We start from the raw sequence: 71,367 nt of genomic DNA on the forward strand, positions 1-71,367 counted from the left end.
CCTTTCTTATCCAATTCTGTTTAAAATAGTAAGTGCCATCTTTTCCCTTCTGCTTTAGCCTTCAGGAATTTAGGTTGTTCTTTTTGTTTCGAGTTGTTAAAGAAAAGGTAGACTTGCGGGTGGTAACAGATTTACCTCATGACAAAGCTAAAAATAAGCTGCCAGACCATATTCCCCCATCTAAGAAAAACAATCTGGAAAAGAATTTCCAGATCAACACATTAAGCAATGGGAAAAAAAATTCATTTTCCCGATAAAAATGACATTCCCATTTAGTCATTGGAATTTTACAAATAAAACTTGTAGTCTTACCTGTGTTCTAATGTATCTAGGATTAAGTTCACATCCTTGTGAATTAATCTGGGGATTGCACAAAACGGACGTTGTGACAGCACATTGGTTGTGGGCCATTTGGGTAAGAATCTAATAGATGAGACTTCTCTCAGGTGAATCTGAGGGGGCTGTTCAGAGAAGAAAGGGAGATGGATGGGAGAATAAAGCAGAGAGAAAGAGCCAGCCATGGTGTGAAAAGCCTTGAAACCGTGTAAATGGATTTGAACTTCCAGCTAAGAAAGCAAGCTGAATAAATGTCTGTCACAGAACCAACTTCTGCTTGTCTCCTCACTCCCCCTCCTCCAAGAAATGATAATGATATGCATAGTTAGCCAGAGATAGATAAATGCATATATAGAGAGAGACATAAAACTGGGGAGAGTGGTTGAGAGAAAAGTAAGACACTATATCACAATGCTATGCAGTTAACATGAAACGAAGAGTAACATAAACAATTAAAAAATACCATGACACCATATGGAACTTTCCACTTTCAGTTGCATTTAAAAGCTTTGTATAAGAAACTTTAAATTAAATAACTACATTCTTTTCACCTCTGAATAGTGTCCTTTGTTGGCAGCCAATATCAATATTTAACACCCTCCCCGCCCCAGTTTTACATGTTTGAATCTATAGATGTCTATTACAGGCATTAGAAACTGACAACCCTGGTGTAAGAGATAGAAAGTAGGCTGATTTTGAATTGTAGATGGGTAAGCAGAGGTACTGCTTGAAGCATTGTGGCATTTTATGATGGATGGCAGAAAGAGAAAGCAGCTGCCAGTCCTGATGGATGTAATAGCCATTTTCCACTCATGATAAACAAGGAATCAATGAATTGCCCCTTTTTTTAGTGTCAGCTGAAACAGTGGAAAACATGTGCCCAAGGACACAGACAGATCTAAACAGTGTAGGTCATCTCTTCCTGGGAGGGGTCCTTGGATCTGATACGTGATGAGCGAGGCTGGGGACTGAAGGAAATGAAGACTCATATGTGAAAGAAAAGGGGTAGAAACATGAGAGAAAATGCCATCTGGATATAAACCTACTTGCCTGAGGAAAAAAAACAACACTGTGGTTTTGAGAGATGTGGGGGCCTGGTTTACTGCTTGCATCTATGCAGAAATGGGGAGATCTTCCTCCCCACTTCCCGTTTCCTCTCCTTTCTTAGCTGCGCAGGCCCACTGTTCACACTGGTGCTGGTCCTTATGTCTCTCTGAACTGTCTCTCATCAAGCCAGCAGAAAACTAATGCAGAAAAACTTAGATATGCATGGGTCATACATCTAGCACAGGCACTAGGTGGAATTGCTGGTGGAAGAAGGAAAGCATGAAGAGTAACATGAGAGGGAAGACAAAGGACAAGAGGAGGAAGAGATGAGGCAAGATTTCCTTTTTGAGGAATGGAGCCATCCTATAAGCTCAGCTGCCTGTGAAAACCATAATCTGAAAGTACACAGAAGCAAAGCAGTCAGGAAGAAAGTTGCGAGGTTCTCATTATGCTTTATCCTTATTTTGGTCTCTAATAGAAATAATCCTGAATTTTCACTAATAAAAAGGTCAGAATTGGCAATGCGTAAGGGTGCTGCTCTAATCCAGCTGCAGTCAGCTGCTATGGTTTGTAAACATAATTCAAGAAGCAGACAGAGTATATTTGAGCCGGTAAGATAAGAGTGTATGCTGCCTGGGGAAAGAGTTAGATGTACTTTGACATAGATAATAAGATGCCATGCCTTAGCCTTGACTGTTTTTTGCATACCCATCTCCCTGTGAGGAATATCTGAAGATGTCATTAAGGAGAACAAAGCAAAGCAAAACTCTGAACTACAGTCTTTGCATGCTAAATATTGTGCTGAATACACAGTGGAGATTCCCTTTGAAATGGAAGCAGAGGTGCTACCTGTGCTTTTCTCAGTCTGGGGGTGAGACAATAAAGTCCCACTCCAAAAAAAAAAAAATTAAAAATCTATAGTAGTAGCCTGGAAAACTGTAGCTTATGATMGCTTTATTAAAGTACATTATCGTTTTCATGTAGAATGCTCAAAAACTTTTAATGGAAGTTCCTACTAAAGAAAACCCTCCAGGGTCATACCAAATATGGTCAGAAAGTGCCTGGAGAAATCTCTGTATTTTGTCTTCCTTAGAGTCCATGACATTTTCTACTTCAGTGAAATATCTCCAAATAATTCAGTCAACCTCTGTTGAATTTTAAGGCAGTTAGACTGAATTGGAATATCTGGGCAATTTACAGTCTTGGGTGCAAGCTGAGTCATCAGCTGTTTTATCTTGAGATCATGTAAAATTACAATTTGCTTTGTGAACTTTATATCTTCATTTAAAAAAAATATCTCAGATTATTCATAGATCTTTAAATATTTTAGGATGATAGGATGAAGCAGGTTAAGTTAGCTTTTCTGTTAGGCATTTTAGGTCAACAATTTTAAAGGACATTGATAGCAAGGTACATAGCATAAGATGACAATTCACAAGATAGCATACGATGACCATTCCGTCCTGGTGCCATCTATGACTCTAGGGAGAAAGACCAGATTTTGACTAAGTCAGCAGCAGAGCACCCGCTGAATTTAAGGACTGCATTTTGCTTGCCTGGCGTCTCACGGAGAGTGACAGAAGCACTACTCTGCCAAACTCTTGCCAGGAAATCAACTCTACCCAGATGAGTCACCAAAATGAACTTCTTGGAGCAGACTACAACCATATCCACAATGTAAATTCGAGTATGTGCATCACATAGTGTTACTGGAGAGCACCCTACTCGGATGGTGTGCTGAGTTCACCGAATTCTTACCATACCGCACCGGAGATTAGGGGGAAGGTCACACCTCCACTTCCCCGTTGCTGCTCGTATCCTTCCCCAAAGGTTTAACAACTGGTGGATTTCACCTCCAGGCTGCCTATATAGCATGTTGGGTATTTTCTGCACGAACATAAGACGCCAAATTTTTCACTTAGCAACAAACCCCTAATTAAAATGGCAACCAGAGAAAACATGGCACAGCCCCGGGTGAGGCGAACTGCCTGTGCCAGTTGTGCCCCCGGGAAGCACAGCGCCAGCACCGCGTCCGCCCTGGGCTCCTCCATGCAGAGAAACTAAGCCCGGGGATGAGAGGGAACGGGCCCCCGAGSGTGGTCTCCCCCGAAGGCAGCGCGATTCCACCCGGTGCATTGCCAGACACCGACGGAGCGGCGGCCKCTCCGCTCCTGCGGGCACCCGTCCGGCCGGAGACCCCCCCCCCTCCACGCCGGGACAGGCAGTGGGCGGAGGGCGAGGCCCCGCTGCCACCATCTCCCCTCTTTCCGCCCGCCCTGTCAGGCACCGCCTTCTCCTCTCCTTCTCCTCCTCCTCCTCCTGCTCCTCCTCCTCAGCCGCCTGACAAGGGGACGGGGGCGGCAGTCGCGGCGCGGCAGCAGCGGGGGAGGTTGCAAAGGCAGGAAGCGGCCCGCGGAGATCCGCCAGTCCGGGCTGCTTCTCGTCCTTTCTCCTGCGTGCGGGGCGCTGAGGACCGGCCATGGTGAAGGTGTCGTTCAACTCCGCGTTGGCGCAGAAGGAGGCGGCGAAGAAGGAGGAGGACAACAGCCAGGTGCTGATCCTACCGCCGGACGCCAAGGTGAGGGTGGCGGGGAGGGAGCGACCCTCCGGGGCCAGCCCGGCGTCGCCAGGCGCTCCGCTCTGCTCCGCTCCGCTCGGCGGGGCTGCCCGGGGAGGGAGCGCGGCGGGGCCGGTGCAGTGCTTTGTGCGCCCCTTGCCCGCGGCGATGACCGCGGATGGGCCGGGGGAAGGCTGCACAGCGGTGCGCCTCGCCGCCCCATCGGCTCACGCTTCTAAAATGGCTGACAGGGAACGAGCTTCACGGCTCCGCTTCTGCCGACTTCGCGGATCTCTGTGGTGGTTCTGACTTTTTGTTTGTTTGGTTGTTTTTTGTTTTTTTTTGTTGGAGTTTTGATTTTTTTTTTAGCCCCCAGAGCGCGTGGACCGCGGCCACCTCGGCTTTCAGGGCGGGCTGCGCGCCCGCAGTCCCCTGGCTGTGTTGGGCCGGCGGTGGGAGCTGGTTTGCATGGAGAAAGCGGGTCGTGCCTGCTGTTTCCCCGCTCTGATCTCCCGGTCGCCCGGCGGTGTCCGGCCGGCTGCGGGCGAGCTGCCGGAGCCCGGATGCTCCAGAGAGAGGGAGCACTTGCAGGGCGAAGTTGGAGGCTCGGCCGCGCTTGTGCCGCAGCGTGTTCGCGGAGCCTGGTGGTTGTGTGGTGCGGAGAACTTCGCCTCGGAACTTGGGCTGGCTGAAATAAAGGAACAAAGAGCTTCCTCCCCCCCGCCCCAAAACAGCACCCAAACTCCAAGCGYTGGTGTCGCCTCCCCTCTGCAAACAGCAACAAAGAACAAAACAGCTGCGGCTTTTAAAGTTTTTGAATCGTAAAATTGACTAGAATATAAAGGTTTTTGTTTGCAATTTCTATGCTCCTGTAATCAAAACCAGCTTTTAATTAGGAGTAGTGTAATTTGCTCTAAGCTCTTTCAAAAGGGAAAGAGTGTCCTGCTGTTTTCATTTGCTTTCACACTCTCTTGTGCATCAGGTCTCCAGATTACCAGATTGGCTCTGCAAAGTCATAGTGTCTGTAATTTCCTAAATATTTGATGAATTTCTGCCTAGGAGGATAGTATCTGTTCAGTTTGTAGCATGAAGTTGTGCCCTGATGCGGGTTTTTCTGTGATTTCGATGAGGCCTGGTTCTTCACCTGCAGAATCTGCTGTCATTTCACAGCCAAGGGGAATTCATGTCAAGGGGAACCAGAAAGATATTTCTAGTGACATCTTCTGATACGGCAAGTGGTTAAATTTCACACTTTTACTGAGCATATTTCACTTTCAAATAAAACAAAGACCAGAGTATTTAAGTCTCTAGAACAGTGTGCCACAACGGATGAGACTATTGTTACTCAGATTGCCTGCAATTATGGGAAGTCTATTAAGTGCTCTGTGTTCCTAAAGGAGTGCCATTCTCTAGGAAGTAATGGCTTACCTGAGCCCAGATTAAAATGTAGAATTGCTTTCTGATCCCAGGTTTGGTGGTCAATTTGACACCAAGCATGTAAGCAAGAACAAAGCTACATGTTCCAGAAGATGGGTTTTTCTTATTAACCTTGGAATCCAGACCTGCTCTGGATGATGTTGGCTTCCAGATAGCCTAACAAATTTGGCTTGTTTTTCTCCTGCTAAACAAACAAGATACATCTGGCTAATTGTACACTGGGGAACAAATCGTGCTGACCCTGTCCAGATACTGACAAAAGCATGTAATTTGACTATGATTTCGTTGATGCGGAGCTGTAAATTGTTGCAGCTGAGGATGACATACAAGGTCTGCCTTAAGTTTACTTTCCTTGCCTAAAAATGAGACTTGTAAACATTTACTGACCAGGTCAAAAGGCAGTCTGATCTCACTGTAGCTAGTTAAAAGTTTTTGCATTGTTGTGGGGATGAACACACCTGAACAAAGCTTAAAACACTCCTAAAATAGCATACTAGGAGGGGATGCTCAGTACAGATGAAAATTCCAAAAACAAATGAGTGCTCCTGAGGGACGAGTCTTTGACATTCTCCTTGACACATTTCTTTTTTCTGYAGAACTGCAGACCTGCACCTAGCAGTGTGCAAAATTCTCTTGAGTAAGCTTTTTTTGAGCTTTTATGTTTCAGAGCATAAATAAAAGCAGATCTGAGTACAGTAGTGTTTGTCTGTAGTTTTTGTAAAACAGGCTGTGCAATCCGTGCAGGATTAACAACAGTGAAACAAATAATGCCATGTAGCTCTAGAGTTACTGTGATTCTTCAAATCTGGGAGCTTTTTCTCAGATCTCAGGGGGGCGGGAGCTGGGGGGAAGGAACTGAGGGCCCTTGTAAAACTTGATACCTTTGAGGTAAGTGCAAGATAACACTCTTTGAACTTTGCCTTCTCTAATACAACTGCATTAGAAACAGATCTTCCCCCGCCCCTCCACAACTTCAACTGCCTTTGGAGGAAAGGGGAAAAATAAACCACATCTGACAAATGTATTATTCATACCACATAGTTGCTGGAAAACCCTTAGCTTCAAGTGAGGTTTGAAGGCACTGTGGGAATGCATATTGGAAGAGTGAATTCCGGTGGATTGAAAAAGGTCACATCTCCGAAACAGCCTATATGGGACATTTGTTTTCCCCTCTTCTACATTATTTCTGTGGGAAAATAAGTAGATCTGGATCACAAGTGTAAACATGAAAAAATTACAACATTTTATAAAGCTTTTTTTCATGAACAAAGTCCTGGGAGACATTCTGGACAGAAGTAAAGGAAAAACCCTAAGAAAGAAAGAAGATCAGCAGAATTGCTCTATCACAGCTTTATTGCCAAGAACTTTAAAATATTTGAGCTAGAGATATTAGTAGACCAGTTGATGTTAATGAATAAAGCCAGATACTCTGAAATCTCCAGTAAAATAAAAATTCATGGAATGAGCTTTTGGGCTAATTCTTTGACGGTCTTGTTCTACTGCTTTTCCCAGCACAGTGCCTTCAGGACTACCGCTCTGCCATTGGAGGATTACTCTCAAATACATAATCTTCCAAGGATCTACTAAAGASCATTTGCAGCTAAAATATGCTGCTGATATAGCATAGAAATTCTCTGATCTTTCCAAAATTTGCCCAGTAACCTCTGAGGCAGATACTAATCGGAAATTAATCAGGAAAGGTAAGACAGGAAGATGCAAGAAGAGTATGGAGCATGGAAGCAACAGCTTCAAAAAGCTTTTGCAGAAGGCAGTGGTCTAATGCTTTGGAGTATGTTACTTGACAAGGAGTTGAAAAATCTAGAGTGCTATTCCAGTCTCTGCATAAATCACTGCTCTGTATTATAGCATGTAGTGAAAGTGTCTCCATAATTACTGTAGGCAGCCATTACAACTCCTTTTCTGTTGTTGGGATGGTACTTCTACACTGTAATTCTTGGCCAAAATACAGAATATTCCTAGTGAAGATTCTTAGGCCATGTTTCATTTTCTATTTTGCTCATTGTCTTTACAATAGGGTGTTTTATGACCCAGTTTCCCAACAAACGTATTGTGTGGTATTGTAACATTTCTCCCTACAATAGGTCTTTGGAGAGCCAAAGATGGTTCTGAGCATAGCTGAAGTCTTCAGACATTTTGTAAAGTAGATCATTCAGTAGATCAAGTCCTCCCCAAAGATCTTTGTGCCCTCGGTAGCTTGGGCTRTTGCTCCCTTCTGCCAGGGTCAGTGGCAACCTTTAAACACTATTTTTTTCTTGGGTTGCTCAACACAGTGCRTCTTTACCACATCCAGCTCTGTGCACAGAAGCTGTGGATTCACACATACGTATTGTGGCTGACCTTTGGATAGCTGTATGTGCAGAGAATTCAATGTGAAAGTGTAAATATTAAGAATTTTAAAAGCAGCAGCTTTCTGCATTTATTCCTTATGAGAACATTATTATTCTGACCTTTGAAATTAACCTTTTTTTTCCACTTTACCTTAATCTTGCCCAAAGAATACCAATACGGATATTTTTAACACAGTGAAGGGATCCACCTAGGAAATACTGTTGAGCAACAGCTACTAAGCACTACTTTGCTATGTAGAAAACCCCCCAGATTTTGTGTCATTGTTGTTAAATGTTTCAGGAATAAAGGTGTTAACTTTGCAAGCTTTTTACATACATATATAGTATTATGTGTGTGTGTATATATATATATATATATATATATATATATATATATATATATATAAATTACCCACTAATAAATAGCCATTTGTTTATTATTTTGCTATCAGGAAAGCAGGTTTTTCCAGTTTAAGGAGTGTCTCTGTAGCTGGGTTTAGGATTGTTTTGTTTGTTTTTCATTTCTTATTTTTTTTGCAGGAGTTTCCATATTCCCTTTATAGGCTCTCTCCAGCCAAGTTTTCTATGGGCCTTTTACCAATTGCTGTTGGGGAAAGAGAAGTCTTTGTATTGTCCTCTATGTTCTGTGATGCAACTAGGTCATTAAACCAACCAGCTTCTGCTGTCTGTCACATTTAAAAGATGATCAGAAGTAAAAAAATCCCAACCAAGTGAATTCTCTCCCCGTTCTCTCACACATTGCAAAAATTTTAATGAAAATACACCAAACCATAGATGAAAGCCCTCCAGTTTTAGGTACTAAGAGTACCCAGTGTTCATTCTGTTATTTGACTGTATGGGTACCCAAAAACATGGATTATGGTAAATTGAGTTTTACTGAACGAAATTTGTGTTGTTAATGAAGGACTGTTCCTGAGAAAAGAAACCTTGTGGCTGATATCACCCCCTGCACCCTTTTACATCATGAATTTGTCCTACTGATAAGTAGTGCAGCTTCCTGAAAATAAGGTAACTGTGGTTGAGACTTGAGACTATTGGCTCCTAAAGCAATTCCTTAAAGGCTGCCAGCAATTGAGAGAATGCTAAAAAATCAAGATCTCTAAAAGTTTGTCGTGCTTCTCTGACAATCTTTTGCTATTTTTATGCAAGTTTAGGGATTCAGAATTACAAAGTTCAGAATGTGATCTGGAGGAGCTTGTGTCATCCCYATGCCCCAGCAATGGAAATGAACCTGTGGGACAGAGTTCTGTCAGCGCTCCATATCTCACTTCCTTTTCTGTCTCAAAGCTTCCTTACCTGAATAGCAAATACAAAGCCAGAGTTGAGAAATACAGCCATTTCCCAGAAGAATGATATTTAATATTTCAAACAGGATGTATTCTGCCAGACCTTTGTGATAATTGCTTTGCCAGTTGTATCATTCACGTTTTTGGCTGACTGAGCAAGAGCTGACGGCTGTTCCATGCATCTCATGTGAATTCAGTGCAGGGATGACTGGAGAGACAATGCAAATACTTTCTGCAGTTCTAAATAGTCTCTCTTTTCAGATTCCCAAACTTTTACTTGGCTGAGACCCCTTGCCCTAAATATATGTTTGGATATTTTTTTTTCCCTTAACATAATCATGTGGAAAAGTCTGTAATTAGATGAAACCTTATTTAGTGCAATTTCTAGAAAAACTATAGTGTGATGTATCCTTATAGTAAATGCCATAAGTACTTCTCTTGAGTTCATTCCTGACTTTCTGTGCTGCAATACTCTTTTTGATAAGCTTCAAGAAACTAGTTTCGATATTAGCATTGCATATTAGTACGAAGAATACCACTTAAACAGAGGCTGCTGGAATGGAAGTTCTGTTCACTTGGAAAGATCAAGTTAAATTATTTAATTTCTGAAGATGTGGATAAAAATGAAATGCAGAGCTTTCCTGTGAAAATAATTTGAAAGAAAATTTTCTTGGAATCAGCAGTATTTTCAAGGGAAATGGTTTAAACTCATTCCATTATAATGAATATGTAATCCAACATATGAACATCTATTTCCAGAAAAATTTAATTTCAACATATAATGTGTATGTAATTTTTTCACCTGTTAAGTATTTTAATGATATGTTTGCGGTTGCAAATGTAATCCATCAGTTGTGGGGTTTCTTACTATTGTCTATTTTCAAATCCATTTTCTATTTTTTAATCTGTTTTCTTTGTTATTTGTGTAGGTTTTTGCCCTTCTTTTTCTTATCAGCATTTTAGTCAATGTTGATGCTGATGGTCTTTTGGGGGGGGGCGGATATAAGAATGGTAAGCGTACTTAGCTCCAGTAATGTTTACAATTAACTATTCTGCAGTTGTGATTTTGGAATATTTGTCAGTTTTATACATATTTTTCTATCCAGTAGCCAGTAGCTACAGGCATCAGATAGCTSTTCATAAAAAGAAAATTATCCTCTCTGTGACTCAGGAAATACCTTCAAAAGCAAATACTGCATTTTTAAGTCCTAGTAATTTTAAATGTTCTTTATTCTGTACTTCCAAAAACATTGTGGCATTTTAAAAACATACCTACAGGTGGGATAAGTAATTATGTGTTTTATTACCTGTTGCACAGATCCTTTTTTTCCTTATTTTTTTCTCCCCATCCTCCCCTTATGCTAAGATTGACAAAGGTTAACATTATCTGCTTTTAGTCTCCTGATCTTTATGAATAATACGGCATTCATTTTCTACTATTTATGTGCTGCTTTTTATCCTCAGTGGAAATTACTTTGAATCAACATATGAAAAGCATGCTAATTTATAAAATTTGCATATCTGTCCTAATTTTACAGATGTGGTAAACCAAAGGGATGGCATAATTAATAAGATTGAGCTCTGCAATGAAGTCAGAAATGGTAGTATGGCAGRCATCATGTGACCTAGGTAGGGTTTGGGCCACAGTGGACATAGAGAAAAGCTCTAGGTCCTTTCTGAGTGATCAATGTATCATCTGCAAGCAAGGGCCCTCTGTGCAACAGCTGTACAAAATTCATCATGAGAAAATGCCAAAATAATATTTGCCCAACAGTTACTACAGAGATCCTGGAAAAAGAAATTGGTATCTTGTCCTTTCCATATAGTGTCAGTGTGTGTACACAAGTATTTTTATAGTTTATATATTATTAAGTATGCAATACGTGTAATTTCATATATATAYACACACATAAAAATAAAACCCACAGACATTTTAGGAGCAGAGTTCCTTGAATGCAAATCCTTAGTTAATTTGTGGTTGTCTTCGTTCTAGGGTTCAGCAAACTCCTGCTTTGATGGCATCTTTCTGCTCCTTTGTGGGTAGAATGAGATGGTGGAATGACTGTGGAAAAAGAGTACACTGTGGAGATAATGGTTGGGAGGGGTCAGTGATCTCTGGGGAGGATCTCATATAGTTGCTGAATCACTAAGGCTTTTTTATTTATTTATTTTAAAAGATAAAGCCTATCTAGAAGCAAAAAACCCTTGCATTAGTACATTTGGAAATGCAGAACCCTTTGCAGGGTGTGAGGCCAAACACAACTCTTGGAGGCTGATGTACAGTGCCCTGAATTGTCGTGCCTGTGGTTGGCAGTTTTGGRAAGCTCTCTGGTGAGGTGTTTGAACGCTGGCCAGCGTCTGTGATCCTGCAGGGTGTGATGCCGCCAGGTGCTGGGCACGGGAGTGTATGCTCCACTTCAGACTTTACATAGTCTAATTGCACTGAAGCCCTTCAGTTTGTTACAACAGCTTTGTCTAGAAAGAGGGCGTAATTAATGAATGTAAGCCTTCCAAGGCCAGCTCTCCTGTGCTGATACTCGTAACTGCTACAGTTAAATGCTGTTCTGTATTTGCATATAGAATGCTTTCCACTAAGAGAACTGTGCTTGCTGTACATGTACTATGCATTCTAACTCACTAATACATGTATTAGCAGGGTATATGCATTTGAGGGCCAGGCTGCCATTCAGAAGAGCCTCAGCAGGCTACAGTAATGGGTTGAATAAAATCTCATCAGTTTCAGAAGTAAGAAATGTCAAGTCCTATATCTGGAGCAGACTCATCCCAGCTATCGGGACACGCAGGGGACCAAATGACTGGGAAGCTGCTGTGCTTGAGAAAGACCCAAGGCTTCTGGTGGACAGTCAGCAGGACGTCACTGTATCTCTGCAGTCTGAGAACGTTCTGATCCAGAAAAAGACAGYGACAAACTGGTGCAGGCCCAGCAGGGGCCACCATGACAGCCAGAGGCTGGAGGTTATGCCCTGTGAGGAGTGGTCAACCGAGTGGGGCTTGTTCAACCCAGAGATGAAACTGCTGCCGAGAGGACTTCACAGCAGCCTTCCAATATGTGGAGATGCGGGGGGGGGGGGGGGGGGGGAGATGTCTGAAAAGACAGTGGTCATAAATTTAAAAAGGAAAGCTTCTAACTGATAAAAACAATGTATTTTTCAATCTTGAGAACTGAACAATGCTGAGGAAGTTACCCAGAAAAGCTTTCAAGTGTCATTCTTATCAGTTTTCAGACTTTGACTGGTCAAGAGCCTGAGCAATCTGGACAGGCTTCAGAGCCCACCCTGCTTTGAAGCAGGACTACAGACCTCACAAATGGGTTTTATGATGATGAATTCTACTTTTGAGAGAAACTGAGACACAGCGTTTGTAACTTGCTTGAGATGACATCCCATCTGTGGCTGAACTGGGAATAGAGTTATTAAATTCCGAGGCTCAGTGGTGCATATGTGCATGCTAATGAGATCTCTTGGGTGAAAGAGCCAACATCACTTGGGAAAATAGCCTTGAGAGAAATCTAGGTTAAATTCACATAGCGTTCCATCATATTAATGTCTGAAATTCAGACAGTCGTAGTAAAAAAGAGACATTTCAGATATAAGAAGTGAGCAGGGTAAGGAAGAAACGGGAACTGGAACAATCAAGGTCAAAGAGATAATTTAGTATTGATCCGTTTTAAGTGGAATAGGAACCTTCTAAGTTCCTGTTTTCAAATACTGATCTAATTCAGGATAAAGATGAGAGAAATACTGCATTAAAGTTATAGATTGATTTAATGTAGCCTTTGTAAGTATGGTAGAATATGTATGTCAAAGAATGCAGATGGGTAAAGGGCTTATTTTGGCAATATTTAAAAATGAAGCATTTTCCAAAATTTTACAGTTTAATGAAATACTGTGTTTGGTATGCTGTAACTGTAAAGTATGTGGTGATTTTGTTTTCTGACCACAAAACTCATTCTGAAGTATATCCCAAATGACCTCTTAGATTTGAGGGATTTTGTTTAAAAAAATAAAAATCCTTCTTGCCAGATACCTGTGCAGGCTTTCTACCTCCATGTTTTGGTCTATGACTTGCAAACTTGCACCAGAACACTTCTCTTTTCTTTAAATATGTGAGAAAACTAAATATGGAAAGCAGAACAAATTTCCATCATTCTRATTTATGAAAATGCATAGATAAATTCAGCAACATTAATATATTTTATAAATAAATCTGATTTCCACCACAAGCATCCAGRCATTTAGAGACAAGACATTTTCCAAATTTTACAGGTTTTGTTGAAGTTTTCATGTTGGGAAGTGGGGAGAAGGCACAAGAATCATAAAACTCCAAAGCAAAGGAAATAAAGGATACATGGCACTTTGTTCTTTGTCGAGCACAGACCCAGCACTCTTGGAAGTTTGGAGTTTTTACTTTAATGAAACAAGTGGTTAGAGTTATGTATTAATCTTCACCCTTTATAATATTAGTTTTACTTTAAAAATGTAGATGTGTATCTGAATGGCTGGCATTGGAGGTATGTGGGCCAATTCCCCTGCAGCTGGTTGCCTGGGACCATCTCCAGTCAGCTTCTGAATATTGCCAAGGATGGGAGACTCTATAAACTCCCTGGGCAAGCTGTGCCAATGTTTGGGGTCATAAAGTAAAGTAAGTGTTTTGTCATATTCGGTAGGAGTAGAAGGTGGCATTAAGATCCTGTAGTGCTAATCTCTGTACAGAAAAAAGCCCAGGAGGGCAGTCCTTGTCCTGAGTGTTTACGTRAAAATGCAGGCCAAGAGGCACAGGAGTGCTGTGCTGGTTGATGTGGCAGACCAAAGTACAGAGCAGTTCCATGGCTGTAGCCCTGCTCCTCTCCACCAGAGCTTGGTGGTGAATGATTTATCTTGGGGCAGCAATGAAGGGCAGAAATGGAAATAAAGTGTGCCCAGTTACTCTGCATGTGGCAGATACCAGAGAACTCTGCTTTGGGATGGGGAAAGATATAGGGGGCATAGACGTAGGATCAGTGGTCAGAGAAGGAAGTTGGTAGATCTTGGAACTGGACAAAGAAGAGGAGTGATCTGGGGAACACAGTTGGAAGGAAGGAATCAAATACAGTGTGTGGTTAGTTGTACACTTGCTGTAGACAGCCTGGGATGAGGATATAGCTAAAAGTGCATGTGCACCACCTGAAGAACAGTCTTTGCCTGGTCTACAAATACAACTTTCAGGCCTTTTAAGTAGCCTTTCAATCATCACTTTCTAGTCCATGTAAGACCAAAGCTAACAATGACTAATCTTAATGCTACTCCAAAATTTAACCAAAGCAGCAATTTGAATAATTACAGGCTTTTTCCTTCTTTACCCATCCTTGTTAATTGTTGATTGCGATCAGGTTWTGCAGTCTCTTATATCAGAAATGAAGGCAGCATTTAGGTAAATCAGGATTACTCATGTTGGTTAGGAGTTGCTGGATTACTCTTCAGGACTTGCTTTTGTTGTCCACCACGCAGTTGCAGGTGAACTGCTGATTCATGTCCTTAACATTCACTTTACAGTTGTAATTTTCCTTTACTTCCTGCAGAAAATTCAAACTCTTCACGTTCCAACATGTTTCTCCCTAAGCTTTACTTCCTGCTCCCTACTATTGCCTATTTTCTGGTTTTTGTTCTCTCTTTACCTCTATCTTTCCCAATAACATGCAGCTGCAGCTATCTGTCTACCCACCCGCACTCATTCGTCTTTTAAGATAATCTTGAGCTGGCTGCTTATATTAATGTTTTTGTTCTGTTATAGTTACAATGTTTGAACAACGAAATGAGTCATTTGACCRACACCTCATGTTTTAATAAAACTCCCCCATTATTTTGTGAAAGGTAGCATTCAGCTAATTAAAATGACCTTGGACTTTGAACTTGTAAAGCTCTTGGAATGTAGTTCGTTCTTACTTCTGGATTTCCTAATGTTGTATAAAAGATTTTATATTTACAATACTATTTCAAAGACCATATACAGATAGGAGAAATACAARAAGTGGTTAATAGTACCAACAGCCTAATAGATAATTCTAATTGATTAGTCTCCTTGGTTATTCAGGCTACATGACTACAGTGAACAGCAGCAAAACTAAGGTCTTGTTTTCATGCTGTTCTTTAGGCATAGAGCCTTTGGCCAGATGGACAAATCCCTGTCCATTGTGATAGAAGAACTGGCAGTGCTGCACTAAGGGTTGCAATGTTGAGATATCAACTGCACATAAACAGCCATAGCTTGTTTTCCAGACAAGCAAGAAATCTCTGAAGCATCTATTGTATATAGAATGTTTTTTTCCAACTAGGAAGTTAAAAGATCATTGTACTTAAAACCTAAATTTAATTTTATTAGTAAGCATAAAATTGCTGTTTTAGAGGCAGATCAGTATGATGGCCTTCCAGATTCGCAGCATCTGCCAAGTGAAGAGTCTTGCAGAAGCCTGCCTTAATTTCCCATCTGTAACAAGTAATAAATAGAATACCAGTCTTGGAGAAGTCTTCAGGCAAGAATACCATCGAAGGAATGCAGAGCTCTTTCTAAAATAAGTTCATTTAAAATTGACTGTCTTTGTGGGGATTTTCTACAGATGTCTGATTTACAAGTCAGAGCAGGCAAGCCTGACCAACAGAATTCAGTTTATACAGCCTTTGGTCAGTATTTTATTTCAAGACGTTTTAGCCTCTCTCATTAAAAAACACTTCTAGGGAGTCATCATTAACTTCCCTTCTTCCCGTTCCACTAATTAAAGCTGCAGTTGGTCAATATTTGCCTTCAGTAAGCTCAGTCTGCCCCACTGTGTTCTGTCCATCCATGTGAGCTAAGTRGCACGCAGAGGACCTTGGAGGAAAATTGTACTTAACAGCTTCCAGCCAGTTCTACCCATATTAACTGTAAACTTTTATAGTTGTGTTTGTGTATACATATTAGATGTTATTCTCACATGCATAATTATGGACGTTTTGYGTATTATACTGCAGACATCTTTAGTAATATTTGTAATACTTGTAAATGTTCTACATCTGTTTCTCTGTGGATCAAAGACTGTTCATTCTGAAAGACATTTTCCCATCCCAAAATTATTTTAATTGCTGTTGTATCTATTTTTAAATTTGGGACATTATCTTTTGCATAGTTGTCCAACAGCCTGCATTTTTTCTGGACTTCTCACAGATATGATGTTGTCCATCATATCTGATGTTTAGATAGATGTGTCCTTAATTTCTGCTAAGGAACAAGGCCTGATAATTTTCTCACTTATTTTAGTATGAACTAGACATATGCCTTGTAAGTTTATAGACTGTTTTATTTTTATGATGTTAAAGCAATTATATTCTACGATGTACAAAAAGCCACAAGGGGAAAATCTAAATAATTACCAAGTCTAATTATATGCATTTGTGGCTCATTGTTGGAACTTCTTAGAATACATTTGTGATATTACCCCAAACATGAATTTGGCAGTTCTAAAATTCAGCATTTATTTAGAGGAAAAAAAAAAAGCAGCATTAAAATTGAGCAGAAAGGAGCAAGAGAATATATGGCCATTAGCCTTTATTAACTGCTAATGTTTGCAGGTTTTAGGGGTTATTAACTTTTTTTTTAATCTACTGCAAAACAGTTAATGCTATTTGTCATAAAGATATTCTTGTGAAGATCTCTGCATGGCTGAGAGGTGTTCTGGTAAACAGTTTGTGGTATCGTGCGCCCATCTCAGAAGTGTTTCATGGTTTTAGTAAGAAGACAGAAGATCTACATTTGCTGGTGTGGTCACTGATGAAGGGACCTGTACTGAAAACTGCAGTCATCTTGTCACTTCTTTGTGAGAAGACTTTAGATTTGAATCTTGCTAGTCTCAAATAATTGAGAATTTAATACTTGTTTTCTGTCAGAAAGGAAAATTGTTACTGCGGTGTTTGAAGCTATTCAGGTTGGGAAGTTCTGAACCGTTGAATTTCAACGCTGTAGGATTTAGTGTACAAGTGGCAGAGATGCTTCTGTTTCATGTCTTATCCATGGGAAATAGGCTAATCAAATGTTTTCCAATTAGAACAATCAGCTCATCAAGGGAAACAAGCCAGTTTTGGGCTTACATCCAGTTCCTCCTAAGGCATTTCGCATCAGAGATGAGTTTTGTGGCATCATCTTAAGGCTGAGGATTCACAAGGGAGTTGAAAATACATGGGGCAGGGATGAAGCAGAAGGGGTGAAAGAAAGCGATCAGGGTAGTAATGATTAATTATTACTGTTCACAGAAGTAGAGAGGTGTTTTTTTACAGGTCAGTCTTCACCTCAAGTACATGATGCTTTCTTTGTGAGATACCTCTGGCAGTGGAAAACTGGCCTAGAGAAAAATTAGTCATTGAGGCTGCAGTCTCATGTTGTGCTCTGGCTTCAGAAGCCATCACTGCTGCCTCGGAACAAAGTGCGGTTGTAACCATACGGGGAGAAGCGCTAATTCAGCACTGTCCCTCTTAGTGGGGATCTGCTTTCACTTAATGGGGCTTTTTTTTCAGAACATGAGTCACCTGGAAGGAAGGTGAGCATCCATTGCATTTTCTTCTCTTGCTGTGCAGAGGGTCAGATTTATATAGCAAGGGACAAACTATTCTTTTTGGGTCAATACAGCCCAAACTAAGCTGTCATGGCAACAATACAAAAGCTTGGAGAGCTAAGCCACAGGCCAGCTACAAAAATGAGTATAATTATCTTCAGTAAGTTATTTATATTTTAATTCAAGCTGGTTTTAAACTGCCTATACTGAGATGTTGTGCTTTCATGCATTCGCCTAATCAAGAGCCTAAACTGGGCTTGAACTCTTGCTCTAAATTTGGTGGGCTGTTTTTGGTAGGCTGGGGACTAATCCGTGCAATAGTTAACTACAAATACAGAATAGCTTAACATTCCACTACCAAGGACACCTTCAGACACAATAATGATAGCCTTTAGCTGGTGGTAAAGGATAAAAGAGTTGTATTAAACCTGTTGTTTACATCTGTCATCTCATATATCAAAGCAAAATTATTTAGGGTGGAGTACTAATAAACTTGTCCTTCAGGTTTCTCCTGGCATGTTAAAAATGTAAAAGTTACTTTCTTTTTCTCTGATTATTTTTGTGGCCTATGGAAAATTGATCTGACATGAACCCCATTTCCAGGGAGGTGAGCATACTGTGTATGCCTTCCGCACCTTTCCCAGGTGCATGTTTTCTTAGTCTTTCTGAATTTATGCAATAATGAAAACAAATGGAAGAGGCAGTTATTCTACTAACGGATAATTCTGTCTGAAGTTAAAAAAGTACGGGGGATAAAAGCAGCACTGGGAAGGAATAAAGACACTCTTTATATTCTCTAGGGAATATTTTGATACTGTATCCAGGAGGCAGTTTGATATCCCTTTTCCCCGATGTTAACTTTAAATGGTTTAAATGACAGCTATTATATAAAGTTTCAATTGTGTGTCCTGTATGCTTTGAAATATCTGGGGAGATAGTTACCTAATGATAAAACATATCAACATAAAATCCTTGGTTTACCTGGTTTAGATGTATAATTGAGATGATTTATAGGAGAATCCACAGTGACTCTCAACCTGACCTGAGTGTTAATTAGATTAACATGGGTATTATGTCCTATTCTCAATCTTTGCAAAGAGCCAGGTTAAAAATCAGGCAGCTAGTAATCCTGCAATTTTTTACACTGAATTCCTTAAGTAATTGGTACTGCAAAGGTGTTTAAATGTTGTTTATTTTCTTCACATTCTGCCTTTTCAGTCCACAGCAAATGTTTTTTTGCTGATCTCACTTTGCCTTGTAATGTATCCCAGAAATGTTGGTTTGAAGGGAGCCTCTGGAAGTCATCTGCTGCAGCCTCCCTTGAGAAACAGAATGGTTGCCAAAGCAAGATTAGTCATGGCTTTCTCTAGTAGAGTCTTGAAACCTCCAAAGATGGATTTTTCACAGTCTGGATTACTGTGGTATTTAGCAAGGTAAAGTAAAATAAAATGTGTGAAATGTCTTCAGTTTGACTCTAAATATTTCTGAATCAGATTTTGGCAGCTGTTGCCTGGCAAAGAAGCTGCATTGCCACTTCTGTATGAAAGATAATTGCAGTGTACGGTAAAGGTGGGTTTCACATCACTAAATTTTAGCTGCATATGAAACGTGTACCTAACTTTTATTAACCAAGGAATTTCCCTCTATAATCAGTAAAAAGAACTAAGTCCCTCCAAAATTCTACTTAACCCTCTGGGATGGCTGAGTCATTTGCAGGAAGTGCCACTTTCTCCCATCATTTACAGGGAGGTTTCTTATTCCATCTGGTGTCAGACTTGCTTAGATGGCTTCAGCTAGATAAGGGGAATTCCTTCCCAACTGGCCCAAGGCAGCTGGGGACTATACCCACAACTTTGTTCAAGTGGGGTATCATCTTAATTAGCAAATACAGCAGAAAGATCCAACGCTTCAGGCAGGACATGGGCCAGCAACTTTACCTGTCAAAACCTTCTCAAGCGCTCCCATCATGCTCTTCCCAATTTTCTGATGTGGTGTCTCCTGTTCATTTGGTCACAATGATTTTGCCCTGGTTCTCATTCTGTGTTATTATTTTGTGGTTGCAAAAGGGTAATGAATTTCTTTGTATTTATTTGAATTCAGATGTTTTCCCAGGATTACCCTGGCTTGAACAGGGTAGCTGTATTTTTTTATTTTTGGTAACTTTCTTCTTTTCGCTTTGGATATGGGTTATGCAAACACTTGGGGGAGGAAAGAGCATTGTAATGTGGCTGATAGAGGAAAGATTTTGTAAGCACCAGTTTATTGCTTAGGATGCCTTTCGGGACTGCGTGGWTATGCAAACTAGTGCCCTAAAGGGGAAACATCCTGTCATTCCTTTACTATTACATGAACAGCAGATAGAAGCATGGCAAATGCTGTCTTAGAGCAGAAAGCTTCCCTAACAACCTACAAAGCATCTTTTTTTCATTCCCTCTCTTGCTATTCTGCCAGCCAAGTTATGGTAAAGGCTGTTTCATTCTGGAAACAACATAGGAAAGGTTATATTTTGCTGTTCTTACTACCTTTGGTCTTTTGTCGGTTCTTCAGGTTCACTTATGTTGCATATACCAAGGTAAAAAAGAATCTGACCTTTCCAAGTTGGCTTCCTCGCTCTGCTGTTGTTGCATGGAGGTTGCCTGAGAAGGGATATTTTTCTATCTGCAGCCTGTGAAGTGGCTCATTGTGTATTATTAGGTATCTCAGGAGATTTTGTTACATTTTTCTCTTAAGTCTGCTGATTTAGTCAGTGATGATAGCATTAAAAGTTACTGATAGTATAMATTTTACTAAACCTTAACTTGAATAGACTTGTTTTCAATTTTACCAAAGTAAAATTTTCTGAACAGTTATGCTAAAGTGCATACAGCCTTTTCTGGTGGATGCAATGTTTGTACTTACTGGGCCTGAAGTTTTCTGCTGTCTTACCTGCCTTGGGAGCAGTGTGTTGAAGGTCCCTCTCTGATGCCTTGCAGGACCCTGTGGATGCGGTGCCTGTTGGACAGAGAAGGGCCTGGTGCTGGTGCATGTGCTTTGGATTGGCCTTTATGCTGGCTGGTGTGTTCCTGGGTGGTGCCTATCTGTACAAATATTTTGCATTCCAGGTAAGTCACATACTTGTTATGAGAGAGCTGATTTTCTCTGTGGGAAGAAGAGCAACAGACTCCTCTTTTGTGTTACATTTAGAAGTGGACCAACAGGCTAAAGCAAAGATCGTAAACTATTTTTTTCTTTTCGAAMCTTCAGCTCTTCTAAATGCCAGAGTATGGCCTTCTCTGAAGTTACCTATCAGCAGAGGAGGGTGGAAGTGAAGCTGACAAATAGCAGGGAGCAATCCTTTTGAAAATGTCACTTTGCAGAGAAAACATTGTATCTAAACGGACTTGGGTTTAGAAACCCCAGTGGTGTCCCAGATTTTCATCTGCTCTGTATTCTCTTCTGCAGTGCCAAATACTGGAAGTGGATTAAGCCCTTGAAAGCCTCCTTGTTTGATCCCAGGTTTCTTAAGGCATGTGGTTCTGCTAATGTGCAGGAAAGGGAGTGCTTTCAAAGCAACATGGTGACTCTCCTCTTCCCTATCCTCCACCTATGGATAAGAACATAGTCCCTGCAGGGGACTTGGAAAAAGCAGTCAGTGTGGTTTAAACATGCTCTGTCAAGTCTAATCCACACTGACAAGATTAGACCTCTAACAAAATGTATTTTCAGTCTTTAACAAATGGCACTCCTGCAAGAGGAGCTCTGTGAAGGCAGCAGTGCCAGGGAAGTGGAGCATTTACCTGAAACATGGGAGATCTGAGCTCTGTATTGTCTCCCTTGGGGGCAGTTGTCACTGGGCAGTGCTGGATGTGCTGGACTGTTGCCCAGGTGGTGCAAGCACACCCTCGTGGCTTCAGAAACTGCTGGGCTTGCAAGATCACAGAGCCAGAAAGGGAGAGGATAAGCAAAACATGAATCTCTCTTCCCCCATTGCTTAGTGCACCTAATTATAAGGTAAAAATTCACGTTCTTGTCCTTGATAGCAGGATTGTTGCTTTTCCTCCATTTTACTAGCTGTTAATGTGGGAAAGCCAAGTGATTAAACTTGAGAAATTCTAGCTGAACTTGCAGTTTGTAGTCTCTTTGGCTATCACTTTAACCAAATTTACAGTGGAGCAGTAGTGTTGCAAAYGATGATGCTTAAACAGCACAGCTTATCCCGGTGGATTAACGAGCTGAGGAGCTGAAGGCTGGCTGCATTTCTAATGCTCATTTCACCCCTGCTCAGCACTGGGTGTTACACCTTTCATCTGCCAGTGAGTGCCATTTAATTCAGACCTGTGCTGCTCGTATATGAGTCAGATCTAYATTAAAGGTAACATGCAGAAATTGAGCTAACATTGCACTGAAGACACGTTTTCAAAAACTTCAAATTGATGTCATGTGCATATGCATAAGTTGCATATTTCTAAAACTATTTGGCCTGTAAATTAGATATATGACTTCCTCTGACTTACAGCTGTATTTTACGCTTCACTTAGGTAGCCTGCCATGTGCCATCTCTTAAAACGATTTAAAAATTATTTTAGAAACTGACTTTCCAGACCCTTGAGGTCTTGTAAAACTAAGCAACTTCACAGAATTTGAATATGAAATTCTTGAAATTGTCTAGTCCAACCCTCTGCTGCAAGCAGAACCAAATTTAGAGTTAGACTTGCTTCTTAAAGTTAATTTGGATGACCAGTTCCAATGTTTTTAATTGTAATTTTGACTACAGTTGGATCATGATTTAATAATAATATGCATACATATAGATGTGGGAACTTCATTGTCTTTCTAAAAATACGTGTAAGACTAGATTTTAACTTGCTTATGGGATCCTGTTTTCCTTGAATTCAAGGGAAGAACTATCTCTGGGTTGAGTATAATCGAGGTTTTAGCCATAGTCCTGTTGTAGATAGCAACTGGCTCCTACTTCGGTGTATAACCAAATTAAAGGAAATAAAAATCATTTAGTCTGACAAGTTTTTCTTTTCTTCGGTGCTCTGGGAATATTACTTTTAAATTTCTAAGTTACTGATCTTTTTGTTGCTGGGTTGTTTACTATTTTTAGCAGGGTGGCGTGTATTTCTGTGGAATAAAGTACATTGAAGATGGCTTACGTTTACCTGAGCCTGGGGCAGAGGCTCAGAGTGCTCGCTACCACACAATTGAGCAAAATATTCAGATCTTGGAGGAGGAAGATGTTGAATTTATCAGTGTGCCAGTCCCTGAGTTTGCTGATAGCGATCCTGCTGATATCGTCCATGACTTCCACCGGGTAAGAAATATGTCTGAAGAAGTTGAAAGCATTAAAGACTTGAAAAATGTTTCCCCTCAGTCATCCTGATAAATATACTTCTTATTTATTATGGTAGGGGAAGGCAGAGGGGTGGAGAAGGCAGCAGAAGTGTTTTGATCAGCAGCAGGCTGCAGGCAGTTATTAACCAGGCATAAAGTACAGCATGATACAGTCATCATCGGGTAGTGTGTTAACCACCATTTGCAAATCCAGTTCTGTTTTTAGAAAGGGAAAAATCATAGACCTATTTCTTTTCCATAGTATGAGGAACTTAAGAAACTACTGTTCCTGCTCTGCTGAGTCCACTGGGCCAGAATTTGACCAACTGCTGAGGTGCCAAGGGAATTTTGGAAAGGGCTGTCATAGTTTTGACATCAGCTCGGAGGGGCTGATTGCATCTGAAGTCACTAGGTGTGTTTGAGCACCCCCAGAGGTGCTCTCCTAGCATGGCTCAAAACCCCAAAGCAGCAGTAGAAATAAAAGGACAGTGGAAGAGAGCCCATTTTCCAGATACTGTAGGAAGGCTAGTCAAAGTTTAATTTCCTTGTGCACAGCAGGCTACTGTGATTCCTAGAGGCACTGAACTAAGGTTTCAAAATACTTTTAGCTGTGTCTTTCTTTTTTGGGGAAATAACCTTGATTGATAGGAATCATGGTAATAAATTTCTGTTGAGGCAGTTGACAGGCCTACAGCTCTCAGTATTAAGAGCAGCTGTGAAACAATTAGAAGCCTTACTTTTCTCTGTCAGCATGGTTGGAGCTGTCTGATGGCATTGAAATGTTGTACAGCTGGTTTTCAGGAAGCTAAATCTCTGTGAACATTTGAAGACTTCGCTGAGCAGCTTTTTTTAAGCAAGGCTGAAAAAGAATAGGGAAGTGTCCTATTTTTTTATGCAAACTTTAGAATTTAAAGTGCTATCAGWTATTCATAGCCAGATTCGGAGGAAAACATTGCTTGTTCAAGCTACGTAATTTAAATAATATTTTAGAATATATTTAGGGAGTTTCTGTTACGAGTCAGAATGAAGACTCTAAAGAGGGGGAAAAACTAGCAAATGAATAAAAAAAATCTAAGAAGCAAGTAAGAGCAATATAATACTATAAATTTACTTTTTAATTTAATAAGCTAAAGGCTTTGCTCTAAAGGTCGTTGCAGGGGTCATTTGCCATAGGTACAGTGCTTCGTCCATGTAATGAGTTTAGCAGCTGCACTGATGATTGCTATCCTGGCATTATTTTGACTGCTGGGCTCCTGGTGCTCAGCATTTTACATACATCCACAGCCTCAGAGCTTTCAGCAGCTAGAGATAATGTCTGCTTTAGCAAGAACAGGTGCAGTAAAACACAGCTCAGTGAACAGAGCTACAGGATTCATCAGGATAATTCCCTGAACTTTTTATCAAAYAGTGGCAAATATTGTAGTTCAGGTACTGTATAAAGATAATAATTAAACTATGAATAATCATTACCCTTGCAAGTCAGTAAGTATTTTTGAAAGTAAAACTACTTTTGTTGCATTATCTGTAGCAATATCTTTTTCCTTCTATGTTTTGTTCTTACAGTAGCATTTCTCTCTTTAGTACGTAACAAAATACAAAAGCATGAAGATTAGAGACAGGTTTTTGCCCTGTTGCTTCAAAATGCAGGCACTGGGCATGAATGAACACTGTACTTGTTTCCATAACAGCTCAGATACACCTTTGTGGTTTCCGTGCTAGAGTGCATTTGAGCTGCTTATCATTGCCTGCTGCCTTGCCCAAATCCCTGTCAAAGATATAAACTGTCATCAAGGCTGCCCTTTGTTTCTGCATTTACTTACCCTCAGACTGGAATTGGTTGGACAGACTTTCCAGAACAGAAGAATAATTTGAAGAACAGCACGAGACAATAGCGGTTCAGCAACATGTGTTTGTCAGTTTTCTGATGTTCTTGTTATTTTGATTAAAGTAAATGTTTTCTCAACAGAGACTCACTGCCTATCTTGACCTTAGCCTGGATAAATGCTATGTGATTCCTCTGAACACTTCAGTTGTTATGCCACCAAAAAATTTCCTGGAGCTGCTTATCAATATCAAGGTATGAATAAATCACAAGTAATTTGTTTTTATGGTGGGGAAAATGTAGAAGTTTTTCTCTTTTTTTCCTTCTGCAGAACTCTAATATTCACACAAGGCATATGATTGCTAGAGGTCTTTGCAAAGAGAAAAAAAAAAGGTCTATAACCTACTTAGTTAATGATCTACAGTCATGAAGGAATTATTAATTCAGAGGAAGGCAAAAAAAGTCTGATTTTATTCTTCAGTGCTGTAAATCTGGCTGACATAATCGTATAAATGTGGTGTAACTGGAGTATTTGATAGTAGTCTGAATGTTTTTAAATTTATAATCCATTGTGACTACAATTTCTGTGTGTGCACAGGGCTAAGACTGGTTAGTTGAGAGGCATAAAGTAGGTAAGGCAGGGAAATCCTTTTAACAGGGGCATTGTTTAAAGCACTGGTCCTTAGTGTTGGCCCCCATTTCAATCCAGTGGCTTGAGGGCGATGTACATGAAATGCGGTGGATGTGCTGTGCCTTTTACATGATGTATGCTTTTAATGCAGATTTAAATAGTATTTACCTTGGGTTCTGGCTTTCTGGTTTCTTCACAAAATAGCAGAACAGTCCAGGTGAGAAAGAGAACTGATGAGATGTGTCTAAGATCTGGGGAAAATGTTTTAATATTTTACTGAGCTTTTGTAACTTCAGAAACGCATCATCTTTGTAACTTTAGAAATGCATCATCTTCATGTTTGCATCTTTCAAAAAAGGCTTTGGAATTAGGATTACAGCAACCATTTTAGCATTTCTAAGTGGTTTATATATATAAATAAATTTCATGTCAAAAGTTACCACAAGTAAGTCCTCTGCTGCTTTTTTGCTTCCTATTTTGAGACTGGCTATTTAACCACACTTTCATTTTCTGTACACAAGGATGATGTGGTGTCTGTAAAATTCAGTGACTCCATTTTTTTTTTTACTTTATCTGTGTTGTTTTCTTTCCATGTTTAGATCACACAAATTCCACTGTTAAAATCTGTTAATTTCCTAGTTTGTCATTAGTACTGATTCAAATATGCTTGGTTTACGAGTAAGAGGATAACCAGGCATCACACATTTAACTGAAAATCTGTGCAAAAGCGAACTGTTTTGATCATTGTCCCCAACAGTGTGTGCCCTAATTTTATGAGACATCTGTTTAATTCTCATTGTATCAACAAAAAGCTGTGGGCATTTGATGTCACAGAAAATCAGGCTAAATGTTTGTAACTGAAATTTGGAAAACTATGGTGCAGATAACAAAATGAGTAAATACTGTCCTGCAGTCACACTGGTTGCACCAGCAAAAAAAAAAAAAGTAAGAAATTGATGTGCTAGTTTTATTAAAATGAGCTCTGAACACATACAGAGGTCATTTTATGAAAATGGAGGTGCCCTGCTCTGTTTTGATCTTTGAGAAACACCATAATTTTAGCCTAAAGAACCACATTTCTATATACTGATGCAGTTTGCTTGAATGTGCAGATTCAAAAGGCCTCCTTTGTTTCTTTGGGAAGCAAAACTGAAACCCAGATATGTTTGCTCATCCACCTTGTTCCCACTGCTGAGCCAACTGGCTAATTTTAACTGTACACAGTGCACCGGATGTCTCAAAGATTATATTTGTGGCTATGCTGGATCCCAGTGCTGGATAATTGCTCCTGCAGCAGCTGGAGCTGGGAAGAGGAGATTTCTTCATTGAGCTTCCTTTTCTCCTGTCCCATCCAAGGAGGGCTGAGTAGGCTGAGTCCAGGGGTGGTCCAGAAGGTCCTGTGATTTGGAGAGCAATAGCCCAGGCATGTCCTTGGAGGTTGGCCCCAAGTCCTCAGTACTGCTGCCCACCCTGCCAGTGGCCTGCACTGCTGCTGGCACTCCCTCAGGGCTCTCTCTTGAGATCTGAGAGGCTGAGAGTTAAGATACAGTAATTTACAGAGATTTAATTACAAAATAATGAGCGGGATAATTTGGGAGAGCAATGTTTGCTAAGCTGTTTTTTAAAGAAAAAAAAAGGCTGTTGTTTTCCTTATAGCATGACTTGAAGAAGATATAGTTTATTCATTCATGCAAAATTGAAAGCGAATTTTATAGAGCCTTTTTTTACTGAGAAGAATAGCATTTAATCAGCTTCTCATCATGTCACTGGAGCTGAAAAGATGATATTGTTTTGCAGTGGAAATTTCAAGTTGTTTATTGCCCCTAAAAAACACCAATATTTCACAACAGAAGCTGAATTTATTTTCACAATAAGTGATCATTTTAGTTTTAGAAAGCAGGAAACACCCTCTACACTGCTATAAATTAGAAACATTCTAAACATGGTGTCTTGGTTTGAAAGACAGGTGTTTACCAATGAAGGTAGGGACCCCCCTTCCCTCCAAATTATTATAGCTTTGAAAAATCATGGGCTTTCAAGCAAGAATATGGGTAAAAGRCAATAACTGTTTTTACTAATATGTATAACAAGGTGAAACAAGTAACTATAACAATAGCAACAACCAGCCCAGTCCCAAACCCAGTGACAGCCTTACGGAGACACAGCCTCCCCTTTGGTGCAGTTACAGTTCCAGTCGGCAGGGGCGCTGTTGGCTCCCGGACRGGCAGGACGGGTGTGATKATTCCCCGGTGGCTGTATGGGGCGCTGTGGCGTGTGTCCCAGCTGGTTCAGATCTCCCGCGGCGCCAATGGTGGACACAGAACGGCAGGGAGAGATGGAGAAAAGTTCCTCTACAAACTCACAGCGGAAACGCYGATCTCAGTTCTCCTCTGGACTGCAAGAAACCCCAGGACAGCAAAAAGACGAGCAGAATCCGGTGGCTGTGAGATGGGGTGAAGCAGAGCTCACCCCTGAAGCTGGAATCGCAGGGGTCCCCGGCAAGGCACAGGGGAGAAGATCACAGTGCAGCAAAAAGGAACCAACGAGCAGAGATGCTGGGCTCTGCAGAAGAAGAGCAGGCGAGCTCTCCGCCGAGCAGCTAGCAGGTCGACCTCCTTCTCTCAGCAAAGCAGGGCAGGAAGTGAAGTTACCCCCCACCACACACACACACACCCCCTCCCAGTATTTAGCAAGATTGTTTAGGTGGGGCATAGGTCTCATTGTCTTCATTAATCACCCACCCATCAAAAGAATGTGACCTGGCAATMARTGTATCCCAGCAATAAAATGGGAAAGAAAAATTCCCCAAGAAAGGAAACAAAAGGAGAAATCTTAACCCACAACACATGGTGTCTTAATATTTTTAAAAATAAATCATTTTTTAATAGTGATGGTATTAGAAAACTGGCTGGCAGCTAAGTCTCTGCATCTTCAGCTATGTACAGTGAGGTGGCACAGAGCTGGATTCCTCCATCATTTCACCTGTGGCAAAATAATACTAGAGGGACTGGAGAAGGCTTGGGAAGCCTTTGCATGTCATCAAGGCTCTCCCCGCTTTTTCAGTGTATTGCCTTGAAACACCTGATGTCCTACCATGGTTTTGTAATACCTTTCCATGTAAACAATTGTGGGAGTTGCCGTGATGACTTACGGGGATAGGTGATCTAGTTTTGGCCTTGGTTTGAGAGCAGTGACCCATGCTGTGAATAAGTTCAAGGCTTCCCAATCCCATGGACTGCTGCTGGACTATACTGCAGCTGGCCTGCTTCATCAGCACAAGTATGTCTTTGTAGATCATGCTTCTGCCAACTCCTGCTTGACAGTCATTCCCACTGTAGTCTGGTGAGCTGTTACTAATTAAGTGAAAACTTTGGTTGGTAAGTGCAGGACTGACCCATGACAGTGGGTACCCGTGGAAAAAAACCTCCTGATGTTACTGTAGGAGGAGAGCAGTGGATGTTAGCTTCAGTGGAAGTTCTGTGACCTTTTTGAATATAATCATTATATATTTCTGTACTGTTGTGTAGTTTGTGTAGAACAAAAGTCTGCGTATAATACATATTTTGAAATAATTTGAAGATATGTTGAAGAGAAACATGGCAAAGTGTTTCTTGTGTATTTAGAGCAGGAAGAGATGGCTTTTGACAGAGCTGTTGCATTTTTGTTCAACAGGCTGGAACATACTTGCCTCAGTCCTATTTGATTCATGAGCAGATGATTGTTACTGATCGCATTGAAAATGTGGATCAGCTGGGATTCTTTATTTACCGCCTCTGCCGTGGCAAGGAAACCTATAAACTACAGCGCAAAGAAGCCATGAAAGGTAAAYGTTCCTCCTGCCACCTTGTGTGCTGGCAAAAACTTCAGAGATGCCTGAGTGTGTTCAAAAACTCTAATTAAAGCAAGGATTGCTTGTTGCAGTAACTGGCTCTGTGGGCCTCAGTATGTTTGATATTTTCTTGTCTAGGTATGAAAATCAGTCATGTCAGGGTGCAAAAATGCTCAAGGCCCCAGTGAGCTAGGAGTGCCAAAATGAGTGTGTGTACGCTGGGGTGTGTTTTCTGGAGTCCAGGCTTTCATTGATGCTCTTCTTCAATCTTGAACCCTAAACTGCCCCCTTCACCCCTAACCAAGCAAAAACCCTTAATAAATAAGAAGCTTTATCATTGTCATCCAAGTGCAGAATTGGAGGTTCTTCTTTTCATTAAAGCCATCTATACATTTTTCACATCTCCCTATTTGTGTCAGTGAAATGTTAGTAAGAGCTGTCTTCACAGGAAAATTATAGTGCTTAGTATGTTTTCATGGATTCTAGTATTACTAAGATTTGCTTTTTGGTAGCTTGGTTTTTCGCTTTTTGGTTGTTTGATTTGTTGTTGTTTAATCTGTATGTGGTGTGCAAGTGCACATCGAAGCAGTTTAATTGCTTCTCTCATATTGTTAGACCTGACTGCTTAAGGAAGCAAGGAGAAGAAACACATTTTATAAAAGCAATTTAAAATGATGTTTGAAAATTAAAAGTTCTTAATAGCAAAATCAATTAAAAACTCAGTATATGTATCCTGTAGTAATAAATCATGAGCATAGGTTGGCAGTGAGCATAAATTATCCTAAAATTTGGTTAAATTCTGCCTTCTCTGCATGCAAGATTATGTTTAAATACTACAGGTCCACTCTTTTTGCCTGAGGGAGTTTATTCCATTGCTGTTCCCTCTCTCACATCACCACAAGCATTTTTACAGACACACACAGGGAGATTTGGAACTACTCTGGGTTAAAAACTAGCCAGTGGTGGATTTTGGCAGGCTGGTTTTCACTAAACCAATACTGTGATTTGGTTCACCACACTTTCAGGATCATTCCCTGCTTATTGATGTTCTGTGTCTAAATGTGCCCCTGCATGTGTTTCCTTGGAGGGAAGGGTTGAAAAGGGGTAATTGTGATTTCTGGTGATACCTTATCATAGCAAACATAAAACTTCTGTCCCTGATGCACCTCATTTAGCCCTTCTTCTCTTGACACTTTTGTTCTTTACCAATAAAACAGGAATTCAGAAGCGTGAAGCCATCAATTGCCGAAAGATTCGACACTTTGAGAACAAGTTTGCTATGGAAACACTCATCTGTGAGCAGTAATGAGGAATAGTTACAGGAGACTTTAAAATTATGGTATGACCCCACCATTTGTATTGTGTGCAGTGGTTATTTTTTAAAATCTTCTTTTATGCAAGTAGTGGACAGGGCTTTCTTGCTGAATACCTTCCATACTTTCCATCTCATACATGTAAAATCAGCACATTTAAGTTTTCTCCTTATTTTCAGGCGTGGTGTTCTTATATTTGGATAGCAATTGTATAAAGACTTAGTTGCTAGTGCGTTTCACGTGATGAATCTTGAATATTAGGAAGAAGAGGAAGTCTTTGAAATATCCACCAGTTTTTAAATAAGTAAAATTGAAAAAAAATATTAATGTACAAATGGACTGGAAGAGCTACTTCTAACTGTAATATTACCTGCTATATAGTTTGTTACAGCTTGTAGACAAATCTGTATTTGACTCTCCTAACCAAGTGCAATTTGTTTTGTTTTTAAAATATTGTCATATTTACCTTTTTAGATTGATTTCTGACTTGATGTTTTAAAATGGCAAGTGCTGTAACAATCTTTTAGAAAATTAAGAAGTAACTTATGTTACTAACTTGTATATAATCCATGTATGTGCAATGGAAAATAAACCTTACAAACCTGTTTGTCTAAARGTCTTGTGTTTTCTTCTGCTACTGCTGGATTAGTTTTAAGAGGAGGAGACTACAGTTACAATTAATGTGTTTTACTTGAAGTGTTGTTTCACACTATTCAAAGATAGAAAATGTGATGGCTGAGAAATGAAGTATGGGCAGGGAAGCATGCTTTTCAATCCCTTTTCATTTACAGGCAATATTGTGCTGCTTGCTTAAATTCTGGATGGGTGTTTCCACAATACATACCATCAGAGTGGAGGCCCAAAGCTAAACTAACCCAGTGTTAATGTCTGAAATCTCTGTCCTGAGTGTTTGTCAAATGATGGGCATCATCCAGCACATGTTGTGAGTCAGGCTGATCCAGCTGAGAGCCAGGAGTGTCCACTACCTGCAGGACTTTACCATTTCCTTTGTTCCACATCATGGCATTGCTGCCAGCCTGTGCCACTGCACTTTGCCAGTTAATCTGGGGCTTGCTCAAATGCAACCAATACCATTCTATGTCATGCCATTTACACTTAAAACTGCTATTTTTAAAGCAAGATTGATTTTTTTTTTCCTAATATGATTTGGTTCTTTATATATCAACTTTTGTAGAGGAGAGTGCAGAAAAAGATATATCATAATACCTGCTGTTTTGAAGCTTTTTGCAAGAAAAAAATACAGAACAGGAAAAAAAAGGAGTAACACTGAAAAAACAAGGCTGGAAAATCTACCCCCAGATCCACTTGAGAGCTTCCATGACATGGAAACTGACTTGTCTTCTGGCCAAGTTTTGAGCATTGATTCATTAGAAAAGTAGGAACGTTGAATAGTATCATTGCATATTTGAAAAAAAACACCAAAGCTGTTTAAACCTATTTTTAAATAGTATGCACCATAGGTGTCCAAATCATTTGTCTTAGGTTAATTCTGTCAAGAGGCTTTGTACTAATCTCATTTTTTATCTTTTAAAGGATCTTTTCTTAATACAGTTGGGAGGATGCTTTACTCTTTTGGAGCTGTTATACAATTGTAAGCATGTTATGATCCAGCTTCCTGCTATTGTGAATGTTTGGATTGAGATAAAATAATTTGTTTTAAAGGAAGTTTCCTAAATACACAATACTTTTTTTTCTTCATCTGCATGTGGATTAACTTACAAATTAGTCCTGGTGTAAGTGTATTATATGTAAAATTAAAAGTATAACTGCTATATTTCAAAGCTGGACTTTTTAAATACATTTATGATGGTGCATGACAATCGTGAACATCAAATAAAGCCTCACATGCAGAGAGGCTAGATGTTCCTGTATAAATTGTATTTACATAGTTACACTTTGGTATATTTGCAAGCAAGCTGGAAAACCCCCTGGGAAAACTTAAGCTACAGACATTCAGGATGTTGCAATTGTGTGCTTGCAACAAAGGTCAAGTATATGTCAGCACAAGGTTGCTGATGCGTTCTTTGGAGCCCTGTATGATTCACGCCAAAGTACTTTTAAGGATGTTTTGTACCTTTTCATGAGCTTGCTGTTCCTGTTCTCCCTAAGTTAAATATGAAACCTGTTAACTTTTAAGCAAGCTTTGTATGATCTTTAACTTGTTTTCAAAATTAAACTCAGTAGCCTAACTTGCTAATCTGTTGTGTGCCCTTTAACAGAGACTCCAGCAAATGAGGCTGCTGAAGGGGTGGCAGAGCAGGGGGAGTTCTTACAGACAGGACGTTTCTATGATCATGGTGCATGCCCATGTCCCTAATAGCTTTTCAGCCTGTTGGATGGTGTAAGGAAATTAACTTCAATCAGTAGCGTGAAAATAAGTATGGGGAAGGAGGGAGAAACTGGTGTGGACCGAGGAAAAGCTCCCCGCATGTGCTCATGTTGTATTAAATTCCAGGCAATTCATGTAGGAAGACAACCTAAATCACCCACAGTGCAGCAAAAGCTCATGTTGGAACTTCTGCCTTCTTAGACCAAGTTGATGAAGGATGGGACACAAGTCCATGGAAAGAACTGCCTCATGGAGATGCTTGGGCTTTTTTTCCTTTTTAAATAATAAAAGTATAATAAATACAAGTATAGTAATAGTTAAGAGTCTAATAAACAAAGACAGCTGTGTTTCACAGAAGAAACCACATTTCTAGCCCAGTGAATTTCAGAAAAGGGTTAGTACAAAAATGATCTCATTGGACAATTATCTTTGCAAATAGCTTTAAAACCCCTCATAACAAACAAAATCAGTCCTATTGCTAAGACATACTTTGTTACTGAAGCAGCAAAATGCCTATCCTGTGCCTCCAAGYTGAGTTGGTTGAGGGGGCTGTGTTGCTCCCTTATGGGTCCCAAACAGCCTCTGGTGTTCAGCTGGTCATTGCATGTGTAAAGTTGTTACGACCAGTCAATGTGATTCATGTCATCGTGGCTTGCAAAGCACAATAAAAGCTTCAAAGCCTCCCTTCTCTAGGTCAAGTCTTGCAGCTTTAGTGAAGAGGCACAGGGCAGGTTTTGGCATGAAGAAAATCCTTTGGGCCTGCAAGACTGAAAATGCAAGACTTTGGCTACCTGATACCTGTCAAGGTGCGTACGTGCTTTTGTGCATGTGGGTTGGGTGGGAGGATGGAGGACTGACACGTCAGTGTTAGCAAAAGCTTGTGGTTTAGAGACATCAGCACAGCTGCACTCTCACTGACATTGCTCATCCTGGTAGTAGGAGGAGATTTTACTATTGGGAGGAAGCAGCATAGAAGAGCCTATAGCATTGTTGTCACAACAGGAGTTTTTCTGGAATGCTATACACAAATGTTTTCACCTAATTTGGGTATTTCAGTGCCATGGCTTTAATGAGGAATGTCTTTCTCTTAGACTTTGTGTTCTTAACAAAAAGAAACAAGATCATGGGTTGGTTTAGTTCAGAGAAATGCCTATGTTCGCTACTGGCTAAGGTTGCTAATTTTCAATTGGTTTTCAGGTTGTTGCTTAAGATTAATTTGATTCCTAAGAATGACTTCCAGGAGAATGCATTCTGCTTTTTGTGGGCTTAGGAAATCTTGGAAGTGGAAGCATGGGAAACATCCTTGCTGGGGAGATGGCCAGCAGCAGGACAGGGTGTTGCCTGTGCCAGAGTGCACTTTCTTTTGTGGTGAGAGGAAGCAGAACATGGGACTAAGGACGGGAAGGGAGGGATTGCAGCAGGGTCATTAATGTTGCTGTGTAATTGCAAGCACCAAGAGGGCTGTGGTTGGCTTGCTGATCTTTATTTCATTAGGAGTTGGCAGTACCAGCTGAAATGAACTGCTCAGCAGAGGGGTCACAGGATGCCCTGCACCCTCCTGGGGAAGAATGTACCCAGGGTTTGAAGTGCTTTGCCTGCTGGGAACACAGGATGGTACCTGTGTGACAAAGCACAGAATGTGATGTAGCTGTGCATGCAAGGGCATGATTTATACTAATGTCCGGAAACCTTTGTAAGCAAGGAAAGCCGTACCAGGAATGACTTTTTTTTTTTTTTTCTGATGTAATTGCATTGTCACTAGGGCTTAATCTGATAAATTGCATCAGTCAGGGATTTTATTTTTTAGTACCCTGCTTCTCAGCACAATGCAAATCTGCAAACAGACACAGCTCTGACAACCATTCTCACAGAGAACAAGAAATGTGGAAGGTCTTTATAAGTAGTTATGGTTTTTCTATAAATAAATAAACTATCTGAGCAAGAACAGAAAAAAAAGCGACCTTTAAGTCTAAAAACTTTGATCAATGCAAAACCTTTCTGATGTCCAAGCAAGAGAACTAGAAGTATCTTTGAAGGGCTGAATTTTTGCACATAGGCATAATTTACATGCAGCCATTTCTCCATCCAGTAACAACAGTCGTGGTGTCCTTTCAGATCGCACAGGCAGTTTGGTCAAATGCCTTAAACTCATCACTGCAATACTGAGAGTCCAGCTGTGCCCTGTGCAGTGCTCTGAGAAGAGCAAGCCACAGATGTGTATAACTGTGGAGTGAAAAATATTCTTTTTATCAATAATGTCCGTGTACAGAGAGGATTTGAACTGTTAGAAGAGGCAATCTCCGACAATATCTCAGCTTGGAGAAATGGGTTGAGGTTTGGTATGGTCCGTATGGATTTACATCACTAGAAATACTAACTCACAGAAATTGTTTTTGTTCTTCATATTTCACACTAGGTATTTGTGTAGGAAACAATGACACAGGTCAGACTTGCCACCACCAAGGGGCACAACCAGTCAGCTTCACCCCATCACCCCAGTAAACCCTTTCCAGGGGAGGTGATGCAGGGGAGTGGAAAGGGCCTGTTCAAGCCATGGCCTGAGTGTCCCTGAAGCACTCCTGCAGCAAGACTGTCACTTAGGTCTGTTTGCTGTGTCAGGTGCTTTTCCAGTGAGGTTGTTCTTAAGCCCTGGGGCCTCTAAGGCAGCAGCTTGTGAAAAGTTGGCCTGCAGGTCTGTCACCTTCTTGTTCCCATTAGCACTTGTGCTGGGGCCTGAGTGACAGCTGGGCCCCAGGTGACACTGATGGCAGCGGGCTGGGGCCTGCTGCACAGTGCAAGGAATGTCCATGCACAGAAAAGGCTGGCCAGGAGAGGCCATGTCCCCTCCTTGCTTAATTCTGCCKGTTACTTGTGGGGAAATGGGTATGATTTAGGCAGACATCTTTATAATCCACAAATTTTACACCCTATGGGTTTTATTCAAGCAAAAATTCTGCCACTATTTAGATGAATATCCAGAAACTCCCAATTTAGTGGGTTTTTTAATGCATACATTTTGGTCATGCAACTTCAGAAAAACTGATTTTACTGTAATTGAGATAATGGCTTTTATTCCCACTGGCAATTACCATGAAACTATAGCAACAGTTTTAAGTGAAAACATTAGGATAATAAAATTACCTGAGGTTTCGTAGCAGCTAGAAACAATGAATCAGGACTGCTTGACTGGACAAYGTTTTACATATGTCTATGTCCTATACCCTAAAAGGGTAGCAAAATGTTTAGAATAAAGATTTTGTCAAGTCAGATGCAAAAATTATCAGTAATACTTTATTCAATCTTGCAGTGTTTCCTTTTTTTTTCCCTCCACAGTAAGTGCGGATTTTCTTTCTTTCCTTTGTAATTTTATTGAAAAGCTAAAGGCTTAATTTAAAAGGTGTTTTAGAATACACGATTAAAACATTCAAATCAGTACATCTAAAAAGGAGGAGGGGAAAAAAGTGCAACAGTTTAAATATGGTTTTACACAAACATGCCTTTCTTTGGAATTGCATACATACATGTTAACTCTTCTTACTGCAGTTGGGATGTAGTTACTATATCAGATGTAGTTACTATATCTGAGGCTTTGAGATGGATGATTAAAGTTTACTGTTGCTTGATTCATCTGCTGCCTCCCTTCATCTCTCTCCAGTTGTAAACTGAAGCATTTAAAGATTGTATGTTGGTTTTACCTGCTTATGGAGGGGACCCATAAGAGCCTTGCTTGATGAAAAAGCGCATAATATTTGACTTGAGAAGGTGTTTCACACACTATTTTAGAAAATTAGTTTTTACACTGAGGCTGTTTTGTGAGCTCTTTAAAAGGAGCAATGCACAGAGGGCCATGAGACAAATTCTTTGCCTACCATCTAGATGATCCAGGGCCTGGCTCTGACAGCATGTTAAAGCACCTGTGAGGGAAGCAACCCAGGAGGGTGTGTTTCCTTCTTGCTGACAGCTGGCTTAGTCTCCACTGGCTGTGACCAAATTTTCTGAAATGCTTTGCTCTCATTTCAAATTCTTTTGTGCTCTTAAAGCCAGTTGTGAGGAGAAGGCAATAGACTCAGCTGGGGTTTAGCTTACTTTTCCAAGCTGGTAGATCTGTTTAGTTGTCTGCGGTTCAACTGTAGATGACAGACAGTCCTAAACTCCAAACCTTCCACAGCATCTGGTACCATCTGAATACAAGAAGTATTCAAATGTGCTTAGAAGCGGGGTAAAGTTACTGCCACAGTTTTACTAGAATCATAACAAGGAATGTCTTAATCCCACTACAGTCTACAACTCAAACATTTAATTTGGAGATTATGTACTTTGATTTGTTCTGTATTTATTTTTTATGTAATTTGTTTAATCCTAGTTCTAAAACAGAAAGCCAGACTGTTCTCCTATTTTAAGTTAATGAATATAAAGGAAAAGCCTGAACAAATCACTAAAATGTAAAAATGCTAGTGAATTTTAATTGACTAAGATAGTAATGCTCATGTTGATTTTTGTTTGGATTTTTATTAAATCCAGAGTTTTGACAGCAATCTCACTAAAAGTAGTTGCTTTACGGGTGAATAATAAATATGTGCATGTTGTAAGAATCCTTACATACAAATACGTTTCCTTTTCTATGAAGTTGTCATCATATACGTCTGAAAAGAAATGTGCTTGTTTGCAGCAGATTTGGCTTCTAAATGTGAGTATGCAATCACAGACAACAAAGCAGATTTTTAAGATGTTTCAATCAGGGCTCTGAGGATTTGAATCTCATTGCCTTAAAATCCAGGAGATGCCCACAGTCTGAACTTCTTATACTAAGTGTAATTTTACTGCAAAGTGTTAATTTCAGTTAGGACTTGAATAAATGTCAGATTGAGAGATCACCGAATCACTGAATTATGTAGGTCAGAAAAGACCTCTGAGATCATTGAGTCCAACCTTTGACTGGCCACCACCTTGTCAACTATGGCACCAAATGCCATCATGTCTGGTTGTTTTTTGAACACCTCCTGGGATGGTGACTTCACCATTGCCCATGGGGCAGCCTACTCCAATGTTCAACAACCCTTTCCATGATGAAATTCCTCTTGATATCCAGCCTAAACCTTCCCTGGTGCAGTTTGAAGCCATGTCCTCTTGCCCTGTCACTTGTTACCTGGAAGAAGACACCAACCCCCACCTCACTACAGCCTTTGCTCAGGGTGTTGTAGAGAGCAGTAAGGTCTCCCCCAAGCCTCCTTCTCCCAGGTTAAACACCCCCAGCTCCCTCAGACGCTCCTCAGAGGACTTTCTGCCCCAGCTCTGTTGACCTTCTTTGGACTTTCTTGAAGAACTGGACACAGGACTCGAGATGTGACTCCATCAGTGCCAAGTACAGGGAGGCCTAGTCCTGCTGGTCACACTACTGCTGATACAAGGCAGGCCACCTGGGCACACTGGCTCACGTTCAGATGCCGTCGACCAACATTCCCAGGTCCTTTCCCCCTTGGCCGTTTTCCAGACACTCTGTCCCCAGTCTGTAGCACTGCCTGTGGTTGTTGTGGCCGAAGTGCGGGGCCTAGCACTTGGTCCGGCTGAACCAACAGGCGTAAAGGATCTGCAATTCCTGCCCTGCAGCTGTACAGTTATTCGTATACGAAGCTCTGTGTATGGTCTCACCTCACGGAAAAGCTGTATCGGCTGCCTGGGCTTGCTGAGTACCTGAAGTGCCAGGCTCGGCCCCGCTGCCGCTCCTGCGGCAGCCGAGGGCCCGGGCGGATCTCTGAGGCTGCGCGGCGGTGCCGACCAAGCGCGGCCGAGCTGCCTGTGCCGCTCAGCCCCGCCCCGTTCCCGCGGCCGGCGGGCGGGACGGGGGCGTGGCCGCCGGCGCGGAAGTGACGGAGAGGTGGCGGTGACGCCGTTTTCCCGCGGTTCGGGTGGCGGGTGGGGGCCGGGAGCGGGAGCCGGCGGCCCCTTGTCAGTGTCGCCCGCGGCGGGCGCTCCCGGCAGCCACTCCCGCCATGCCGCCCAAGCAGCTGCGCAGAGCGGGCGCCGCCAGGACACAGCGCTCCAGCCCCGACGGCGGCTCCGCGCCGCCCGCCACCCACCGGTAAGCGCCGCCCGGGCCAGGAGCAAGCTGAGGGCGGGCTGGGGGCGGGCGGGCCGCCCGGGGCTCTCYCCGCCCGCGGGTCCGGGCTGTGAGGCGGTGTCACCCCGGGGCGGCTCCGGCGGCGGCTGGTGTGGGTTTCCCGGTCGCCTCGCCGTCCGGTGTCCCCCCTGGCGATGTGTGATGGTTTTCCTAGGCTCGAAATCGGCGAAGCGGAATTCACAGTGCTCTGTGATGCGCTGAAGGTGTCGGAGAGTGTGAGGGAGAAAGCGTGGAAGACGTACGAGAGCTTGTTGGCAGCGGATGGAGCTCTAGTGAGTACCTGCTTCTCGTAGCATCGCTCTGTGGTGGTCTGTCCTGTGCCCTAGCTCAAATACTGAGCCGTAACTTTGCTGCAGCGGCGGCCGAGTGTCCCACTGCCAAAGCTCATGTAGTGTGACTTGGCTCTTTCCAAGTGGAAGTAGACTGAAGTTGGATGWTGCCATGTTCACGTCTCTGTAAACTGGCTTCTGTAGATTGCCCTTTTGTGTTTTACGATAAAGGTACATGCTCAAGAATCCTTTTAGATTACTAACAAATGACAGTACAAAACAGCACCATACGATCATCTAATTCTTCGAACTGCAAGTTATTTCAAATATGTGTTAGTCAGCCTTATGCAGGTCGTCTCATTGTGTGTTTCTGTGTATTTTTTTCTCTCTGCCTCTTTTATGAGGCTGCAGAAGGGGTATGGAGAAGACTATCACAGAGACAGGAATGTCTATATGTTATTTTTTTTTCTATTGCATAATGTTAACTGTGCTTTATTTATCAATAAAACATTTCTGTTCAAAGTTAATCATTGGGCATGTGTAAACAGATTAATAAAATGTTATGTCCTTTCTTGATTTCTGCTTTTATTTCTCCTCAGTATGACTGCTGTGCCAACAAGCTGATTCAGAAAACAGCCATAATACACCTAAATCATGGCAGAAGCTTTGTTATAGATTACAGATGTAGTTTTCTAATACCTACCTGGGATATTATTCCCACTGTGTGGACTTGCATTGATGTACTTGTGACTTCTGCTTATCCCGATGCAACTTGAGCTGACCTGCCACACCCATGCCATCATTACTGATGGTTTGTGTTTTCCAAAATGCAGTGTGGATATACCAACTCTTGATGCATTCACATCACAATAGCATGTGATGTGAATGTAATATCACACAGTAATAATAGCATGAGAGAGAGACTGTGCACAGCTCTTTCAGTTACAAATACAATTTCTTGTCATGGATGCCCACAGAATGCATTTATCTAAAAGCATAGTTGAGTTCTCCTAATGAATGAGCACAGAAGTAGTCAGTTCCCTTGACTGGGAAAAAACAAGGCAGGTTTCAGTAAAATTCTGCGAATTTCATTTACAGGTAAAGTTTTGTTTTTACTGACCATTGCTTAGCAGTGGCCAGTTAAGATACACAATGTGAAACCTTTCAGCGTCTGAAGATAGCTAGCTTTACCTGTTCAGGACCAGACCTTCATTATGACATATAGCTAATACCTGTTGTCTTGCAATTAAAACTGATTGCTGAGAGCCTTTTAATAGTCAGGGGAAAAAAAAATCTACATTATATTGTGTTTCACTCCAAGGCCTTTTCCTCAGACTTATCAGTGTATCTGCAAGGCGTTGAAATGAGTAAGCTGGCAGGTGTGTGCCGTCGTGGGGACCAGGAAGGCACTGGAGTTGCCACTTCTATCTGAGAGCAGGCTTCACCTAACTCTCAAGTGCGGTGAATTAACAGCCTGGCTAATTGCTGCTTCTTTTCCCAAGTGAAGCTGTTGTCACAGTGAGCCTGGCTTCTCAGGATGACTCTCTAGTTCAGGTTACAGGGATTCAGGAGCAGGCTGCTCTTTTCTCCCCTCTGGTATAGTTGTTATGTTTTAGGGGCTGTCTCAGGGTCTGTCCTGCAAGAACCAGTGCCAAATGTTTTAATCAGTGGGGTTCAGTACTAACTTGCTCAGTTCTGAGCTGGAACAGAGGCTGTGGAGCAGCTTTCTGTTTTCAAGTAAAAAGGGAAACAGCAGGCCACCAGTTGAGACAAATACTTACCAGAAACTTCTGTTTAACAATGTAGTTGGTTTGACTTGAGGAAGCTGAAATCATCAGGCCACTGATGGAAATAGAGGTAGCATCTAAGAATCCCTTCTCAAGCCATTTACAGAGACCTGAAACCTTACCTTTCTTGGCACAAAGGGCTTTCTTTATGATTGACGTTAGAATTGTGCCTGCCAAATCTTTCAGGGTGTGAAGGGCACTTGTAGTGCTAACTAGGAAGCAGCATGGCTCAGACTTTAGTTACTGAGGTGACTGGCAGATATTCAGGGTGCAGATGTGGTTTGGATGTAGTCTTAACATCTGCTGTGTCTTTGCTCAAGGAATATTTATTGACTTGAAGTGAAAACATCTTGTAGTGTTCTTTTGGAGTCACTTAGGGTGCATGCAGCTTAAAAGTATAAACCAATTGCTTTTTGCAGGCATGTACAAAGAATTGTAGAGTATAGTGACCTATGAGCCTAAATGTGCCAGTGCTTCAGTGAGACACTTTACTGGCCAGGCAGGCATCAGCCAGGAGGAACTTGCTGTCTGCTACTCTCTGGAATGAATGCTCTCTGGAGCCATTTCTTCTTTTCCTTCAGGATGTCACACCTTTCCCCACTGATATTTCTTCACTTGAGCTACTACTGGTGATACTTCTCTCTGAAATTTCAGCTTTCTTATCTTGTACTTTCTTTCTGTGCAGTGTAGCTTTCCTTTCAGTGCTCTCAACTTATCTGTTTCCTCAGTGTGTGAATCAAGGATATGCAGCTGCACCCTACTGCAGGTGGGCCTTGAGTCCTTGAAACATCTGAATCTCTTTGAGAGGAGGTATAGAGGAAGAGAAAAGTGACAAGAGAGAGAGGGTAGCACATTTTTTCTGGAAAATGTGTCTGATCTGTAGCTGTAAAAACTTGATCTACACATAGAGATTGTTCAAAAGCACTACAGCTGTCTGTTAAATATGGTGGTGGTTTTCTTCATAGTGGGAGAACATTAAAGCTTTCCTCTATGACAGCCAGAGTTTAATGACACCACTCTTCTACAATATAATGGTAACTCAAAATCTCTTAAACAGGATTCCAAATTCTGGTACAGAGATGTACTGAGTCAGTGATCTTGGTGTATGGGGTAAAGGAAGGTGTCTGATGTGTGATCAGAAAGATGTTTTCTTTTAAAATTCTTTTCATATCTGGTGAACTCTCACACAAGTTTACTGTAAAGAGAGCTTTTGCATTAGTCTCATAGAAATATTTTTCTTCTCTGGCATTTCTCTTCTTTACCAAACCAAGCTACCTAGGTAAACAGAATGTTTTAGAATTGTAGTTTTGCTGTCTTAATTTCAAAACTCTTCCACACTGGTTATTGTTGGCTTAACAGTTGGCTCTGGTGCTTGCTTCTCTTGTACTCTCAAATTTTTTGTAACTCTCCTGAAATCTATTATGAACCAATAGTGCCTGTAAATTCTAGACGGAGTGAATTGGAATTTCTAATGTTCTTTAGTGGGCACCAAGACATATTAGAAGTAGTCCAGGAAACCATACTAATACTGCTACGAAAAGCCTCAGGGCATTTGTTGTGATCGGATACTGTTGGTGGAGAGCACCAAAATGAGAATCAGAAGTAGAATGTGAGGTGATACAAATAGAGGGAAAAAGCTTTAGTGAATTGTTTCTGAATATATTGGAAAGAACGCATGTGAGAAACAGATGACATGGTGACTAAATTGGAACCAAACTTCTGCCAAGAAAATTGAAGTGGTTTAGGAAATTGATAGAAATCGGAATCTGCCAAGGACATTAAGGCATAAGGTCTGATGTGCTTCAAGCTCACCAGCGTGGTTGGCTGTAATATGTTTTGCGTGGTTAGGAGCTCCATTTTTTGTTGGCTGTTCAGAGCACTGTTTGGGGCTCCCTGTTCTCCTGCTGCAGCTCAGCTGTTCAGACTCAGGAATTCCTGAGCCATTTTTATCAAGTATTTGTCTAACCTGTTATTAAGAAATTGTCATGGTGAAAGATCTGCAGCCGGCATAGTTAGTTTTTCATAGTTTAGTTTTCTTTGCCCATGGATTTTTCCCCAAAGTACTGTACTATTTTGTTTCTGTTATATTTCAAGTCAGGGGTGTAAAATTCTGTACCAGCCAATTCTGTACCCTGTTAGAATGTATTATTGCTGCCTTTTCTTTTCCCTCAGAAAGTCTCTAGCATCTGAAGACATTTTAGGCATTTTGTCTTGTTTCTAATTACTTAGTTTACTTTCTGAAGTCCTCTCCAACTGGTGACGTATGCTGGTGCACAGATGCTGCAGAGCACATGATTTGTGCAAGAGGTGAACTGTTTTCTTAGTGAAGAAAATGTACGAGGTAAACTGTAGCTTAAACTGAGGAATGAAATAATGACTTCTTAGATACGGAAGGTCAGTCTATATAGACCAAAGAGTTGGTGTTCAGCAGACAAAGTGTCCCCAATCCATAAATTTTCACATTTGAATTAAATCAGTACCTTTTGGTTGTGGTTTCTTATTAAAAAGAGAACATTTTAATTGGTAAGCCACCTCCTTCACCTGTTAATAGACATAGAGACCTCTTGCTTTTAGCAAAAGCATGTAACATATATTAGCTAATAAAGTATTTTCTGTCTAGACTCTGTCTTTAATTTATAAAACTGTAGCTGAACTGCATCCACTGAAGCTTTGGATGAATGAGTAAAATTACAGGTGTTTCAGGATCCTCTGTTATTAGTAAGCAAAGAGCTACTGTCCCAAAAACAAAGAGCTAGGTCCCTAGACAAACAAATCTTCACCATGGCCTCTTGCTGATGATATTCAGTATCTTAGCAGCGGATGCATTGCTTGTATGTGCCCTTGCACTTTAAAAGCTTGGGTGATTGGAACAATTTCTTTTTTTACTCATCTTCTCTGCCTGTCCTGGGGGAAGATCTTTGTCCCCTCCAGTCTTTCTACATGCAAAAGTGTAATAGGAACTTTGCATATTAGATGAACTATTTTCACCAGTACAATACTTTCCATTGACTTAATTTCTTTTAGCTGGTATTATATTTAAATTTGATCCAATCTGTTGCAAATTTAAAATCTTCCATGCTGGACAGTGTTCAATAGAAAATTTGTAACTGGTATTGCTGAAAAACTGTCTTTACGTGGAACTTCTTATATGTTGGTAGTGGGTATAATGGGCACTATCAGAATTTTGTTTCCTAGGATATTTTTCCTGAAGGTTTTTATTCTGAACTGTTTTCTATTGTGAGTGTTTCTTGAGTCTATTCTCTAGTACCCAGTTCCAGTACATCTCATTGCAGCCCCAGTGCCATGGGCAGGCACACCTTCCACTAGACCAGTTTGCTCAAAGCCCATTCAGTCTGGCCTTGAACAGTGTCAGGGATGGGGCATCCTCCTCTGTGCCACTTGTGAGGTGTCTCAGCACCCTCACAGTAAAGAATTTCTTCCTAATATCCATGATAAACCTGTCCTTTTTCACTTTAAAGCCATTCCCTCTGGTCCTATCACTACATGCCCTTGTGAAAAGTCCCTCTCCCACTCTCTTATAACCTCCTTTAGGTACTGGAAGGTGCTGTAAGATGTCCCTGACGCCTCCTCGCCTTCAGCCTGAACAACCCTAACTCTTGCAGCATAGGAGAAGTGCTCCAGCCCTCTGAGCATATCCATAGCCCCCTTTGGACTCCAGCAAATATCTGTGAATGTTTCTTGTACCATCAGGCTAGTTCTCTGTATTGATTGGAATGTAGTAGCTGAGATTTTAGTAAGCCAGCTTCCGCATCTTCCTCTTCAAAAATCAGGTGCTTGATTTACAGTGAGACATCCTATATCCCATTTGATTCAAATATCCATCTGTGTCTGCATATTTCTCATGTGCATTTCTCTTGACCTTCTTTTATACAACTTCATTTGAAGTTTCTATTCTTGGATCACTTTTGTATGCTCTCATCAAAATCATTATCACTGTTGGCAGAAGAGTAAACATCTCTAACTGTATACTAGAGTTGAGACTTCCTRTGATCATCTCCTCTTTGAGCATGGTTTAGCACTGGAGAACCGCTTGAGGCAGAGAACAGAAGTTACTTCTGTTAGTGCCTTTAACACCTTGCAGCTACATGTAGGAAGAAGAGAGGCAAGAATCCTATTTCACAATAGTAGGTGCTGGATGAGCATTTTAAACCCAAGACTCCTTCAGGTTGTTTTCACTAGATTTAAGTAAACTAGTCATCTGGTAAAAACCAGATTGAATAATAGTAGTAGTAAGTCTAGAATGAAAAATAAATATTTTGCAAGAATTTATATGAGTTTTCTATATTTTCCTCCAGAAAACTATATTCATTCAACAGAACTGACCTACATTGCCCAAAGTTACAGCATTGGTTCCTCAGAATCCTAAATAAAATATAAACAGAGAAAGAAATCTATGTAGACTCCTAAGTGTTAAATAATCTTAGGGCTGGTGATTGCTGGATGGGCTTTGCTTCATGATGAGTTGAATTAAGGTCATTGGAAGTCATTTTACAGAAACTGAAGGACAGCCAAAGGCAGATGTTGAGCTGTTTCTGTAGTGAAGCTGAATCAACAAAGATCTTGAGTCAGACTGGTCAAGAAGAAAACCTTCAGAAATTAATTTCTGGCTATGAATTTGTCTTCATTCCCATGCATTCAAGTCCATCTGAGATGAATCATCTGCTTTGGCTGTAAACAAAGCAAAATAGTTGGAAGGAGTGATGCTGCTGTGTTTTTGTTCAGCAGTCAACTTTAACTTGTTTGTGTAAGAAATAAATGAACTTTGGGAGAGAAGGGGTATGAAGACTACTCATSAGTGTAACTTGCTAGGAAGACCTCTCCTTTTTTCTTCCCTTCTGCTATCCCATGATGTCTATATTTGTCCTGGTTTCRGCTGGAATAGAGTTAATTTTGTTGCCAGTAGCTGGTAGTACTGTGTTTTGGATTTAATACAAGAATGTTGATAACACTGGTGTTCTAGTTGTTGCTGAGTAGTGCTTCCTCTAAGTAAAGGACTTTTCAGGTTCCCATGCTCTGCCAGTGGACATGTACACAAGAATCTGGAGGGAGCATGGCCAGAATGGGTGACCTGAACTGGCCAAAGGGATATTCCATTACAAAGAACATCATGCCCAGTATATAAACTGCTGGAGTTTGGCTGGGAGCTGCTCATCACTGCTTGGGGATGGGCTGGGCAGTGGTCAGTGTGTGGTGAGCATATGTATTGAACGTCACTTGTTTCTATTGGGTTTCATACCTCTCTCTATCTTTCATTTCCATTGCAATTATTATTGGTGTTGTTCACTAACCTGTGAAGGTTAGTTTCTGATTCTCCTCCCCAGTGCAGGGGTGGGAAGCAGCTGTGTGGTACTTAATTGCTAGYTGGTGTTAAGCCATGACAATATTTATGGATAATGATTTACAATCACTAAAAGCTTTGTGTGTGGCTATGACAGCTACCTTATTTTCTGGGGAAACTGCAGTTTACTTGTGTCCTTGGTTGTTTTAATTAGCAGTAGCTGGTCGGATAATCCCAGTCTAGTGTTCTTTCACGTTTTCCTATCCTTTCTCCCTCAGCTATGTTATATGGCAGGCATGCTCAGGTGCTGCTCACCTTTCATTTGCTGCTAGGGAAACCCCCCCAAACCATAATCTCTTTTTCTTGGGTTTTGTGTAATTTTTCTTGTTAGGCCAGCAGTCATCCAACATCTTGTGTTGAGCAGGTGTCCAGAGCATCCTGTACCCCCAGCAATGGGTGTAGGAGTAGCCCTGATACTGTAATTTAACTCGCTATAATGGTTTGAATCCTGTGGATTGCTAGGCTGCCTCTGTTACTGCCTTCTTGATTAATGTTAGAAACAAATGAGTTGTTACCCCAAGCCATACTGGACAAGTACTTTAAAGGTCGTTCTTGCAAAACCAGACCTCAGTCCTATCAAATAAACCATTGCTACAGTCTTCTAGCACTCATCCTCCCAGAGTTGAGCTGGGCTGCCCAGAAAAGCTAGGCTTGTTTGGATAGGCAACAAACCAGGAACTGTTTCACCACTTGGTAGCACTCAGTCCTCCTGCCCTACAAGTTATTGTATTTCCCGGGCAACATCGTGGTCTGAATTTGCAGGAGCATGGAGTGAAGGGAACTTATTAAATTTATTAAAGATCAGCTGACTCCAGGGGCAGTGGTGCGCTCAGTCAATRATAAGTCATCCTTCTTCTTGGTAGTTCACTAGCTAGCCTTCACCTTGGAAGTTTTTTACATCCTTTTATGTATCAACAAATGCATCTCAGCCTGTTAATAGTTTATTTCAAAATAATTTTCTCTTATGCGAGGAATCATGATTTGTAGAAACACTCAAATAGGAATGCAGGAAGAAAATAGTGACTTAAATAATTGTCAGTTACCACATTGTTGAGGGTGGCTGGTTACTTTAGCATTCCAGCCTGCTCTATAACTCTTAACAATTGCACAAGCCAGTGAATCTTTTTGATCTTTGGAGAAGGCCTCTGGCCAGTCTTCCCTGATGTGTAAACACTATTCTCAAGAAAGATGCAGAACAATTGCAAAAAAATGATATATAATTGTTAGCACTGTTACTGAAATTATATCATTTAGGGGCACAGCAGATTATTGGTCACAGATACACTGCTGACTAAGCAAGGACATCAGTGGATGCTGAGAGTGCAGAGAATTTTGGAGTAGGTTTGGAAGACCATGTAAGATGGAGTGAGTTAGGTCTGGTGCAGTCTTACTCCTGTTGTCTTTGGGGAGCATTTTCTGGAGTGAACAGGACCCTGCAACTTGCATTGGTGTTTAGGAGGCAGCTAGGTGGAGTGATCAGGGAAAGGATAAAAAGGTAGGCCAGGGAATGGGCTAAAACGAAGCAGTGTARAAGAGCAGGAGTTCAGTGTTCCTATTCACTTGCTCCTGGTGCTCTGATTCACCTCTGTCCTCCACCAAATGTCATGTCCAACCTAGAGCTGCTAAGAGATGTGCTTATATCCTGCTCGTTTGCTGTGGGCTTGAGTGGTTGTTGGAGTTTTATTTGTAACAATGCTGGATGTCTGAAAAGTGTTTTACGAGTTTGCTGCTTCTAGAGTCTTGCAGGGTTGCACCCACAACTAATTCTGTCTTCAAAATAGCTTTGTTTCCAAAATCTAGGGTATAACTGCTTAAGGGTTTTTTTTTTTTTTCCCTGCTTCTACAAATCATTGCTCTTCAGAGGTTTTCCACTGAGATGCTGTTTTGCTGTTTTATTGGAATCTTAAGTGATGCCTGTCTGGCTCYAAGTGAGTAGCTTGTAAACCATCATCAAGAGGTCTGCTCCATGTAGATGCCATGTCTGTCATTGTGGGTTGGCTGAGGATGATTGGTTATAAATTGCACCTTCTGAGTAGCTGAAGGCACACATTAGATGTAGATGTATGGTAGAAAAATGGCTGGACGTGCTTGTTACTGTCATGCTTTGCTAAGCAGAGATGGGTTTGTGGTTCAGCAGTGATGAGTGGTTGACAAGCTGTACTCAGTTATTAGTGTTTATTGCCTGTTATTGCAAAGATTTTAATTTTTTTTATGGCTTCCCTTCTTATTCRTTAACCTTCAGTATCTTGTTTTGGTCAAATATGATAACTTAGGAAAGAAAAAATCCTGGCTTCTGCTTTGCATAAATGCTCCATGGAACCAAAGCTTGTATGTTGAAGCTTTGCTCAATTGTATAGGTAAAACTGATCTTGTACTGTAGGAATAAGAGTTGAAGTGCTTGGTCTTTCACTTGTGTTGTAAAATCTGGAATGTTATTTCATTACCAAATAATTGTCTATCATAGTCAAATGTTTGTTTGAGGATGTTTTCTTTAACCATTTCTAATAATTTTTGGGCAAATTAATGCTTACAATATGTTACCCATTTTTATTGAATAATAAAAGCTGTTTCCTCTCTTTTTTCTAAAAGGCCTGTGGCAAAAAGAAAAAGGAAACATGGGGAGTATGTATCTTCATTGTAGCAATTGATCTGGATGAAGTGACATTTACTTTCACTGAGCTTCTGAAAAGTATAAACATAAGGTAAGTGAGTTTAAGTATGTGAAATTAGATTTCAACAATTAACTCATTGACGGTTTTATAAAGAGAATGTTTTTAAAGCATAGTGAATCTTTGAGCATATCAGACTAGTTGATTTTACAGGGAAGGTTACCTATGAAAATTTGAATATATTGGTAAACTAGAAGTCTTGGTATCATATTTTACTTGAGGAAGTAGTGATGTGTGTTTGATTCATATGGTTGGCTTTAGTTGTATCACTCAGCTCAGTGTTGTTCTTGCTCACTCTAAAGTATTGATCAGTTAAGGTTGGTGGAAATTGTGCATAAAATATTTCTTTCTTTCCCTCTAGGAAGATTTTCTGTGAAATGTTTTTCCCGACATTAGGCTCAGGCTAAATGAAGAAGTGGGGAAAGCAGATGTTRCTTTTCAAATAGTTTGCCAGCATGTTGCTCTTTCTCAAACATTTTAATGYCAATCTAAACTTCATACTTTCATACGTGCTTTTTTGCTAGGGGAGACTTACTGTTGTATTGTATATTAAGTAAGTTCATAATACAGAAATTAAAATTGTAGTATCTGCATTTAAGGTAAATTGAGGTGGCAACAGCAACAGGCATATCTTGTGTTAGATTCATCTGAGGAGAGAATTCGAGTGCCATCTGCCTATTAACTGGGGAAAGCATACGCAGAGCCTGTCAATGATTAGGGCAGGAGGCTAAGTCCTGGCAATAACCTTTCCTTGAAGTCCTCTTTTATGATTAGACTTCTCCATGCCCTCTTCTACCTTGCATCATCTCCCAGAGTGGTGTCAGTGCCAATGTTTTGACTTAATTTCTTCAGTGTTGACTGCCTTGGAATTATGTGGCTGAAAGCCAATTGCATTTGTGCAGYGACATTCAGTGTGTTCCACCCAAGATCCACAGACCAGCTTGGGCTGAAAACTGAGTGACTTTTTCCTTTAGGGTTTCAAAGAGTAAGCTGTTACTCTGCTGAAGGTGATTTTAGCAATACTCAATTGTTTGTTGGCCCTGGGCTTTTTGTCAGCTATAAGGCCAAACTGGCAGAGATTTCCACTAGTCATCTTAGCCTCTAGAGCCTATAGATTTACTGGACAGATCTTTATTCTGTGATACGAGTTTTTAAATGAGCTTCTGACTGTTTTTTTTATCTTGCTTCTTTAATCTGACAAAGAACTAAAAGTCTCTCAGAGTATTATATTCTGATAAAGTATCAAATAATTTAACATAGTTAAAGTAATTGAATATATTTGAGAGATTCCACCTTTTTAATTTTCAGCAATCTGTTCATTTTAGTTATGAACATAACAAAATGCTTCCTTGATGGCCATAATATTACATGGATGGGTAGGGAGAACTTTGATCCCCTGTGTAAWTATACTTCTGAAGGGTGGAGTTGTCTTTGCCCCAGTACCTGTTGAAAGACCTGAAATTCTGTAAAATTCAATGCATTCATCTCAGTTTTCATTCCTAGGTCTTTGTTTAACATGGATGGAACCAAGGTTCATGTTCTTAGAGCAGTAGGAGCGTTTTTAAAATACAACAGGAGAGTCGAGATGTGTGTTTGCATGTTTGTGTTATTACCCACAGAGTAAGAACAAAGGTGTGTCTAGTTAGTAAATTCTGACTTCCAAAGATTATATCTGTGCTAGGCAAGAAAATTTTCCTCCTGTAGTAGAGCCTGTATTGTAAGATACCTCTGCCGCCTAGTTGAACAGTATTCCTATGTCTGGAAAATGTAAAGGCGGGGCTCAAGGTAAACAAGTAATGTTTCCCAAGGCAAGGTTTCAGTTGCTGGTAGGAGCAGTAAGAACATGCTGGAGTCTAGTGAAGTAGGGCAATGGGTTTTCATGGAGATGTTGTTTTATTTTCTGTTTTTTTAAGAGCTATTTCAGAATACTTGTTCTCAGAGTTATGATAATGTGTCATCTTTTTTTTTTCTTTTTCCAGTGTATGCACATTTTTTCAGTTTCTGAAAGAGGTGGATGTTAACATGGATACTGTAAGCACTAAAGTTGATAGCACTGTATCAAGGCTGAAAAAGAAATACGATGTATTGTTTGCACTATACCACAAGTTTGAAAGGTAGTATGTGTTTTTTCATTTTGAAATTGATTTCTTTGTCAACATTGAAGTATTTGAATTTTTCAAACTGTGCATTATAGGAGCCCATTTAAACTCTGTGTGCTAATGTTTGCAGAACAGTGAAATTGAGCTGTTTACATGCATTAAATAAACACCTCTTACATTTTACTCCCTATCACAATGCTTTGTTAAACAATCCTCTTGTTGCAGTTGTAGGAGTAGCATGGCAAGTGATTGCTACTCATGTCTAAGCTTTTTACACATATAAAGAGGATTGGTTTACTATCTGATTTTTTATTTAATGTTTTGCCTTCCAAATCACAAAGGACTCTCAAATAGCCCTTAAATAGCATTTGAAGGGGGTAGCAGATCACCCTTTGGTAGTTTATAGAATGAAGGCATATATACCCTATTTTGGTTTTGCATAAACTGATTTATTTTCTTGAAATGGTATGTATCTAGAGTAGTTGTGAAGCAGCTTGACACCACAAGGCTTGCAGTGACACTGAAAAATACTAAAAATCTTAAAATGCCCTTTTTTAGAGCCTTTTGTGCAGCTGTAGCACACTTTGCTCCGTTGTACAAACCACTGAGTTACAATGTATATACAAATCTTGTCTTYCTGGAAGAAAGCAATTTTATTATACCAAGTTGAAAGTGTTTTGCTGTCCAAGCTTTGACATAAATATGCAAACAACAACATTATTTCAGGCTTGGCAGGGCCATAGTTGATTTGTTGTTAATCTGTTCTTTGTGTCAGCTTTTTTTTTTTAATAAGTTAGAAAAATATTTTGTGGAGTGGCGTATTTTGAAACTATATTGAAGTCAAAGATACTGCATAGTTTGCTTGCAGAAGCATGTTCAAAAATAAGAGTTTATTTTGATTTTCTAGGACTTGTGGCCTTATTTATCTGGAACAACCTAGTAGTGAGTAAGTTTTATTTTTCTAAATTGTGTTTGTCAAGATAAGATGTAAAATATGATAACGTTTTTATCTTTTAACCCTTCTGGATTGACCTGTGTTGTATATATCATGTATTTACTTTAGGTTTAGTGTGGGCTTCGAATTTCAATGAGATGACATATGATAAATGCTAGATATATTTTTATACAATATATAATATTTATTTCTATATGAGTATGTGTAAATTATGTATAGTATATCTAACTTGCATATATATTTTTATTTGTATGTGAGTATATATATGTATATATATACATATATATATATCTATATATCACTCACCAGTGTTCACTCACCACTTCACTCCATGATGTGTTGCCACCCAAAGGCATATCTCTCAGCGTGGTGGAAATGAACATTTGGATGGAGAGTGAGCTTCCTAATCACAGCAACAAATGAATGTACTAAAAGATGCCGTAGCAACTCCCAAATGAGCTTGAGTTCATGCTGTCGCTGGAGAATAATCAAAGKCCCCAGAGAAAACAGCTCGTAATAGTTCAGTGAATTGTCTACATTCACGTTTTTTTCCGAGGATGATACAGATACTTTCTGATTTTTGAATGGCTTTACAGGGACTTAAGTTTTTCAAATTTGTAGTTATAATTACAAAAGGAATGGAATGACATTTTTGGTAAACTTATCTATATGGGAAATGTTGCATGTTGTTAACTAGTTCCATGAACTGAAGCATATTTTTAAACATTGCTGTTAAATAGTTTGCATCGGTAGCTCTGTAATAATATTCCGTTTTTTCAGGATTCCTGCAGAACTCAGTTCTGTATTAGTCCTAAAAAACTACTGGATTACTTTTTTGCTGGCAAAAGGTGAGTTTTGATTAAAACACAGTAATTTTGATGAATAATTTTGAAGTGAGTTTGCTTGTTTTACATGTCCAACGTGAGACTAGTATCCTTATTGCAAATAAGCATTGTACCAACCCAGAATGTTTTGATTGCCTGGCTTTTGTAACTGTGCACTAATATTTCTATTAATCCAGTTTGGCTGTTCTTGTCACTAATACTACTTTCTGTATATAAACATACATACTTAAGCTTTCTAAAATTTCTATTTTTTTTTTCTTTTAATTTAAAAGTTGCTCTTCTGTATTTAAGTCTATTCTGAAGCGCTTTGTAGACTGCCAGCATTTTGATAATTGATAATTACCTTAAAAGACTGGCAGATTTTTAAAAATAGCTTTATATATATTATAAATATATACAATTTAAATTAAACAAATTTAATAATATGGTATTATAATGAGTTCCTGACAGCATGTCCTCTGAATGCTGAAATCTTTCTTGGAAAGGCAGTTAGTATTGAGTGGTGAAACATTTATAGTAGTCCATGGAGTCCTGTCTCATTGTACTTCTCCTACTAAAAGGAATGAATCATGTTTCTTAAGTGCTGCTTACTCCAGGTATGTGTTGTCAGTGAAGTGTACATATCTCTGATATCAAAATTGGACTTGGATCAGCTGAGTTTCATGGAGTTTTTTCACTAGAATTCTAGCATAAAGCAATAAAGCCAAACCCACCAAAGTTTTTTTAGCCTGCCTTTTTTTGAGACCAAAGAAAGCTAAGATTTACTAGAAAATGGAGCTTCATAAGAGCCTGGGTGATGCTTGCTTCTTCTGATGGAAAATAAATACAAAAATTGCACATGGAAGCAGAGCACAAGTAATGATCTGTAGCTGTTCAAAATTACTATTGACTTCCTAAAATTTTTATGACAATGTGCGCTGTCTTGGAACGGTCCTGCAGATCTTCTCTGACATATGAATCATAATTTGGGAAAAACTGGAATAATGCAGCTTTAAAAGTGCTCTTCACACTATTACTTGTGTGACTTTTGAGTAATTTTGTATAAATTTGACAGGCTGAGCATACAGTGTGATAGCATGTTTTGAATTTCTCTTCAGCTATATACTGGCAGCTTCTGCTTTCTGAATATTTAACAGCTTTCAAAAGCTTGCATAAAACCACAGTAAAGAAAGCAGGGAGGAATTACACAGAAATAAAAGGTTATTCCTTTACAGTAAAATGAAAAAGGAATCAAGACAGAGCACTGAGGTTAGGATTTTGTGCATAGTAATTTTATTTGTATGTATGCTATCTCTAAAGCCATAGACTTCTTAAGTGATGTGTTTTAAAATCAACAGCCTTTAAAGAATCCTGCCATCCTATATGATGCTTTCTAAATTCTAGTAGTGATGTTTTACTATGTGAACTTCCAAATATTTGTTTTTCAAAATTACTTCCAAAATTAAGTCAAACATCTCAAAAAGGTTTTTTTTACCCTTTAAAATATTTGCAGGTAAAGTGTTGCAAGTGGAAGATGACCTGGTGATTTCTTTCCAGTTGTTGCTGTGTGTCTTAGATTATTTTATCAAACTGTCTCCTCCTGCTATGCTCAAGGAACCATACAGTAAGAATTTTAGTTTTTTGTTCATTGAAGTAGAAAGTAAATTGATTACATTTCCATTAGTCCCTCTAACACTCATAATTAACATAATAAAAAACTTAATGCATTTTTTCTCTTTTAGTTCAATTGAAATGATACTGAACTTGAATTCAACTACTTGAATGTGGTACTATATTTGATATGATTTTTGCTGTGTTCTCTGCCCATGCAAGCTGTTTACGGGCTTGTTAAAACAGCAGGTGTAATTTAGTAAAAGAATTCAGGTTCTGGGTAGATTATAACTGAGAATTATTATTTAGGTTTGTCTTGAGTTAGAGTAGGAAAAGATGGTGCCATGACTCTTATATCATTGATGTATAACAGTATTACAAAGTCAGAAATGTACAAGATACTGAACTATACCGGGATTTAAAACAAATGTATCATGGATAGCAGCTCAAAAAAAAAAAGAGTAGAGGTTAAATGTAGACAGCTTTGCTTTTGCTGGATCCTGTTCATTATTGCAAGTATCACTATTGTAAGTAAAAATATTAGGCTCTTCTCTATAAAAACTTCAATGCAGCAGTAAGTTTTTATCCATTAAGTTTTTATACCTAAAACTTGGAAAACCTCACTAAAAGGGTAGAGAAAATAAATATTTATAGCAGCTTTCAAAGATGGAATTCCTATGGAGTTAACTATTTTCTTCAGCAAGCAATTGATGCACTGATGTATTTGGAGTGACAGGATGTGACTCGTGGGTTTTTTGGTTTTTTTTTTGTTTTTTTTTTTTTTTTTTTTTTTTTTTTTTTTTTTTTTTTATACTGATTAGTTTATCCCCTGGGCTAAGATGCAACCCTAGTATTTTTAGTCTAAATCTATTTGCTTTATTTCTTTCTTTGGCAACTAAACATCCACTTAGGTTATAATGTCATAGATTAGATAAGGGTTTCACTGCTATATTCTTTAAATTCCACATTTTGGAGGATATTTATCTGACCTAGTAATTATTTGTTGCAGGTAAGAATAAATTACTTTTATTCAGATGTGAAAAAGGGGTGGGAAAGGATGGACTTAGGGCAAGCAGATCCCTCCAGTACTATTTTGAATTTAAATTTGTCCTTCCTAGTAGGACAGACATATATGATGGTGTTTATTTCAGATGTTATAAAGCAGATCCTTTTCTAAAACCACTGAATTGAAATTCTTTTTTTAATTCTGTGTTCACACTGATTAATTTTTTTGTAGTGGAACTGTGCAGAATAGGAGCTCATTATTAGAAACAGTTTGCATCATATCTTGAAAAAAATGCTCCCCCTTGAGACAAAATTGCAGATATGGGTATCACTGTCTTAAGTGCAAAGAACTGGGTTTCTAATGTGAAGCTGTGTATGAACTGTCAAACAGTTCTGCTGTTTTCTTTGATGAAATAACACCGTACATTGTTCAAATCCTCATGAACAAGAGGCTTCATGTGGTGCTAAATGACATAAAGTTTTATGATCTGCTTAAGGCTGAGGGGATCCAGATGCAGTCACCCCATCATTGTAGTTTGTCAGAATTTCTCAGAGAACAGTTGTCAAATAAAAATGAAGTTACAGGTGAGAACAGCATGCTGATTAGTGTGTCAGGTTTAATACAGTATGTAATCATATTAATGTATTAATATAATTTACACATTTCAGCCATTGAAGCCATCTATTTTGAGTTTAACAAAATGAAATATATTTTTGCCTCGCCTGTTTTAAGGCTTTTTGATACTTTCTTCAAGGTGGACTTGTTTGTTTCTGCTTGTGTGTCTGGGGATATTTGGGGAAAGGAGGAATTCCCTCCAGGACCATATTCTAGGCTCCTCCCAGCACTTAAGTCCTGCAGCTTCTTCTTTTATACTTCTGTAAAAATAAAGAAAATAGTTACTCATCTGAGAAAAGGCTTTCATAGCTTTGCAAAACATGCTCATTTAAARCTACTTGCAGAAAGTGATATTACATTCTGTGTAGAGTAGCTTCTTAAAAAACAAAAYGTCCAAATACTGATATAGGAATTAAAAAATTTATTGTTGAGAATATTTTCTGCAGAGTTTTCTTGCGTAGCTGGACAGATGAAAAGGAAAATCTAAGAGGAGTACCTGAAAAAGTTTATAAGACATAGAATATTCTAGGCTTAACAACTTCACGTTGTTAAAGAAACCTTCTTTCTTAAGATGCCTCTAACCTCTTGTGATGGTTTTGAATATCTTTCCAGAGTCTTCTGTCTCTGCAGTGACTGTAAATGGTTCAGCTCGCACTCCAAGAAGAGGTCAGAACAGGAGTTCACGTACTGCAAAGCAGCTTGATACTGATACAAAAATTATCGAAATCCTTTGTAAAGAGCATGATTGTAATTTAGATGAGGTAATGCCTGCACTTTAAAGTCTGATGGATCTTGCTGCTAGACTCTATTTGGAATATGTATTTATTTAAATGGTCTTCTTTTTAAATGTCAGCAYTTGTGCCAGCTTAATTATGCTGTCAAGTAGTTACCTTCAGTAGAGAAGGTTTTATATCATTCTATAGTTTCCCTAGTCAGTAGTTTAAAAAACAAAAACAAAACAACAAACAAAATCACTGAAAACAAGCCCTTTGGTATGGGTGCTGATTTTGCCAGGAAAACTGAATTGTGAAGAATACAAAATGGATTTACAATATGGAGGCTGATCACAGCATGTAGCATGTGGACACAGGGCTGCTTCAATGGGATTCACAGCTGCATACCATGATGAGAAAATGTATGCAAAAAGCACATTGCTTCTGTGGGAGATCTTAAAAGATCCCATTTGCTGTTTTCTCTGCTGATAAATCTACTTCTGTGTAAAAAAGACTGATTGTTGAATATCCAGATGGATGATGGAAGCAGAAATATGAGAGGACTGGGAAGGTAGCAGTTCTTTTCCAGTGTAATCATTTAATATTTCAGCATGGGATTGTATTTGCATGCTATCATATCACTATGTTTTGGATATTTAACAAGTTTCATTCTTGTTTTATTGAAAACAAACCACAGTGCATTACACAAATGTTTCAATTTCTTAATTTAATGATGCAAAAGCCGTTTGTGCATGGCTGACTCTCTACCTTGCTAATGTTACWTTTTTTTTTTTTAGGTCAAAAATGTGTATTTCACAAGCTTCATTCCTTTCTTGAATTCTGCTGGTATTGTAGCTTCAAATGGACTGCCAGAGGTAAGTGGGAGAATTTAAGACGTTGTGGTACGTAGACCCTGGCTGGGTGCCAGGTACCCACCAAAGCCATTCCATCATTCCTCTCTGCCAGGGAACTGGGGAGAGAAAATATAACAGAAATTTCATGAGTTTAGAAAAGAATGTGAAGAAGATTTTGCCAGGGGTGAGCAACAGACTCAAGTTGGGGATGGTAATTGAATTTATTGCCAGCAAAATCAGAGCTCATAATAAGTATTGAAAAAAGCATTAAAAATGTCTTCCCCGCACCCCCTCCCTCCTTCCCAAGCACTACCTCCTCCCCATCGGCCGTACCAGGAGATGGTAGTCATCTCATCACATGTCCCTGCCACTGCAAAGGGAGACGAGTCTTTCCTCTGCTCCGGGCTCCTTCCCCCAGAATACTATCCTCCATGAACTTCTCCAACATGAGTCCGTTCCACGGGCAACAATTCTTCATTAATGTTCCAATGTGGGTCATTTTTTCATTGGATGCTGCCCTTCAGGTACCTGCTCCAGCATTAGCTTCTCTCTCCTTGGCTGCTCCAGCATGGGCTTCCCACAGGGTCACAGCCTTTTCTCAGGGATCCACCTGCTCCAGTGTGGGTCTCCTTCACAGGCTGCAGGTGGATCTCTGCATCCGTGTTGTTCTCTGTGGGCTGCTGGGGCACAGCTGCCTCACCATGGCCTGCACCAGGGGCTGTAGGGGAATCCCAGCTCCGGTGCCTGGAGCACCTCCTGACCCACTTCTTTCCCCTTCTTAAATGTGTTATCATAGAGGTGTTACTATCATTCCTGGTTGGTCTAGCCTTGGCCAGTGGAGGGTCTGTCCTGGAGCTGGCTGACACTGGCTCTGCTGGACATGGGGGAAGCTTCTGGCAGCTTCTCACAGAAGCAACCCTTGTAGCCCTGCCCTGCCTACCAAAACCCAGTTTATCATGCAAAACCAATACAGACAGTTCAGTAACGGTTTTTACTTCATGCCAAATTGTGTAAGATTCCCTTTAYGCACTGATGAATTGATAAAATTCTAATAGGTTCTTCTAAAATCATCTAGCAAAATAAACTGGTTTTCAGGAATGTGTGTTAGCAGGGATTCCAGTATTCATGAAGTATATTTAGCTTATACATTTGAATTTAATAAATAGATCTCCTGAGGCTAAACCAAACTTTGCTCAAAGCAAAATGCTTTTGTTCAAAGCAAAATATAGGAGTTGCATATTCATGACCTTGGTAAGGTCATTCATCTGAAATACAACTATTACAATGTTAGGTTTCTGAAGTCACTCTATAAATGCTTACAGTCTTAAATTACACACCTTAATTGAAATATAAATGAGACATGTTACTGTACTGTTGTTGGAAAGATATCCAAAAGATTAGTCTCAGTTTCACAACTTGGCAGAGTTTGGACTGCTGTGTCTGAGCAGAATTACTTTCATCTTGATGAGCCATAGCCTGGATGCAGCAGACTTCCTCTCTGCGATTGCATCCAGAGTGCGTTTTAATAGGTAACTTCTTGGGATGCGTTTACATTCATCATTCCTAAAAGAGTAACTTTAGCTGTGTGTCAGCAATAGATGTGGTAAGCTGAAAATAAGCAGCTCTGAAGCTGATCAGAGCAGTAAGTCTGCAGGGTTCAACCAAATATATCTTCTATTAAGTTTCATAGTGTTTTGGGTGGGGAACAAACAGGACTCACTGAAGATCTTAATCTCTTCCTAGATTAATTTCAGGGTATCAGTAGCCTGTTTAGACTTTTTAATTTATGTGTCTGTGTATAGTTGGGAAACCCAATGTGAACTGCCATTCAAAGGTCATTATACAACTTTGAAATCAGGGTTTTCATCCAAGGCTGCTCAACTTAAGCCTAGTATCAAAATTACTAGCCTAAGACTTGCTGGTGAAAATTTGACTAAATGGTGCATTTGAAGTAAATTCCAGTCACATGATCCTTGCTCATTGAACTTGTGTGCCAAAGCAGAAAGTTAGAGCTGTATTTCAGCAGTAGTCAGTTCATACATGTAATCATCTAATGAATAATCATGGATGAGATCATCAGTAAAATTGCTAGTCATGTGGCATATTTAAATTGACTTTCATTTTCATTAAAAACCACTGAGCTTTTGATAAATTTTCATGTTCCTTCCAAAGCAATAAAAGTTTTTAAGGCTTAATGTTGGTATTTTGCTTATCTTTACCATATGTTTGCTGGTTGGGCTTTATGCACCGATGAATAGATTGAGACAGAACTCTTATTTTTGACTGATGGTTTCTACCAAGTTAGCCTAGTACAGCCATCTTATCTAAGAGCTGCTGTTTCTTTTAGAAGTTTATGATATACTGAAATATTTTAGATGAAATAATAGTATAAGCCATTGAGAAGATAACAAGAAAAGAAAATATAATTAAGTTTTTTTTTAAAAAAAGAATAATGATAATGAGAATTGAGATGTAATCTTTGGTTTAATAGTTCTAATTGCATAGTTTTAACTGTGAGATCAGTTTGGAGCAAATCCTTTTGGCAGTGGTAAAGAACAGAATGAGGAGCAAAGCTRTGTAGGAGGTATTTGCAACTTTCTCTCTCTTAGGACTGAGTGGGGACTAATATGTGTTGATATGCACTGTTGTCTGTTTTTCTAGCAAGAATTTGCCAGAGCACAGCATCTTTTGCTATGTTTAAGGGCTCAGGGAGCAGATAATTGAGGTGGCTGCCTAATTCTGCAGGAGCACAACAGCAGATTCGGAGGCCCAGATAAAAAAAATTGCAGACTTCTAGTTAATATTAGTCCCTCAAAGTAAAAAATTTTAAAAAGGAATTAAAAAACCCATTCAAAACAATCCAGTAAACTTTTCCATGCAAAGTGAAGTCATATCAATCTGGAATTTAGTCAATTAAGAAACTTTTATGTTATTATAAAACTGGTGTGGGTATGAAATAACAAGTCTATTTTTGTAGCAATAGGTGTCTCTTAAGAGCTACTCCAAAGCAAATATGTTAATGTAAAGTGAGGAAAGTGCTACTGAGAGAAAGAAGGTTTGAGTTTAAGCTGTATCCAAACCAGCAGAGACTGGGACTGAGCCAATTGCCTGACAGCCGCTCTATGAACAAGCGGTTTACATTTCTTGCTCTTGGAGACAACCCTTTCTCTGGAAGGAAAGATATAAAAATGTGTAAATGTTAGTTTGATTTGCAGGTCTGTCTTGCAATGTCAAGACCTACAATTTTTAAAAAAAGTCTGATGTTACTGGATTGTTTTATCTTGTAAATGGTAATTTTTCCCTGGGYATGTTTCAGCTGTTGCATAAGAAGTAACTTTGTGAGCTCCAAGGTCATTTTTTTAGCATTTCAGCATTGTAATCATGAGGTAGGACTAATTTATATTATTCAGTAAATTGTCAAACTTGTTCCTGTAAAATAAATTCAGGGTTTTTTTCAATGTCTTTTTGAGGTTGAAGTTATTTTGAAACAGTATGATGAGCTCTATCTCAAAAACAAAGATATAGATGCAAGACTATTTCTGAATCACGATGAAACTCTGCAGCCTGACGTCATTCCATGGTAGTATTTCCATTTACTGCTTTCTTTCTGTGATAAAAAATGTGAACTTGTGTTGCTTTCTGCCCCCTTGTGTTATAAATAGTGATCTCTGTATCCTGTTGATCTGCTAGGTCTGTAGTTCTGCTAAGGTGTTTCTGGCATCACCAACCTTGTTTTACATCATCACTTAAAAAATTATTAATAATCATGAATAAATAATTAAATAATAATTATAATCTCTATATGTRCATTAAKCTGCTTGTAAATAGAATTCTAGAAAATAAAAACAGCTTGGAAGGAAATTTTGTAGGTTGTCTAGTACAACATCCTGCTCAAAGCAGATCTACTTTGAATTTAAATTACATTGTTTAAACAAGTGTGGAGTGGTTGGACATACAGATTTTCTAAAAATCTCTTACACACTTTTCAGAATAATGTCTTTATGGAAAACATTGTCTTTTGAATTGCATTAGTTCTTCATAAGTTTATTTCCCATTTCTGTAGCTCACAGTTGGAGAGGACACCACTAAAAAACAATCCAGATGAGGAAATCAATGTTATGCTTTCACAGACTCCTGTTCGGTATGAGTTTATCTTTTAAATGTGTTCTTTTGTTTAATATCATAGCTAGAAAGATTCCTATTTGGAATAGGGTTTAAAAAAAAAAAATTAAGGAACTGCAGGCTTGTTTTTGTTGGTTTTTTTCCGTAAACCGTATTGTAGTTCTGATCACTGGTGAGTGGTGAGCATGTACTAAGGGGTGCTGAATGCCCTCAGTTCCTGGTTAGTTGTTGGAAAACGGAGCTTTTTTTGTCAAAGAACTGCAAGATATCTGTAAAATCGATTACTGTGTTTGTTATTACAAAAATGCAGTTTCATTCTCACCTGGCAGTACTTCTGTCCCCTATACTTCCATCTTCCTTACTCATGTTTTCCCTAGCTCTGTATCTTCTGGTTCCTTTTCCTTATACCAAACTGTATGTGCACACACATTTTTTCTCCTGAGATCTTTTGGTTCTTCTTATTAATTTTTTTTGCATAGGACGATTTAGCATTTCAGAGTACTTACTTTGGTATTTTTCCTGTGTTGGGAAGATGAACACTGCAGAATGCCAGCATACTTTGGTTTGTTGGGAAAATGGAAAGATGTATTAGAAATGTGGTATTAATTGGAGATTTGATCTACCATCAAAGGCAGAAAAACTGCAAGCTTGAATTTAGTCAAGCAAAGGAAAGGACATCTGCATTTACTGTTTTTCCCATATACTACAAACTTTATTGACAAAAATCAGYATCAGTGCCTACAAATCCCTGGACCAAGAGCCAATCATCTGTGTGACTGCAATGCCATGTGCAATGTTGGCAAGAAGTCTCCTCAGAGGCAGTTATTCTTAAGGTGTCAGGTTTAAGGAAATCAGAGAGTGAATTTTTGCTCTGTGCTTCATGTATGAATGTCTTTCATTTTAGCATCTTGGAGAGTAGGTAAAATTTTGTACCCTTTATTAAAGTTACTTCCATTTTCTCAAATGAGTAAAACTATTTTTGTTTTCATTAATAATACTTCTGGTGTTCATATGCTTGTGGAAAAATGAGTTAGACTCAGGGTTTGTGCATCCACTAAATCTACTCAATGCCATCTACAGAAACTTTTTCTAGCCAACCGAGCAGCAAAGTTCTAAACAGCTTCTTAAAAAAAAGAAAGGAGACATGCAGCTGAGTTAATTATTGATCAGTACAAGAAAGAACTTTTAATTGCCTGTGACTGAGAAATTTTATTTGGTTGTCTTGTGGTCCCTTTTAGTCTTRTGCTTCAAATCTTTAACTGCTAGTGATGGCTTTTAGCCGCAAAGGCATCAGTTTTCCTTTTCCCGGCATGAATGTGCAATACTAGAAACTAGATCATCTATAACATTCAACAAGAAGGTCATTGACAACAAATCCCATTTTTGACAAATATAGATAACCACTGACACTTTTCATTTATAGTAGAATTAAAGTCCTCTAACAATATCAAAGATGCTTCATAAAGCTCATGACATTAAGAAAATCCAGGAGTACAAAATTTCTGCATTGCCAAAAATTTGGAATGTGGTAAACCAGTTTTGATTTGAGAGGAAGTCTAGTTGGGATAAATAGATGCTCTTCATCCACAGCTGGGTTTTGCTCCATGTTTTCCAAAACTAATGCTATTTAAGGCAATTAGTGTGAAGGCCTGTTCAGGAGCACTGACTTCGGGCGATAGTATCTGTTTTTCATGAGACGACAGAAGTGTCAGTAGATGGCAGCAAACTTTTGGTCATCAGCATAGAGTAGAACATGTATCATTAACTCTCCCTGAATGAAACAGAACCCCTTCTACTGAAAGCACTGTGCTTTTTGCTTTGAATTTCTTTATAATGTCATTTTTCTGGACTTAGACTCACAGGATCTGCTTTAAAGCCCCCTGAAACTGGAGAGAATCTAATAATTTTTGTCACTGGATTTGTATCTGGCCATTTATATAGAAATTCAGTGTATAAAAAGGGTGTGAGTATAGTTGAGAGCATAATGAGAATGGGTTGTATGTTTTCATTTTATGGTTTTACCAGTGTGCTTATACTTTTGCTTTTCATTAGTAGAGTTCTCGCAGAAGTGATTTTTTCCAGTCATTTGTAAAAAGTAGGTTAAAGAAAAATGCATCTTTGCACTGCCGCAGCTGTACTGATTAAACACATTTTTCTTCTTTCTTCACTTATTTGAATGGTGATATKAGCCAACTTGAGGTTAAATGATGCRCAACAAATATACAAAACTACCAAATTGACAATGAAAAATTCAGAAAGTCACAATGCCGCGGAAGAATCAAACTGTTTCATAGGTGTTAAGCCATTCTTTGGGTTATTAAAATTATTACAAGCCATATGTATAAATAATTAGATAAATTGCTTAATTAGAATTCATAATAGTTATTAGCACAATGCAACAGATTTTCTCAACAGTTTGTTTGATAACTGGAGTGAGAACTGAAATAATTTTTTTTTTGTGTGTGGATTTGCTGTTTAGTTTCTGGAAACTGTCAAGTCAACCTTATATGCTTATTATGCATTTTATTGTATTTTTCCAGAGCGGCAATGAATAGCATTCAGCAATTGATTATGATTTTAAACTCAGCAGCTGATAAACCATCAGATACTCTCATCATGTATTTCAATGTAAGTGACTACAAAGAAGATTTGTCTAAGAGTTTTGGAATTATACATCTGTAGATGATGCACGTTTTTGAAGAAGTACATTTTTATTGGATTGGTTTAAATGTAATCACTCGTTTTAGAAAGCACATCTCTAACTGTTGTGGATTGGAACCTTTTAAGTGCTTAAATACTTTTTTTACAGGGCTAAATGTTAATATTCTTTTATGTGTGTATTGAATGAAAAAAGGAAGGGGATAAAGGGAAACAAGGAAGAGAAAGATGTATTGCACTCTTTTAAATACCCCATTTTTATTTATGCTGATGACCTGATTGAGAGATGTTACAAAGTGAAGCAGAACTAATGTGATTAAATGACTAAAATATGTTTGAAGTAAAGTATCTTTTCTTTGTCTTTCCTTCCCCTACTTTGCTTCCTGTACTTTTAGAATTGCACAGTCAATCCTAAGGATAGTATCCTGAAAAGAGTGGAAAGTTTTGACCAAATCTTCAAAAAGAAATTCGCTGAAGCAGTTGGACAGGGATGGGCTGAAATTGGCTCACAGGTAAGTATTGGGGTTGAATATCACTTGTTTGAACTCAGTTAGCACTGGCTAGTGTGTGAGACCTGACTTACTGACTGTCCTGGTTCAGTGCACATCAGTAAAGGTAAAAAGTAACCGTATTCTTTTGAAATTGAAGCAATGTAAAGATAGTATTTAACAAGTTCCTCTTAATGTATTAGAAACAATAGGAACTGGGTGGAAATACATTGGATGTACTCTACTGAAGAGTGTGAAAATTGTTGTCTAAAATACGTTAAGTGAAACATATGTTTGCATTCATTARGCTAACTTGGCCTAAAACTGCAGAAGGTGACTCACTTCCTTATAAAATCAGGAGGGCAGCTGTGCTTTCAAAAGGATTTTGGAAAATAAATCCAACCAAGTTTGTACTCAACAGTCTCCTTCCTGTCTGTCAGCCCTGTGTTTTATCCTGTTAGCTGTGAATCAACATGAACACAGTTCATGTTACACTTGGTTAAGTCTTCATGTGGTTGGGGTAGTCACACACCCTAGTAGCCTTTGAGGCCTCTYCAAGGTTATTGGCAGGTGGAACTGAGGACAGTAACTTTTTTATAGTGGCTCTGTCAAAAACTGGAATGTTCTGGATTGTTAAAATGTAAGAGTCTGCCTGTTGTGTAGTCTGTTAAAACTTCTTGTAATATTCCTGAATTTCTCATTCTAACAGAGGTACAAGCTTGGAGTACGTCTCTATTACAGAGTAATGGAATCCATGCTGAAGTCGGTAAGTTTAGTACTACTATCTTAGTACRGGCAATACGTCTAGAAAGACTAAGAATATTCACATGTTTGGTCTGATTTATTTATTTCAGGAGGAAGAGCGCCTCTCTGTGCAGAATTTCAGGTACTCGCCCCTAATTTGTTATTGAAGTATTCTATTTTAAGTCTTGGGATGAGTACTAATAAGTTCCTTTCTCTTCAGCAAACTTCTGAATGGTAACATCTTCCACACATCTCTTCTGGCATGTGCTGTTGAGGTTGTCATGGCTACATATGGCAGTAAGTTAAATCTGAAGTCCTTAATAGCATTGTTACTTACTGATAATTATTGTCATCTGTTCTAATATATAAAATAGAGTAAATAGCAAAAAAAAACCCAACAAAATGAAAAGAGCAACTCACTGAAATGTCTGATCTCGCAATGACTCAGTAAATACAAAAAGGAGAAAACATCAAAAGTGGAAGATTGTAGAATTTGTGATAATTTTAGTCTGTTTTCCCTTCAGGAAATGCTTCTCAAAGTGACAGTACCAGTGCTGAAACAGACTTGTCTTTCCCGTGGATTCTCAATGTATTTGATTTAAAGGCTTTTGACTTCTACAAGGTGATCGAAAGCTTCATTAGAGCTGAACCCAGCCTAACCCGTGAAATGATAAAGCATCTGGAATGCTGTGAACATCGAATTATGGAGTCTCTTGCTTGGCAATCTGTAAGTAACACTTTAAAGTAGTATTTGCYCTTGTATGACATGCCTACCTAGAAAAAAAAAAAGGTCACACCCAGCTCTGTGAAATAATTTGTGGTTGTGCAGAGATTAAGTTCTAGAAAAATCAATTACAAGAGCAAAACAGGATTAGTTTTGGCATGTCTTCTACTTTTAGAAAAAAAAAGGAATATATCAGAGGAAGAAGTCAACATAGCTCGGCTAATTTACATGGTTGTAAACCAGCTTCATCTTGCTAGTCAGGCACAAGTCATAAGGGTAATACCCTGAACTGTGTTTTTGCACCAAAGTCAGCAATAAAYTCTGTGCTTTTATTTGAAAGGTAATTTTTATCCAGTTGCTCTTCCTACTTGGCAATAGGGCCTCAGTTCTTCTCTGTTTGTTAATAGTACTTAAAATACTATTTTGCATTGTCCTTTATACTTTAGTTACTTTGGTATTCTTGGATGCTGTTAAAATGAAATGCTGAAAGGTTGAGTTGTTTTTTTTGGCTGTATTTCAGTAAATCAAACAATGTTTGAAGAAAAAAGAAACAATAATTTGTTTCTTTTCATTGTTTGTTACTTATAAACCGGAAATAGCCCATTTAAGCCGTAAAGCAGGAGGCTATAGAGACTGGTAATTTTGACCAGAGAGACAGAAAGCAACCATTTAAGAGCCAAACCCATATATTTTAAATCTGGAGAAGAAGGGGTATTTTTAGAGGCAGGCAGTATCTTAGGAAACTTGCAGGTATGTTGAAGGTGTTTGAGAATTGTGAGCTTCAGAGGACAAAAGGTAGAAGTACAGACACCCAGGTTTGACTCCCTCCAAGCAAGAAGTGTCTCCTGCTGCATACCACAAACCAGCTCGAAGCCAGCTTACTAATCAGCAATACACCATATCTATCAGTTTATACCAAATAATCTMAACAAGGGATGCAGGATAATCTAATTAAGACCTGTGCTTTCAGACTGGGAAATCCAAAGAGTTGTGTTTTCAAAAATCATGGGTGACCCAGGCTTTTGTGAAACAAATGATAATATCATCAACAAGCACAGGATTATTTCAGTTTTTTTGAGTGCTTTGCTTGAATGTTGTATAATGTTTTCACTCTTTCTTCTTGAATTTCTAGTGGGACATGTTTGGTACTGTTTTGAGGTAGCTGATTTGAGTGTTAACAGCGTGGAATGGTTCAGTTGGAAGGGGCCTACAAAGATCATGTAGTGTCAGGGAAGTATGTGGAGTCCAGTGGAGGGGATGAAAAGTGTGCTGGACATGTATCCAAGGGCCCTGCTGCTTCATTGACCTCCATATCACCTGGGTCTCCTCAGGCTCCAGACAGTGTGTGTCTCCTGTTGTTGGAGGCTTGGCAACAGAGGGCACAGTAGGTTTCCCTCAAAAGCTCAGGGCAACTGTGTCAGCAGGACAGGCACCCCAAGATTCTGTCCAATTGCCTCCTCCAGCTGCCCATGAGGGAAGAGATCTGTGCCTTCCTCAATCTAAATATTGTCTGGTTTTGCATGAAAAGTGTAACTTTCCAGAAATGGGGGAAAATACTTCCCTGGCTGCCTGAAGAGGCTGTTGAGATGTCCTAGACAAGCCCAACTAGTGAACAAAAGAAAATTCTTCTGCAGTTTCTTATCTGGGTATTGTCTCCATGCAATGGTGTACAAGATTTAGAAGCATCTGCCTAATCAGCAATTCCCTCAAGAATGGACAGGCAATTAGAAAAGTGTAGTTCGTACCTGTAAATACCTCTGAACCTCCAAACACTTGATAAAGAATGAGAGAAAAGCCAGATGCCTTCTTCTTGCTCATAAAGATTGTGTCATCATAAGTGGTTAATTTTGGTTAATTTTAAACAGTCTGAGAAAGATGGAATTTCAAGAAGGTTCAAGTTTCCTCATATGGTTAGTATGAGGGTTTTTTTGGGTTTGTTTTCTTTTTTCAAAAAGTGTTGAAAAAGAAAAGCATGGAATGAGTAAAACTTGCAAAAAAATAGCTTGGTAAATAAGAATAAACTTTTGAAAAACATTTATTTACAAGTATCGGTATAATGCAACTTTGCTTCCTCTACTTACTTGCTATGTATTTTTGTTTAGTTCTTGCCTCCTCCACCCTCCCAGGTGATGCATTTCCTTACAAGGCTCGTCTGCTTCAGTCTTTATTCATTTTCCAGTCTGCTTCAAGAAGCAGGACTTCAATGAGAGATTCAAAAGGACTGAGCAATTTAATACAGAATAGCTTGAATTTATTTGTTTATTTGTTTACTTGTCACAGAGCTTTTGTGAGGAAAAATGCCTTGTATAATTTCTCTGGGAAAAAAACTTTCAAGTACGTCTGACCTTTTCCTGACTTTGGAAGCTGTACCAAGTGAATGTAAAAGATTCTGCTTTTTACTGGTTTCTGAAGATAATACATTACTCCTTAGATAGTCATTGTGAATATGTTTATTGCTTTTGCATAGCTAGCTAATTTAGGAAGGAAATGAAACTTTCCTAGGTCATCCTTTCTTTTAACAAAAAACCAAGCATAGCTAGACAAAATAAAAGATGGAAACCAGTCAAAAAGGTTCTTCTCAATAATTCTGGATTTTAACAAGGAGCAAGTACATACTGACTAAATTGTGTGAGAAGCACTTCCTTTTTCTTAAATGTTTATTGAACCCTGAAAGGAGAAGTCGATTTAACCACTCAAATATTTACTAGTGAGGTTGTGATGCTTCCAGATGAAGATAATATGGAGGTCAGCTTAGAATATGCTGTATTAATAATGCTGCATAATTTTATTTGCAAAATAGACATACATTGTACAATATTCTTTACTTTGAATTTGTGCTGATTTACAGTATTTTGAGCACTATTTTGATTTCGTAACTTTAAAGGGAACTGAAATTACTTCAGACTCAAAGATGCTGAATAGCCTTTGCTTCATTTTTGTTACACTTACAGAAATATGGTTTAAACCCTTCCATAGTTAAAATTTGTTTACTTTGAAAGGGATTGTTTGTTACCTGCCAGCCTGGGAGTTCATGCTCAGCCTTTCCATAATTCTATCAAGTCGACCTCCCTTGTGGCCACTCAGAAAAGTACTTGTTTTGAATATCTCAAATGAAGGTTTTGGGAACAAATTCCAGAATATCTGAATTTCCCTTAGAGAATTACCTGTCARCTTCCAAGTTCATCTTTGACTAAAATTTTTGTTGTTTGCTACAGTTAGAGATAAACAAAGTTTGGGTTTTCAGTGCAGGCAAATCAAACATAAAGTCTATCAGTTTTCATTTGATTTTGGTGAAATAGCTCTGGGKTTTTTTTTAGTTTTGCTGTGCCATTCAAGGAGGTAAATGTCTATGGATTATCTTTGTTATGTGTATCTGCAAAGCAATCCAGCTGTTTTTCCCTGCCTCTCAGCTTCCATTCTGCTCACAAGCACTGAATGGGGAGCAACAAGCAAGGTATTATGATGCTGCTGCTTAGAGAAAGTGCTTCCTGCAAATGCCCTTTCATATGTACAGTACTGGGGAAGTCCGAGGGTCTTGTTCTGCTGCACTGGTGTTGCAGGCCAACTGCTGCCTTGTCTGAAGAAAAAGTAAGTTAGAGAAAGGAGGTCCAGACTTTCCTGGTTATCTCTACAGACCATAGGCTGTTCTGTTGTTAACTCGTTTAACTCATCCACATGATCATTAGGAGTATCCCAAGATGTGTTTCTTAGGGCTGCAGTTTTAAAAGGTTGTGTGTTACCTCTTTCTGATAGGGATCAGCTACATCACCACCTGCAACCCCCCAACAGCTTAGAACAGAATGTGAAGGTTCATTATGGCAGGCTAAAGGGAGTTCATTCACAGCCTGATTTCGTCTGGTAGCTTCAGCTGTGGTTTTGATATTTGTTTTTGTGTGAGTAATAAACAGATGTGGAACCAAAGCAATGCATTGCAGTGTTGACACTGTAGCCTTCTTTGGCTGTATTGATCGTTATTACTTGCCTGTCCAAATAAGTGTTTGCATTTTTCCAAGGAGGAAGGAGCACCAGTATTGATATGTATTGTGATTTTGCGTTGTAATATGTTTTGGGAGTTTTAATGACTGATGCAAGATAATGATGGCTCCACAAAGTTACTTCTCGTAATAGTTAAAATATGATCAGAAGTGTGTTTTGAGACACAGACAAATGTGCTTTGCTTTATTTATAACTTCTTTCTTGTAGCATTGTCTAAACTGTGCTTCTTCTTTTCTGTGGTTTCTGTTGTCTATTCAACATTGGCAATGAAATCTACGGTGTTATTTTATCATGTATTGTTGATTTAACATGACTTGATGCTTGCAATAAGTATTTGTCAACTAACTCTATAGTCAGTGTTTATATTTAAGTACCTCATCCCACACCAAAGACTTCTGCTGGCTTTAAATTATGCAGCTCACTGTGGCAGAAGTGCCTTTGTGCTCAAAACCATGTATTCCCAAAGACTGTATTATTATATTAACATGACAAACTTGCTGAGCTGGAATAACAGCAGGCCTACTTTGATCATGCATTAGGGAGAAAAGTATTAAATAGATATGTTTAATGTTTGCATAAAAAGCGGTAGGCAAATCCAGGTCAGGGTAAAGGTGTGAGCAGTTATAGGTCAGCTAGTGCTGCTTAGTAGTTTGGAATAACACAGGCTTTGTTATGCAGCCTCCTGGCCTTTGATTGTACAAGGATACAGTTATTGTGGAGCTCACTATACTCCAGTGCTTAGTGTCTGTTTCCAGGGGTGCAGTGTTCAATTTCAAATTAGGTTTCTGTGCTCCTTGTAAGGAGGAATTGCACATCTACGAAGGGGAGTTAAATTATTTTCTTGTGGTTTGTATCCTTCTCAGTAGGGATTTCTGTTAGGTGTCT

At 39.5% G+C, this 71,367-nt stretch overlaps 2 protein-coding genes across 3 annotated transcripts in view; both read left to right on the plus strand.

Annotated features, from left to right (window-relative positions):
* The first annotated feature begins 3,684 nt into the window (after window positions 1–3,684).
* ITM2B (integral membrane protein 2B) lies at window positions 3,685–30,831 on the plus strand. 2 transcript variants are annotated; one of them, XM_057367347.1, is made up of 6 exons: window positions 3,685–3,961; window positions 20,583–20,711; window positions 22,703–22,906; window positions 24,893–25,003; window positions 29,052–29,202; window positions 30,426–30,831. In XM_057367347.1, exons 1-6 carry the CDS (start codon window positions 3,863–3,865, stop codon window positions 30,512–30,514), a joined length of 783 nt encoding a protein of 260 aa, XP_057223330.1. In that variant the 5' UTR covers window positions 3,685–3,862; the 3' UTR covers window positions 30,515–30,831. The 2 variants fall into 2 exon arrangements, with proteins under 2 accessions (XP_057223330.1, XP_057223329.1); XM_057367346.1 differs by having other exon boundaries at window positions 3,700–3,961; window positions 22,700–22,906.
* Window positions 30,832–38,727: 7,896 nt separating this feature from the next.
* The window catches only part of RB1 (RB transcriptional corepressor 1), a 69,907-nt gene continuing 37,267 nt past the window's right edge, over window positions 38,728–71,367 (plus strand). Inside the window, exons 1-17 of the mRNA XM_057367349.1 lie at window positions 38,728–38,950; window positions 39,144–39,261; window positions 48,994–49,106; window positions 51,053–51,187; window positions 52,080–52,118; window positions 52,908–52,975; window positions 54,465–54,575; window positions 56,796–56,944; window positions 57,694–57,771; window positions 61,221–61,330; window positions 61,814–61,891; window positions 64,413–64,500; window positions 64,926–65,042; window positions 65,728–65,784; window positions 65,873–65,904; window positions 65,983–66,059; window positions 66,287–66,489. Coding sequence (XP_057223332.1) covers window positions 38,862–38,950; window positions 39,144–39,261; window positions 48,994–49,106; window positions 51,053–51,187; window positions 52,080–52,118; window positions 52,908–52,975; window positions 54,465–54,575; window positions 56,796–56,944; window positions 57,694–57,771; window positions 61,221–61,330; window positions 61,814–61,891; window positions 64,413–64,500; window positions 64,926–65,042; window positions 65,728–65,784; window positions 65,873–65,904; window positions 65,983–66,059; window positions 66,287–66,489 — 1,662 coding nt within the window. The 5' untranslated portion in view covers window positions 38,728–38,861. The remainder of the gene's footprint in view (window positions 38,951–39,143; window positions 39,262–48,993; window positions 49,107–51,052; window positions 51,188–52,079; window positions 52,119–52,907; window positions 52,976–54,464; window positions 54,576–56,795; window positions 56,945–57,693; window positions 57,772–61,220; window positions 61,331–61,813; window positions 61,892–64,412; window positions 64,501–64,925; window positions 65,043–65,727; window positions 65,785–65,872; window positions 65,905–65,982; window positions 66,060–66,286; window positions 66,490–71,367) is intronic.

This window comes from Malurus melanocephalus, unplaced genomic scaffold (genome assembly GCF_030028575.1).
Source record: "Malurus melanocephalus ecotype Western Australia unplaced genomic scaffold, MMel_1.1 scaffold_78, whole genome shotgun sequence".
In the NCBI taxonomy this organism is placed as follows: Eukaryota; Metazoa; Chordata; class Aves; order Passeriformes; family Maluridae; genus Malurus; species Malurus melanocephalus.

Bases quoted from the DNA above. Each gene is read 5' to 3' on its own strand.
- ITM2B (XM_057367346.1), top strand. From the start codon at position 3,863: ATGGTGAAGGTGTCGTTCAACTCCGCGTTGGCGCAGAAGGAGGCGGCG. The intron at 20,712-22,699 runs GTAAGTCACATA...TACTATTTTTAG, and splicing joins ACAAATATTTTGCATTCCAG to CAGGGTGGCGTGTATTTCTG. The intron at 25,004-29,051 runs GTATGAATAAAT...TTTGTTCAACAG, and splicing joins AGCTGCTTATCAATATCAAG to GCTGGAACATACTTGCCTCA.